This window comes from Fukomys damarensis, unplaced genomic scaffold (genome assembly GCF_012274545.1).
Source record: "Fukomys damarensis isolate Sample0158 unplaced genomic scaffold, DMR_v1.0_HiC HiC_scaffold_31, whole genome shotgun sequence".
Taxonomy (NCBI): Eukaryota; Metazoa; Chordata; class Mammalia; order Rodentia; family Bathyergidae; genus Fukomys; species Fukomys damarensis.
In genome coordinates this window covers 22,901,188-22,964,361 of record NW_022900943.1, presented here as the reverse complement: position 1 = coordinate 22,964,361, position 63,174 = coordinate 22,901,188, and the positions used below count along the sequence as shown (strand labels likewise).

The following is a 63,174-nucleotide window of genomic DNA, read 5'->3' as shown; positions in this document are numbered from 1 at the left end:
GATAGAATTTCAGAACTAGAAGACAATGATACCTTCAAACACCAACTATTCAGACACCATCAAAACAAGAGAACACACACAAAAAAAAAATGGATCCAACAGCTGCTAGATGACACAAAGCATAGTGATCTCAGAATAACTGGAATAAGTGAAAAATTAGAAGACAAACAGAAATGGCATGAAAACCTATTCACAGAAATAATGACAGAGACTTCTCAAATAGAGGGAGAGAAACAGACAGATAAGTGAGGTATATCAAACCCCAAAGAGCCATGACCAAAAGACAATCTCTCTATGCCACATTTTACTTGAAGTACCAGAAGTTCATCACAGGGACAAAATCTTAAAGCTGTTATAGAAAGGCAACAAATCACATATAAAGATAAACCCATTAGAATTACAGCAGACTTCTCAACACAAAACTTAAAGGCCAGGAGGAATTGGTATGAACAACTTCTAATCCCAGCTTATGTGTCCCACAAAACTTTCCTCCAAATTTGACAGAGAAATAAAGTATTTTCATGACAAGGAGCACCCAAGAAATTCATGACAAGCAAACCAGCATTACAAAAAACTTCTCAAGGATATTCAAGAAAGAGACAATGAAGACAACATATCAATGAGTTTAAAAGAATGAAAACACCTGGTGGAATGAGCAGCCAAGCAAAAGGGGAAAAAAATAAGGAAACCAACATTTGGGAAAATTCAGCACCCACTCATGATAAAACCTTGAAGAACATAGGTATAAAGGCCTTTATTTCAATCTGATAAAAGCCATCTGTAACAGAATCAGGAACAAGATTGCTATCACCATTCCTGTTCAATATAATTCTGCAAATAGTAGCCAGAGCTATTAGACAAAAGAAAGAAATAAAAGGTATATGAATAGGAGAGGAAGAAGTTAAATTATCCTTATTTGCAGATGACATGATTCTCTACAAAGAAGACCCCAGAACTCCACAAAAAACTCCTAGAATGACCAAATTCAGTACTATAGCAGGATACAAAGTCAACACTCAAAAATCACTAGCATTACTGTATAACAACAATAAACTCTCTGAGAGAGAAACTAGGGAAACAATGGCATCAAGAAGAATGAAATACTAAGAATTCAACCTAACCAAGGAAGTGAAAGATCTCTACATTGAAAACTGCAGTACTTGGAAAAAGGAGATTAAAGATGACATCAGAAAATGGAAAGATATCACCTGTTCCTGGGTAGGAAAAACAAATAGAGGATGGGTAGGGGAAGGGTAATAAGGGAAAAGAAAAAATGTGAGATAATGAAAAGATGGAAATAAAGTGGTTGTAGATGGGGAGGGGAGGAGGGGGTGAAGGGAGGGCAGGGACAAGGGGAAAAAATGAGAAGCAAGACTTGTCATGTAGAGGTACAAGATCCCAACAATGAATGTAACTGTACTGTATCCCTAAAATGTACCAATAAACTCAATTAAAGCTGGAAAAAAAAAAACAGAGTAAAAATGACCATACTCCTAAAACTTCATTCAGATTCAATGTAATCTGAATCAAAATAACATTAGCATCACTTGCAGAACAAGAGAAAGTAATCTGAAAATTCATACGCAACCAGAAGACCTAAAATAGCAAAAGGAATTCTGGGCAAAGTCAAGCCAGGAAGCATCACAATCCTGGGCTTCAAGTTATACTACAAAGCTATGGCAATAAAAACAGCATATTATTGGGAAAGAAAAAAAAAAGCAGACTTGTGGATCAATGGAACAGAATAGAGGATACAGAAACAACACCAGACACAGTTGGGGCCAAACCATTTCACTACAGAAAGGACAGCCTCTTTTACAAATGGCCCTGGGAAAACTGGCTTTCCACATGTTAAAGATTGGACCTGGACCCATACCTTTCACCACGCACTAAACTAACATTGGACGGATCAATAACAATAAGGCTGGGGAGTAGAAGAATGGTGGCCAAACGATGGAGCAGAGGAGGGTGTGGACCATACAGCTACAGCGAGTTACTTTGGATGCTATGTGTCTTGGTGATGGTGATAATTACACAAACTCAAATATGTATCAAAACAACCTATTTTAGATATAATATAGAAAATACCTTTATACTTGACTAAAGGCAAAGTAATCAGAAAGCAATCTAAATGTACCGTAAAAACTCATGTTTTTATAGGAATACACAAGATCTTTTAGAACAATTTTTAGTATATTGGATTGCATTTTTTCCTCCAAAGCATCAAGATATCACTACAGAAAAATATAAGCTATATTAAAATATTTAAAACAAAATGATAAATTCAAAGAAGTTTATAAGATGTTTTTTCTTTCTAGGAGCCAAGTTCCTATGCCCTATTAATCTCTGAAATTTAACATTAACCAAAACATAAAATTAAGATTTACCTTCCACATAAAAAACCTGTGGTTAAGACCAGTAAATCTATGTAGAATTTAAAAGCTACAGTGTAAGTTCCACAAGAACACTCATCCATCCATTCCATAAATATTTATTGAGAACTATTATGTGCCAAAAAATATCCTAGGAGCTTAGTGAATGTCAGTTAACAGAAGACACAAACATCCCCACCCTGTGGAGCTTATTTGGCAGCAAAGCCAAGAGGTTTGGGAAATCACTGGCATACAAATGGCATTTTAAAGTCATGTGATACAATAAAACTGGTATAAGATAGTGATTGTATATCTGGGGCATCCCACAATTAATAGGTCTGGGAGAAGAGGAGGACCCACAACAGAGAGTGTAATGGCACAATGACTGAGGAACAAGGTGAGTCAGCAGGACAGAAAACGAAGGAGGAAGGAGTTGCCAACTGTGTCAAATGCCGCTGATGGGGCACAGAAGATGAAAACCAGAAATGGATCATCAGTTAGCAAAACAGAGGTTGCTGCAGGGGGTAAAAGCATCATTGGAAAAGCCTTAAGAAAAAATGGGAAGAGAGGAAATGCAGAGTATAGAAACGTTTTTGTTTGTTATTTGATGCAGTATTGGAAAGATTGAACCCAGGGCCTTCACAATGAACTACATCCCCAGGCAATTTTTTTCTTTTTTTTCTTTTTTGAAACAGGCTATCAGTAAGTCTCCGAAGCTGGGCTTGCACGTGTAAGCCTCCTGTTTCCGTCTCTCAGATTGCTGGGATAATAGGTGTGCACCACCATGCCTTGCTGAGTATAGAAACATTTGCAGAGTGGCTGCAAAAGAGAACAGAGGAAATGAGGTCCACACATGGTTATCTTTCAAGATAGGAAGAATAGTATGTCCATAAGCTAACACAGAAATGAGCCAGCAGAGAGAAGACGGATGCAGCAAAGATGCAGAGTAGTGAAGAAATTGATGTCATTGAGTAGATGAGGAAGATGAGAGCTTGGCCTCTGTGGTGAGCATAGGTAAGGTAGAAAATACATTCATGCGCATCCTGCTTGGCAGGAAATGAGGTGCTGGGAAACAGAGATATTCTCCCTTGACTGCTTTAATTCTTCCAGTGAAGGAAAAGCCAGTTTATCAGCCAAGAGGGAGAGTAGCAGAGGGTTATGCTGGGCCTTCTGCCCCATGGAAAAGGGTGTGAATTTCATTGAAACAGGATTATTTTAAGCTCTAGAGTTCAGTTGTACCACAATATGAATAAAGTAAACACTCTGAACTACATTCTTGAAAATGGTTGATATGGAAAATTTTCTATGTGCTTACTTCTGGAATTAAAAAATAAATTCAACTTAAAATTTTTTTAATTAAAAAATAAATGATGTAGTGATTATGGTTACATAACTATGAATATACTAAGACCCACTGAATAACACTAAATAAGTAAACTGTTATATAAATTATACCTTAATAAACCCGCTCAAAAATTTAAAAAAAAGTATTTTAAGCAACAGTATGACAAAATGTATACACAAACCTCAAATCATAACAAAAACTCTTTATTGGTGTAGAAAGGAAGAGAGAATTCCCATGGGTTTTATAAAATAGAGAAGAAGAAAACAATATTAAAGAACTTGCTAAGACATAAGTATTGGCTTTTTTATAATAAAGACATTATAATGGAAGAGAAATGAACATGATTTATATAAAGAATAAAGTTTATTGCTTCTTGGCCTTTTGGCTAAGATCAAGTGTATAAAGAATAGAGTTTACGATAACAGCTTGTAGTAAAAAAGAAAATTAGGTAGTACTGGATGTATATGGTTACCATGCTGGTTGTAAGCCATAATTCTATCCAATGATCAACTGATTTGAAGATAATGAGCTCTTATGTAAACTGGTATGTGAAATCATTATTAACACTGCAATAAAAGAACATAGATGAACCATTAAAATAAGCTAGGCATGGGGCTGGGGATTTGGCTCAGTGGTTCAGCCACCTGCCTTGTAAGCTCAAGGGCCTGAGTTTGATCCCCAGTACCAAAAAATAAAATAAAATAAAATAAGCAAGGCATGTCAGTACAGACTGAGGAAATGGAACTGATTTTGCATTTCATTTTATTTAACTGAAATCATTACAAATTTTGCTGGGTTCTTGGTTCAAAAGAAAACATAGTAGCCATAGTATTTACTGAAACATTTCCTTTATACCATGGTTTCAATCTTATGATTTCTTGTTAGGTCGAAATGACAGTACTATTACACTAGTATTGTGAAGTACAAGCATTCAGTACACCTATTCTTCAACTTGAAAATGTAAAACATAAAAAAGGCACTTGTTGATAGATGAAAAGAGAGAATGTGCAATGAACAGCGACATGGACGTACTGCGTAGAATACAGTGATCTTGTTATTGAAGGAACTAAGACAGCATAAAAATTGGGACCCAAGATATTCAACTCCTGCTGTTAAGGAAGGAATTGGCAAGCGACACACAGAGAGGCAGCAGAATGGAAGTAAAATAAAAAATGTACTCCATCGATGGGGATCAGTGACACCTTGGGCGGTGCCCTGATCAGTTCCCCCTTGGGTTACAACTTCTTTTATAGAGTTTTACAGCCTTGATCTCATTCAGTTGGTTACACTGCATTTTCACAGCTCACATTGCTGATACCCAAAAACAAGGTAGCCAGGCAGTTGAATTTCAACCTGGATGCAGTCAGGGAAGTTACCTTTAAGATTTATTCAGTTACCTATTCTAGCCAGGGAGAAGGGAGCTTGTTTGGTCAACAAAGCTAACAATGGTTCTTTTCACTTACAAAACTTTTGGGGGAGACTAGGTGTCTCCAGTACTGGTTAAGCAGAGTGAGGGGCAAAAATTATCTTATATTGTGACATTTCCTAAGTTTTCCCTATCACTGCTTAACTAGGGGAGATATTAAGGGACAGCCACAAAGCATGGATAATAAACTCATCTCAAATTTCATTTTGGATACCCATTTCAATTTCTTCCCATATTAACCATGTTAGCATTTATGAGGGGGTAAGAATTTTTTTAAATGTTTATTTAATCAGGCCTTCTCATGTTGCTATATGTGACTAAAATGTAGTTGAAGAAAAACAAAAATGGGAGGGACAGAGTGAAATATAAGTACCTGGAAATTTTACTAAAGGAAACAAATGCCTACAGTGGGAAGATGATCTCTTACAAAGCAAAGCGATCTGTAACACCAACAGCAATTATCTTAAATCCCTTACACCAGATTCCTCTTTTAGTGATCAGCTTTCATTAACTTATGGTTTTCTTGGGAGTCTCTTTGGGGCCTCAGGCTCCAGCTATTAAAAAGGGGACAAAGGAAACACATTGCACTGAATAAATAACATCCAAGGACTGTTCAAGGACAAAATTTAGGAATAATTCTCATATAAGCAGGTATAGTTTTCTTGCTGAAATTTCCTAACTGCTAAACAAGTAGATGCAGTACTAATAGCAGTCAATTAATTCATATAGTATTATAGTGTAAAATTATTGCTAATAATGAAAAATGGAGAAATGATAAGCAGTACTTTCTGATCGAGACCATCGCAAATGGCGTCCAAGACATAAGCCACACATGAAAAGCACGTAATTCATAGAAGAATATCACTCCTGCCACTGCCAATTTCCCATGGGTCTACAGTGCAACCAGTTAAACATCTGACTGTTCCAGAACACACTCATGTACTCAGTTGGATTGTTAAGCAGCAGACTTCTCAAAGCCCTTTCATACTAAGACTCCAGTTCCAAGATCAAGCGCAGGGGCTCAGCAAGTGTCTTGCACAGGACACTGGGGGGATATTGTAGCAGACACCTCTGCCCAGTATTAGCAGGATATAAGGGCACAAGCTTTTTGCCCCTCCATGATTTTGCTATATTATATTAGAAGTAGCAGGGCCTTGCTGAGTTCACTTCCAACCAAGGTCAACTTGATTCCAGCTACATTTTTTCCCTCTGAATTACCTGATTGTTTTCTTCAGTAAAGATACGCTAGTGCCTTTTACAGTCCTACCTGTCATACTTGCTATCAGCAGGTGTCAAACTCTACCCTACTTCCCACCTTCCCACACTTGTTATGAATAAGTACTGGATATCCTTGGTGCCTTTTGTTTTTGTTGCCCAGAGAAGCTTAGATCAGCCCCAAGACCCAGCCCTCTCTAGTCCTGTCTCTATCTTCTGATCTTGCAGCTTGCATTGTATTGCCTCATAGGAGACTGAGACCAACTAAAGAAGTCAGTGATAACGTTCCCTATAGGATACCACTTACTGGAGAGTTAGCACAGTAATAATAGTGGGTTACAGTATAATTTAAAGTTCTCAAAAATCAGATCTTTGGTGGATATCCTCTAATATAATTGCAGTCAGCAATACCTTGCATTCACCTGAGGAGCTTTCATCACCAGATTGCACAAAGACACAAGGAGACCAAAGGACCTGGTCAGTGTCACAGGGCTAAAAAATGCCAAGGTTAAGTACAGCAGACCAGTCCTTCCCTGAGCTCTGGACCAGAGACATGTCCTTTCTATTTGAGAACCTTTCAGAGCTATGGATTTCTCTGGAGCTACTTCTAGTTTCTGTCAGTGATGGAATTTTATTCTTCAAGCCAACCTGTTTTCCAAACAGGCCTTACTCCCACATCTTGGACTTACTCCTGGTATCAAAAGATATTTTATTATGGCCTCAGGAGTTTTCCTTCTAGGACGAGGAAATAACCAATGTAATTGCTGTTCTGTAATCTTCTTGTTCAAGATTAGTGATAAAGATTTACTTAATTTCTAAGTGTTTAAAATTGCCTGTCTTAATTCATCAACATTGTAACACTAGATTCTTAGATTTTATGGGGGATATATGAAGCTGTAAACCTTAGCCAACTGAGAAATTCAATTGTTTGTTGAAATGATGTAAAAGCAAGACGGTACTTTTCAAATACCCTTTTGGTTTGAAATCACAGAATACTGGATTCACAGTCTATTAACACTAGGTTCTTAAGATTTTTTTATGGGAGAAATATGAAGCTGTAAACCTTATCCAATTGAGAAATTCAATTGTTTACTGAAATGATGTAAAAGCAAGATGGTACTTATCAAATAGGTACCAAATTTGATTTGAAATTAGCACAGATTCCTGGACCCAGTCTTTGAAGCCCATCAAGCCACTCCAAAATGACAATATAAAGCTGAAACAGCAGGAAAGGCATTCTCCCTATTTCCCCTTTGAATTATCTTGATAACAATAACCAGGCTGTACTAGTTATATAACTCTTCCCTGTAACTCACAGAAAGCCACTGTATATTTCAAAAACTACTAAATAAAACACACCTAGATGATTGGAAGAAAAATTGTTTTCTACTAAGTCTTTCAATGGTGCTTTGGGAAATTCTGCTCTTCCAATAATAATAGTGCCTTTGAAAAACATTAGTTGACATACCCTTTATACACATACGTAAGCACAATTACTTGTTTTTGATAACGCTTTATTTTTAATATTCAGGCTCACATTTATAACATTTATTGATCACTCACTCTTCCAGGCATTATTCAAAGTTATTTACATGTATCATTTTATTTAATCTTCAGAACTCTAGGCAGAGATTCTGCAGCTGCTTTCCCTACTGTCAAATAAGGATCCAAGTATTTCGGTGACCTAAGTTCAACCAGCAGAAACAGCAGAATCAGACTCAAATTCAGTTTGATTCCAATGACTATACTCTTAACCTCTTCTTCAAGTGTTCCGATGATTTCTATCAAAGCTAAGGGTAATTACAAAGACAGCCCTTCCTCATCTGCTGCCCAACCTGCTTCCTATCTCTTCCACTTCCCTCCCTACTTCCTCAGGCTCTAATGCATTCCCCCAGGTTTCTTTCCTAGCTATAGCCAGGAAGGTGGTCTGCATTCCAGCTCCCAGCCAAAAGACAGTTGTTTGGACAAAATACCTGACACCCACAGCTTAAAGGAGAGGTTTACTTTGGCTCATGGTTTCAGAGGTTTTGGTCCATAGTTGCTGGCTCCAAGACAGGAACATCGTAACAGAAGGGCATGGTGGAGGCGAGCAGCTCAATTCACGAGGGCCAAGAAGCAAATTCGAAAGAGCCACAGAGAAAGAGGTCAGGGACCGGATATGGTGCCAGTCACTCCCACAACGACCTACTTTCTCCAACTAGGTCCTACCTCTCTCTTTGTAGCCCATTCAGATATGAATCCATTAATCCAATCACCTCTTAATGAGTCTCAATTCAGTCAAGCTGACAATCAAGATTACCTGTCACATGCAGAGAAGGAGAGTTCAGAAATTTGAAGGTAAAATCTGCTCATTATATCACATTTATGATTGAGAACCAAAAATTTTGCTAAAATTCTTCTGAGGGAAAAAAAAAAAAGATCTTTTGTTCTTAGGGTTGGCTTACATAACCTGATTTATTAGCAAACACTACATTTATTAGATGTCTCCATCTGGGCTTGATTTGGCTAAGGAACTGCTTTTCTGGCAGAGGGTGAATGGAGACCTCTGACAGCTACAGTGGACAGCAGGTATGTGGCTTCAAGGTGTCCAGCAGACCTACACACTCTTTCCAGCAGGGTGACCTTAAGCCAGTGCTTTAACTCCAAGCATCAGTTCTTTGTAAAAACAAGAGACATTGAAATTCATCACCTGAGGTGGCTGTAAAGATCAAATGACATCACGTCTGTGAAACGCTCCTGCATAGGACTTGGCAGAGTAGACATTTAATAAATGGTAGTTTTATTTAATTTTATGTCATTTGAAGGGAGGGGCAGATGTAAAAGCATATTATTAAGAAATAAGGAGACAGAAACCATATATTTATGGTCTGCAATCTTTGCTTGAGGAAACTGTTCACTCGAACTACATTTGCAGTTGAGATAGGGACTGCAGAACCCTCTGTGCTACTTCTCTCAGTAATCAGACACATCCAAGTTTGGCTGTATGTGTGTTCCTTCTCTGTGTATTACTGCTATGTAGATATTTACAGTATAAAAATCTAGAGACAAAAACAAAATCAAAGTAGGAAAATGCAGATGAACATATGTAAAATTTTATGTTCTAGGGGCTCCTAGAAATCATTTACAAAGATAAGAAATGTAACGCTCCCATAAAAAAATGAAATCATAAGTTCTACATAATAAAGAATCTTTATAGAGGCAACTTACATGAACAACTCCCATTTTCCTTTACATAAAATAGCATAAAGTTCCACTGGAAGTATTGTTTCTATCTTTTAAGACTAAAAAAACAAAAGAGGCCACTATTGTTTGCTTAATGTTTCTCTCTGGGTAACGATAACATGACAATATACAGAGAAAAGGAATGAACTCGCTAAAGAAATGCAGAAGCTGACAGCTGCAATAGAGGACAATTCCACGACAGGCCTTCCTGGAGCCCCTGTCAAAGGCTCTTCTCTGCATGAAGTTCCTGAGACTGGCTGGATCAGTATCTCCGTACCTCAGAGGCTTGGGAGGATTTTCTACCTAAAGGATGGGACACCCAGGAAGGAATCCAGCCCACAGTGACACAGACTGCAGTCCACAGCAAATCCCCTAAACCAGCCCCTGAACACTACTAGCAAAGCCCTCCTCTGCACAGCCAGAGCAGGAGCCCGTTCCTGAAACTGACTGTTTCATGCTGAACTCAGCAACAAGTCTCTCAGAAAGCTCAGATCACCTAGGCTGAATAAACAAGCAGCAAGAATAAATTTCCCACGGAGTTTCAACTGTAACTAAATAAGCTGCCTATCCTGTTTCACTAAAAACTCATGCACACCCCTACATGTTCTCCTAACCCCCAAAACCTATAGTTAACAATTTTCAGGAATCCTCATAGGTTTAACAATGTTTAAAGATAATTTCAAGAAGGATTTCATATCTCCCAGGTTATGCCTATAAGTAGCCAAATCAAATAATACATTTGTTCTGAAAATAAAATACTCTTTTATTAGTTTCAGAATTTGTACTCATCTTCTGCAGTCACCACGGTACAGATCTTTTCTACGTATTACATTGGGATATTTGAGAGACTCAAAACAGCTTTTCTGAGTATTCTCTCTTTCTAAAGGCACCCAGAGAAAGAAAAGACCAGTTGCAGACAGAGGAAACTCCTATAAGAGGCAGCTATTCATTTCCTGAATTAATCCACTTCCTTCTTCTTCTTCTTCAGACATTTCCTTTCCTTCACCAGCGTTTTTGATACTAACATTTAATTCCTGCATACACTTCTGGACGTTGGTATACGTGCTGCCAAAGCGAGCACCACTTCTGGACCTTGGGAGGGAATCCAGGCAAACTCCAGTGGCCGCGTCATTGCTGACACCACTGCAGTGACAGGAGATTAGACCCACACGTGAAGTGCCATGCCAGCAGGGCAGAAGGCTCCCTTCGATGTCAAATGATTCAGCAAGAGAAACTGAACCGTTATGATTTAAACCTGTGTCTGAGAAGAACATGTTATCCAAGAGGAGAGGATGCATGCAAAAACATTCATGGCCCCTGATTGTTTTCCACAAGGAAAACTATCACATCTTTTCTAAGGAAATCCATTTGGGTACCCTTTCAAACCTTAAGCAAACTGTAACAGTAATGAGTTACTGAGTTTCTCCACTTTGAGTATAACCTTAAATATAAAACTGGGTATCTTATAATTATTAAAATTATATTTTATTAGACATGCATATTCTCTATTTGGTTTGACTAATCAAAGCAGACAAAAGAAGCTGAACAGAAATCTGGCAATCATAATTCTGTGCTGAGGCCGGGCGTGGTGGCACACGCCTATAATCCCAGCAATCAGGAGGCTGAGGCAGGAGGATTGCTGTGAGTTGAAACCAGCCTGGGCTAAATAGTGAGTTCCAGGTCAGTCTCAACTACATAGTCAGACCCTGTCTCAAAAAAACAAACAAACAAACAACAACAGCAAAAAACATAATTCTGTGCTGATAAATGTAAAAATATAATTTAAAAATAAAATAAAATCAGTTTTTACATGAATATAGTATTTTTAAACCAGCAGTAAGTAACACAACAAAAACAGACAAAAGGAATAAAGTCCCTTAAAATGTTTATTTTTGTCAGAACAGCTGACAGTTTTCTGTTAAGTATTTTGATCTATTATTGTAATAAGCATTTTCCCCTTTGAAAACCCACTCAAAATATCCCAATCCTTGAGGTAAAGAACTTTAAAAAGAAACCACTCTGATATTTTTTAAAGAAAAAAAAAATCTTAAAAATTCCTTTAACTTGATAAATAGAAATAATCTCTTCTTGGTTCTACTCTGGTGAACATAGATGCATTTTATACAGCAAGTATCAGTCACTTATTGGCAAACCAAAGGCGAAAACTAGTCATTTACATGTTCTATTCAAACACAGTGCAACACGGCCACATTCATATATACTTTTTCTTTTTCTTTTTTTTTTTACAGTTACCAATACTCTCTGGCAAAAAAACAAGATTTTGGAATGGCAAAAGCAAAAGAAGTTTTAGGTCTCCAAGCTCCAGAAGGAAATTAATCTGAGTCCTCATCATCAAGATAGTCCTCGGCATTGCTTAATGATCGAACTGCATCTGAAAGGAATGGGAGAAAAGGAAAATAAATTAAGCTCAGAAGCAAAAGACTGAAATGAAAAAAAATGTTCTAAAATAGAGCTGGACTTCATCAAATGCTAAAACAACCCAAGAAAGGGCTTAAGAGGAAGAGAGCTGATCTTTAAGTGTCACCTATTCAAACTTCTAGGAAAATTCTTAAAGCAATTGATTACCCTTAGTGTAATTCTAGGAGTGGGGAGGAAATGGAATTTGAACAAAGATACGTTGCTGGGGCTCCATTAACGTAGGACATGACAGTTGGGTCCTGGTCTCCGAAGACCACAACCCCAGAGCTCCCGGGAGGCATGACTGAGTCCGAGACTGGGACAGAAAACTTAGAGACAGATTCACAACTCCTGTGAATCCCTAAAGCAAGGATCCTCTTAAGGATAAGGTCATGGGAAAAGGGCTACATATCCAAACTAAATTGGAGGGCTCTAGTAGCTGAAGATGGATTATCAATAAAACCACTCATTACAATGGACTAAAAGCACATCAAATAGTTCAAACACACGCAGAAAATAACTCATTTGAGTTCTTTCAGAGAATCGATTCATTATGTTGAAAACTGTTAAAGGGCAAAATCAAGCATTTATTTTTGTTCTTACTACAAGAACTATGTGGCGGAGTAACTAAACAGTTGATGAGGGCACATGTTCTGTGTGGAATGTTCCAGCTAAGAACTGAGAAAAATAACCAAATTAGAACATCTCCATTTTGCAACCATTAATGAAACAACAGACCTAGACACTGATCACAGAAAGAGGGACAACCAGTATTATGTGCTATACAACTCATTCTTTTCTCCACACAGAAGAAAGACAGGTGACAGACGGAGAGAGGACATGGTGCACCATGGGATTACAATCAGCCATGTCCAGACTGGGAAATCAAGTCCGCTGATCCTGTTTCTTTAAGAAATAATTTGCAAGGCTAGAAAGAGGGGAAAGAGAAAGGGAACACTGATTTTAAAAATCAACTGAGAAGCATTTATCAATCACAAACTGACCAGAGGTGAACCCTGATTTCAGCTACTAAAGACAAAATAAACAGAATGTGTGAGAAACACGGCAACTGTAGCACAAGGACAAGACAGTAAGGAATTACTGCCAATTTTAGGTAATGATATTGTTAAAAGCATCTTCATCTTTATATGTTTAGGACAAATGGTTACTGAGAAAAAGGATGGGAGAGGGAAGATCAGCCGAAGGGATGCAGAAACAGAGAGGGACAGAAGGACAAAGGAAGGGGAAGTGGGTGCCAAGCAGGGCACAGGCTGGCTTCGGGGAGCCTTACGCCTCCTAAGCGAATGCTAGAAGCCTCCGAGTTGGCTACAGTCTTCATTCTCCTCGAGGGGTTCTGAGGAGCTGAAAGGAGTGTCTCTTACACATACCCAAGAACTTCAGGACTTCATCTGAATTCATAGAAACACATCTTTTCAAGTTGAAGCCCCAAAGACAAACAGCAAAGCTCTTTCCCCTTCTACTTCACTACTACAAGCCCACATTTTGCCCATTTGAGACACACTTGTGTCCTTCTATTTATGTCAGTTCTTATGCTTTAATCCTGTTTCCCTTTTATTCAATAGAGAAAGATGACTTGTTCTGAGGCAAACCCAGTCTGCAAGGGAATCAAGACACAGACAAGAGTGGGGCAAATAAATCCCTTACCCTTCTTTCCTTTTGTGGACTGCTCCGAGGCAGTCTTCTCTGGACACTTCCCATGTGGCCAAATGCCCAGAGATGAGCTGCACCTCTCCACCTGGTGCCTACCAGCATGCTAATATGCCTGTATCCTCTCCTCCCTCCCTTCAGTCAAGCCCCACCATTTAACAAACAAACATAAACAAACACAATAAACTGTGGAAGGATAAACTCACTCAGGTGGATGACTCACCTACAAATAACAGCCCTAAGTGGAAGAAATGAGGCACAAAAAAGTACCTAATACGGCTCTATTAATATCACGTTCACAAACACACATAACTCATCTATACTGAAAAAAGCAGAAGACTAAGTGAGGCCTCTAGGGTGTGGGAAATGTTCTCTGGCTTCATTTAAGATGTAGTAAATAGGTGTGAATGTGGTAAAAAAACCGTCCACACAGCTAGACAACTGAGATTTATGCATGCGACAGTGTAAATTATACCTAATTTTTTAAAAACTGGAAAAAAAATTTACAGTGCTCAAGTCAAGTATGACCTGGAGCCTTCCTCCATATTCCAAAGTTATGCTCCACATAATTGACATGCAAATTATTTTGTCCCTATAAAAAACAGAAGGTGTGATTTGTTAGTGGATAACCATATCAAAATGGACCACATCTAGCTTAGGGTTCATGCTGGCAGTTAAGTACACTACATGGTCAAATGTTCCAACTCTCATTACAACTACATTCATAATACAAATTAAGACTTTTAAATTTCATGACTGGTGGAATGAAACAAGAAAAAAACAACACAAAAACTGATACATGAAAATCCATGTCTTACCATCACTAGGCCCCCAAGATTACTTCATTAATAAACCCATTAAGTGATCAAATTATGTACAAATTAAGAAAGACAGACTACAAACACTAGTAAAGAATAGAGAAAAGAGCACCAATCTCCCAGACCTATTCTACAAAAACTACAGGAAGTTGAGGGGGAGAAGAATTTTCCACTCCCACCCCACTCCAATTGCTCAGGAAGAGGCTTCTAGGTACAGTTCTGGAGTATGAGGTTTGGTGTTTCCCTTGCCTATCATAATTGCACTCACAGCATGGATGAGACTGAGAGGTTCATAAGAAACCTTACGCCTACTCATCAGCAGGAAGTCAGTGGCGGAGGAAGGAAGTGAGGCTATAGTCCTCCCTGACCCAACCTACACAGCGAGGAGGAGGCTGATTCAAGTGAAAATGGTCTCCCACACAGCTGCAAACGTGGCTTCCCAGTAAAATGCACCTGGGCAGCACCAGCTCAGCTGATAAACATTTCCTCACTCCCCTAACAGACACCATCTCTGCAAATGACTCATTAAAGAAAGACTAGCTCTGCCAGCAAGTATGCCGGGCATAAATAAGAATTCCAAATTGATTCATGTTTCACACTGTCATCTGAAAGAAAGTGAGAAAATAAAACAAAAATCTAGGACAAAGACATAACTGAAGAAAGGACAAAAGGTCCAGCAAATTCATGATTGCATTATGAACCTAGGTGGAATCTGGTAACAGGTATGGAGGGTAATTCTGGGAAGCTCCCTTGTACGCTATGACTGGAGGAGTTCTGCTCATTACTGTTGACTGACGAAGGCAGGAGACCACAGGGCCGTATGGTGCTGCTTCTGCTAAGAATGGAATATGGATGGAATAACATGTGAGACTTTTAATGAGGGATATTCAAGAGAGAAGTCATTTTTTTTGCAGGGCTTGAAAACCAATGCAAATTCTTCTAAATTGTTAAAAACAAAAAATTGTGTTCCACTCCATGTTATTAAGTTAACCTGGAATCAAACATCTTTTGCCTCCATGATGGAAATTTGATTTCTGGAAACTTCTTTTGGTGATTTTCTAACATAAATCAATTAAACTTTAGACTCTAAAGCAGCACTGAAAAGGTTCAGAATGATGATCAGCAATGAAAATGACTTCTAAAACGTCAATCTTAAGGAAAGAAGTGAAAGGAAAAAAATAGGAGATAAGAAATAAATGGAATAGGAAACACATGTGTAAATACCAAATAGTTTCTCTGGTGTGAAAAACTAAAATTGCAAATAGGTTCAAATGGTGCAACTGATAGTGTGAAATAGGAAGAAAATGTGTAAAGGGGAAATGGGAAGAGGAGGGAAAAGGAAATAAGGGAGAAGAAAAATGTGAAAACAGGAAAAAATGGAAACAAATTCTTTGTAAATACGGAAGGATGGAGAGGGTAAAGGGAGGGCAGAGGTATGAAGAAAAAACAAGAACCAAGACACATCATGTAACTACTGTATACCTAAAAAGTACCAATAAACTCAATGAAATTGAAAAAATAAAAGAAAGAAAGAGAGAGAGAGAGAGAGAGAGAGAGAAAGGAAGAAGAAAAGAAAGGAAGGAGGGAGGGAAACAAAAAGCTTTTACAAATAGGGAGGGATTGAAGGGACAGCAGGGTAATGGGGTAAAAAATAAGAACCAAGACACATCATGTAAAGGTACAAGTTTCCAATGATCAATGTAAATGTATACCTAAAATGTACCAATAAAAGAATTTAAGGGAAAAAATAAATAAAAATAAAAAGTCACTCTTCTATTATAGTAATTTCTTTCTAAAAAATGATGAAAAAAAAGTATCATTGTTGGGATATACTTTAAAAGTGCCAAACATAAATAGTAGAATAAGGCTTGAGAAATAAGAAAAAAAGGGACTTAATGTCTCCTTCATCAAACCTTTTCCTACCCTTCTTTGTTTCTCTCTCCTAGGTTGGCAGGGGTCAGGATGCTGCTGCTGATTAGAAAGGAAAGAGAGGTAGATGGGAAGAGTGTAAGACACATCCTCCCAAGATTTGTAAGAATTAACTTAGGGGGGAATCTTCAACAGACTACATACTAAGAAGTCAAAACTCACAAATGATTCAACTGCATTTTAACATCTTTCTTTCAGAACAACTGCACAAACTCCTTTCCTATCTTTTACAAAAAACTTATTCTACAACACTGACAGATATTTTTGTCTTTAAGAATGTGCATGCACCTTGATGCTGGGGATTGAGCTCAGTGGTTCCGCCATCTGCCTCGCAAGCACATGGTCCGAGTTCAATTCCCAGTACAAAAAAAAAAAAAAATTGGAATGTGCACCTCGGGCCAGGGATTTAACTCAGTGGTGTCACACCAGCCTGGCAGACATAAGGTCCTGAGTTCAATCCCCTGTACCATGGGGGAAAACAATAGAAAGAAAGAAAGAGAAAAAAAAAGAATGTGCACCCCAACTGTGTTTCGAAAAACCATCCACAGTACTACAAATACATTCCAAAATGTTTAGCAAAGTCTAGAATAATTTAAATTTTTATTGATACCCTAATTTAAATATAATCTCAGACTACTGGGTGTTAATTTAAATAATAATTAACCATAACCACTCATAAGAATGTATCTGAAATGAAGGAATGAACACCAGGGTTCTCTGAACAGGATAGTCATAAAAAGCAAGATGATCAGAAAATGATTGCAAGGAACAATATAAACACAGAAAACAGGGAAAGATCCATATTCTTCAAGTTTCTGTTTTTGAGAGTTTTCTTCTATTCTGGAGGTTCTAATTTAATGGAATATAATTAAACTGCACAACCATCTGAAGTGTTTATCAAGAAGAAACTTTTCCCCAGTAGTGAGCTGGCACATTTTCATCACGAGGGTTCCAGAAGAGAAAGGATTTAAGACAAATACCTGCTCCCTGCTTCTTTTTCAGGAGCGATGCACAGGCAGCATTAGTGGCCATGTCCAAGGCCAGCTTCTTCTCGTTGTTCCGTAAGTCTGTCCTAGCACCTTCACAGCGTGAGAAAAGGAAGGGAAGCATTTAAGGACTACAGAAGCAGCCAGTCCTCTTTCCACCAAGACTAATCACTTTGAGAACAATTCTGGCTCAAAAGAGTGTGTCTGAGCATCTTTGGTCTGGGAGCTCATTGCTGTCTGTGATAATTACACTCTGCCGAAACACTTTTCTTCCCTCCAGTCCCCACAGGACTGCACATCTGAGCAAGTTGACCATCCCCTTGCTGAGGCCTAAATGAGCACCTAGACCCTCCAGGTTACGGTGCCTTGGCAAGAATTTACGGAGCTCAAATTCAATACTTCCTTTGCCTTTTCTGCTGAAGGGTCTTAAGAAAAAGACTATTTGGACTGAGCTTCAAGGGATTAATATTTTATATCTGTAAGTTTACTTTCATGCAAAGTAGCAGGAACCAAAACACAATAATATCAGAAGAGAAGTCACCGTTCCCCAATTCACTGTTCCCAAACCCTCTTCTACCCACTTTGCCTTTGCACCTAAAATTACACCTGAACTATTAATATATTTGCATTGTTAAATACTGAGAAACACAGAAATATACGCAACAAAAATATAGTTCCCATTTTGTCCTCCATCTTCTCCCCTCTCCAGAGGCAACCATCCATAACAAGTGCACTTGAGTTCGGACCTCCCTCATATGTGTCAGAGCCTTTATCTACACAGATAAACACGTACACAAAATCATGTTAGTGCTACGGTAAAAACACAATCATCTCTTGAGCTCCTCTGGATCAGTATTAACTGAAATACAAGGTAAGCCATATGTGTAATTTTAAAATTTCTAGTTAACACATTTGGAAAAGGTGAAATTAATTTTAATACTTTTATTTAACCTGATATATCGGAAATGCTATTACTTCAATTTGTCATCATATCAAATTATTGGGATATTTTATTTTTTTCACTAAATCTTCAAAATCTGTCATGCATTTTATACTTACGACACATCCTACTCAGTTCAGAGAGGCTCACTGCAAGGGCTCAGCAGCACAAATGGCTAGTAGCTGCCTATTAGAGTACATAGCCTCAGTATAACCTTTAAGGGGTATGATGGCGTTCCTCACAGTGTCTGAACTCTTAGAACAGAGGCTTATGTCACCAACATACTTAAAATTTTAACATGTTCCCTTTCACACATGCTACACCAGTCTCAAGGAACCCTAATGACTCCACCACTCATGACTTGGGGATTCCAATATATTACAGCCTTCTGAGCCAAGATGTGGTGCAGGGTGAAGAGTGTGGTCCTCTGACAGGGTTAACTGACGTTTATGCAACAAATGTGGATGGATGATCAGGCCGTAATTTCCCTTGTTCCCTCTCAATTATACAAAAACAGTAGATCAAGGTGTCTGCTCAACTCAAAGTAAGATGTGGCAGTCATAGCACTTCTTCTGAGCTACCAAGACTTTCCTGAGAACAGGACCTCTGTAATGTTTCCCCAGTAGCTAAGACAAAAATCTACTCCTTATTTGTGTAAGGCCCTGTTTTCCTATAATCCCATGAATATACAGAAGAAGTTCTAAAAGTAATAGGTAACTGTAAAAGGTTCTAATTTATGATAAAAACAGACATAAGCAAACCCTTATAATGTCACCTTACCCTAACAATTCTGTGATACAGACAGAATAGGAGCTTAAAAATCTCAGTTACAGGGCTGAGGATTTAGCTTAGTATCACTGTGCCTGCCTTCTAAGCACAAGGTCCTGAGTTTGACCCTTGATACAGGGAAGGAAAAAAAAATCTGTTTCAAAATAAGGATGCTATTATTCTTCCTATTTCAAATGGTATTATTTTTCAGGATAAACAGAGACCAGACAAATTCAGGACAAAATTTACCTTTTTCCAGAAGCAACTGGACAATGTCTGCGTAACCCTTCCAGGCAGCAGCATGCAAAGCTGTGTCCCCCAATTTGTTCTACAATGACAGGAGGGAAGTGAAATTTTAGAAACAGAGGGTGAGTTGACTGTAGACATTAACTTTAGGGCCAGGAATTTAGCTCAGTGGTACTATGTCTGCCTCACAAGTGCAAGGTCCTGAGTTCAATCCCCGGTACCAAAAAAAAGTACTAAAAACAAACAAACAAAAGCATTAGATAGCATCTATTATTGACTGATAACAGACACTTGCTCTTGTAATATTATGTGGACATTAACTTTAACCTACTGAAATCTAAAATGATAACGAAGTTATAGAGCCATGCAGAATTCCAAAGAGGACAGGAAAGGAGACTCAAGTGAGGAGAAATGAGTCATCTGGGGAGATGGAATGAGGAGCAGAAACTGGCATGGCAGAGCACAGGCTGAAAGGAAACCAGGAGGAGGCAAGTAGGTCTGGTCTGTCTGCACAGAAACCCAGCAGGGATAAGGAATCACAGATTCCTGTAAATGCCAGGACAGGAATGAGGTACGGGTGAAAATGGGAACTGTTAAAAAATGTATTAGGAAATAACTGGAACCCCAGGACGTCCTGCCAAGTGACCCAGTAAATAGCAGGATTACCCTGTTGAGAGAACAGCCAGATAGTTTCCAAGCTATAGACACAGGTGTGAAAAGTACAGCCCCAAAGCAGGGTTGGGTGAAATTAAAATTAGCATGAGGGTGCTGTCCAGCAAAATAGCCAAAACCTCACCACTTCACCCAGTGCAGAAACCCACCAGCCACCAAACCCAGTGCACATAGCTGCCAGTCACACTTAAAAGGAATGGAGGGATCAAGACACTAAGTATTTCAGCGGAGCCTGCAATATATGAGGAAAGACCAAGACAAATAAGATAAATGGCTCCCAGGAAGAAAAGATAGTACAATGAACAACAGACACATTTTTAAAGGCCATAATTAAATTATCAGAGAGGTGTAAGATGATACTGCATCATGAAACAAGAAAAGGATGCTACTTGAAATTAACAGAGTAAAATAAGAGCTTCTGGTCAAAAGAATTCTAAGATAGGCCCCAAGATTGCTGCCCCCGGTACACACCACTGTGTAGTCCTTCTCCTTGAATATGGGTGAGGCCAGTAAATGTAATAGTCTGCCACTCCTATACTGGGTTGCCATCCTACTTGAGGCCTTCATCAGAGTTATGCAAATGCCAGTGCTAAGGTCTCTGAACCAGGAGTGTTTTCCAAATAAACCTGCTTTAAGTATTGCCAAGGCAAAACCTGCCAAATAAAGTAGCCTGCCTTGAGTACTGAATTATAATAACAGAAAACTCTCTGATCCAGGAATCAAAATGGCATCAGACCACTGCAAAACAACCTTGGAAACAAGAACCCCAAGGAGCCATGTTTTCAAAATTCTGAGGGAAATTATGTCCAACTTAGTAATTGTGATCAGCTACACAGTCAACCCAAGTTCCTCCTTCTCAGGAATCTACATGAAGATGTTCTCTGGTATAAAGGAAGACAGAGGATCTAGAAAAGTAAAGACACATGTACCAGACAGAAAGGAGATTACCAGAGGGACAGCAAAGGGTAGCAGACACCAAGTTGCTCAGATTGGAGAATGAGGATGGGAGCTGCAGGAAGTATGAGACCACAGAGAAAAGAAGTCACTAGTTATCTTACACATTTTAGAACAGTACATCAAGAGTATAAAACAGTAGACTTCATAAGATTAACAAAATACCCAAATAAAAGTCAATAATTCAGCAAAGAAACAAAAGTTATTTAAACAGTGATTACTACTTAGTGGTAATAATGTAAACATCTAATGACCAAAGCTATGGTACAATAATTGGAAAAACAGGAGGAAAGGTTGAGTGCTAAAGTGCTAGAAGATGAAAATCAGGAAAAACAAGTTTAAACCTTCATCAACCAAGTGGGAAGCCAAATTACATACGAAGATGATGTATGATAAGACAGTTCCATAAACCTATTACTAACTCAAAGGTAGAGAGAGATACACTCTATGGCTCGTGTTATGTTATGCCTCATGCAGTCAGTCATAGGTGGGCTTTTTTAGAGGTGGCTAGATCTAGAGTGTGTAATGCTGGGATTTATCATGGTGTAATGCAAGGATCGAGGGCACTAGGATTAAGGGTGTGAGTGCCATCTGCCCTAAGTAACCTGGAAAAGACACAAGGGATAGAAAGAGCTATGATCATCTCTTGCTTGCTTTGCTACCTTCTGCCTGCCATGAACTGTTTCTCCTCTGTGATGCCTGTCTGCCATGCCACCTGCCTTGGAGCCAGCCAATTATGGACTGAAATCTATACAAACTAGGACCTAAATAAACCCTCCCCTTTAATTTTTAGTGTTGAGTATTTTGTCTCAGCAATGACAGAAAAGTAACTAAGTACAAGAACTGAATACTGAAAACAAAAAATAGGATTGGGGTAGGTATTTTGTGCTTTGCTCAATTTTAATTTTAAAGGCCAGGCACGGTGGCACACACTTATCATCTCAGCACTGGGGCAGTGGGGGCCTGAGGCAGGGTTGCTGTGAGTTTGAGGCCAGCTTGAGCTACGCAGTGAGTTCAAGGCCAGTGTGAACTACACACATAGTTAGATCCTATCTCAAAAAAACACACACACACACACACACACACACACACACACACAAAACAATAATAATGACAACAATAACAATAATTATAATTATAGTCTTAATAAAATAATTGTTTTAAAGCTATGTGCTTAAGGGCTGGGGGCATGGCTCAATGGCAAAGTGATTGTCTAACATATACAAGATCCTGGCTTCCATCACCAGTACCCCAAAACAAAAAATCTATATGCTGACAGTATTCTGACTGCAATATTCTGCATATGAATAAGCTGCACCAAAGAAACAAGGCAGGTGTGTTCAATAATTTCCTCACACTGAGCAGTCTTACCTGTTGGTTCAGTTCAATATTCGGCTGAGTAAACAGCACTTCCACTACATCTGAAATTTAAATGGGAAAGATATCTTTTAAGAATGAAAAGTAAAAGCTTGATAAAACTAGGCATAATTTTAAAAGAGTATTCTTTAATAGGATCTTCGAGAAAAAAATCTTACAACAAATTTCTCAAAGTGTATCTATAGAAAAACCTAAGAATCTGGAAAGCAGAATTATTTCAGGAGAAAAAATTTTCAAACAGTGGCTTTTGTATTTTCATATGATAATCTATTATAGGAATACTTTTACATTTGCTATAGCACAGAACTTATCATTCACAAAACTAACTTAGGTCTATTGGCTAAAAGAAAATAGGCTTCTTTAAGGAGGGTCACAGATTTTTTTCCCTTGGCTATGCTGTTTAATTTGTTGGCTTCTGGTTTCTTAATTTGGGGCTTATTTTTTACATTGTAGGGGAAGGTAGAAAGTTGTGGATTTTTGACCTGGATGAAATACAGCTAGAAGTTCAATTTGTTATTATTGATTATAACATTAAAAGTATCAACTGAATTACAAACAAGCAGATGCTTTCTCCTGAAACCAGCAGTCTGCATTAAACTTAAAATGCAAATCATAAAAGTGTATCTTGGAAAAAGCTAGGCTACAGAAGCCAAATTTGCCCTTTCCTCTTGTAAGATCAGATAGTGAGTTTGCTTTCCTATGACTATTATTTTCTAGTAACCTGTCTAAGTCTGAGAGAGGAAAAGAAGTTTCTAGTCTTTCAAGTGAGAGGTCCATGCAGAGAGGCTATCCAGACACACTGCACCCATAGTGTTCGGAGCCTCCAGGAACCGTCTTTTGGCTGATGTTCTCACGGATTTGAAAAGAATAGCCACCTTCTGTAAATTTGGTGCCTTAGGTGGAACAATGTATAGTGACAAACAAAGCATCCTACCTTTGTGACCCCCATGACAAGCCCAGTACAAGGCAGTGCTTCCGGCTTTGTCCAGGCCATTGACACCCACTTGGTTGTCCAGGCACTCCCTCAGCCAGCTCAAGTTGCCTGCAAGGGTTTTACATTTATAAAAATGTAAGAAAAAGGCTTTTATTCTCTATTTCACTTTTAAATCAATTTCATCCTTCATAATTTCCATTTCCAAAGAACTAATTTGAAGCAGGAAACAGTGAGGACCCTGGCACAGATAACTCTTTAAACACGAAGATAGGAGCAAAAAGCAGCTTTTAATGATGCTGGCAGTTCAGCCAGTCACTGCTGTCAGTCTCAAGAGCCTTGAATAGAAATTCGCACTTCCTTACCTCTTCTTCCATCTATGAAGCTTAAGTCCACTGAAGCTTCCCTGGGAATATAGCAAGCAGGACTGATGCAAAGAGCAGCGGAGGTGGGGAGAGCAGAGTGCTGGCAGGACTTTCTGAGTCCACTACACTCCTCTGGTGACAGATTACAGAAGTTGTCATGGCTACTCAGTACATCCTACAAAGAGCAGTTAACCCGCCGTTGCCCAATCCACACGGAGGGGTAGTTTCCTCTCTCCTTCCCCTCTTTGAGCTTCTGACTGAACAGCCTCACCTTTTATATCAACTTTTACCATTTACATTGTGTTTAACCTCATCAAGGGTCCTAATTTGTGACTGGTGTGAGACACAGTCAGGATTTCAAACTCCCAAGTGGTTTTTTCCCCTCTGGATTAAAGCAAATGAGTGAATTACCATCCTTAGGCTTCCAGATTTTATAAGCAGTCAAATTATGGATGCAGGTTATGACCTCTCTTTATAAACATATTAAGTATGCAAAAGCAAAACAGTCACAACACAAGTTCCTGACCGAGGGACATGCAGAGACCGGTCACAGTTGTTGACTGCCCTGTGGGAATTATTCCCTCGAGCATCACTCCTGGAGTGGAAGAGATGAGAACTCCTAATGACAGAAAGTAATACCAGTAAAACATCTTACTCACAAAAGGAAGATGAGGGCTAACCTTCCACCCCAGTTCCAGTCAGTTGGGGCAGTTTTAGCAAAGACTACTGCAAAAAGCAGGGAAAGAAATCCTAATACAGTTAAAAGGAAGGGATGACAGCTAATCACAGCTAGAAACGAAGGTATATAGTCCTGTTCTGCCATACATGGAATAGTCAGCCTCAGGAGTGACTAGAGCAGGGCTGATGTCTTCAGCCGACTTTGGCGTTGATCCCCTCCAAGTCAAGATGATTTTGGTGTCATTAGGAGGGACTCTGGAACACCTCTGCTCTGGTGTTGCAGCCTTCTTTACCCAACTATGGTGGATCTTCAAGGGGACTCCTTCCACTTGGAAGGTGGTTAAAATGACTTTTAGTGGACCCTTCTTTTGGGCTGAAAGCTGTCTTGTCACTAGTCTTTTTATCAGAACTGAATCTCTTGGAGAGTAGGGGTGGAGCAGACTCAAAATGTTAACAGGGGCCCTTTCTAAGACCCAAGAAGCTATCTTTTGGGAGACCTTTCCTAACTCAATCAATCATCTTCTACCTTTTTTGACCACTTATTGGAGCGTGTCTTATTAATATACCAGTTTTTAAAAATTTTCTTTCCCAAGAGATCACAGCATTTGACCTTAAATTTGTGGCTTTGGCTTCTTGGTTGGCTCTGTCATCGTCCATCTATTCCTTAGATCCTTTTTGTTTTTTGGTACCAGGTATCAAACTCAGATCCTTGTGCTTACGAGGCAGGTGCCAGAACCACTGAGCTAAATCCCTGGCCCTCCTTAGATCCTTTTTGTTGTCCTCAGTAGTGGACAACTGTGATCTCCTTGGAAGCTCATACAGGTTCTAGGAGCCAAAGTTAAGTTTTGTGGGTACTTAATTGTTTTGCCCCTTGTTGTAATCTTTTTTGTTTTCTTAGACAGCCCAACTGCATAACTGGCCCTCTGTTTCCCAGTCTCATCTATGTGGTTATTCCTACCCATAAAGAGCTCCTATTCAGGCCACTGGAGAAGTTGGTCTTGCAGATCTGGCCAACTGGAGCATGGCCCTTTTACAATCATGTATGGGTCCTTCTAGAGGGGAAGGAGGGGAGCTGGGTTTAGGTTGTTAGAGACTTTCACACTGATTCAAGGGTTTTCACAGAGAAAATGTTGGTACTGGGTCAAACATTACTTGGTGGGCCAGTGGTGGCCTTCAGCATTTGTAAGGGTGACAACAGCATATGGGATTCGAATTCACAGGTCTCAGCCTAGAGTCAATTTTTTAGCATCTTTGGTCAACACAGCTAACTGCAGCTAAAGCGGCTGAAAGGCAAGGAGGCCACCTTTGTGTAACTCCACCTAGATGTTTGGACACATAGGCCATCGGTCTTTCCCAGGAACCAGGGGTTTGGATTAGCACCACTGCTGTGGTCCTTTTCTGTTTGATCACAGAGATTGAAAGGCTTGTAAAGGTCAGAGAGACCTAGTGCTGAAGCCTTCTGAAGCTTTTCTTTGAGAACACTGAAAGTAGTGTTTTTGTTTTTGTTTTTGTTTTTTAGGTTAGGGGCTCTTTTTCTCCTCCCTTTGTGGCTTTATAAAGGGGATGGCTAGGATGGCACAGTTGGGAATCTGTATCTTATAAAAGCCTGGTATTCTAAAGAACTCTCACGACTGTCTTACATCCCAGGCCTTCTGAATTGGCCAGTCATGGAGCCTCAATTATTTTTCCCAGAGGACAGACAGTTGGGGCCAGGATCAACCATGGAAAGTAGCAGTTCAAAGTGCAGTTTTCTACCCATAAAATCAATTTTGGCCCTTAACTTGGCCAACAAATCCCTTCCTAAGCGGGGAACTGGACAGTCAGGAATGTACATGAACTGATGCACCACCTCTTGGCCCCCCTATTTTGCAACTGGCAAAGGATTTTGCTTTAGTTTGTCTGGTGGCCCCCTTGATATCAACTGTCTTACAGCTGAGAGGCCCAGTGGGAAATATCACAGCCAAGTGATGTGTTCCCAGCAATTAGGTCTGGAGAGTCTGTCCAATGAGACTTCATGGAAGAAGCGGGGGACATAGTAGGCATTGGGAATTTGGGGCCAAACCAGAGGTCAGACAACATACACAGTGGAATCAAAATGGAGGGAGGTTGTGAGGCTGTAGCTGGCATGGGGCCTTTCTGAAACTGAAGGGCCTGACTCTGGTGGTGCCAAGGTCCCTGGGGTTTCCTCCTGTAAGATCAGATAGTGAGTTTGCTTTCCTATGACTATTATTTTCTAGTAACCTGTCTAAGCCTGAAAGAGGAAAAGAAGTTTCTAGTAAAGGGGAAGTTGGTCTGGGAGCAGGAGGCTTAAAACATCTAAAGCTGAATTATCTGGATCACCGCCCCCAAAATCGGTGGAGTTTTGGTAGGTCTTCGCTCGTCTGGATGGGCTGTTACAGTGACCAGAACTCAAGAAAGGGGTTCCAATCAGCCAAGAGAGTGGACAAAGAATTAGCTGTAACCCTGAGTCCACATAAGAGAACTGATCTGGGTACCTGGAGCTTTCTAGCACAACCTAAAAACCTGCCACACTTTCTGGACTAAGGTTTTTTTAATAATAAGCCTTATGGGGGCCATCCAACCTGAAAGCATGGCCACTCTATCTCACAAGGGTTTTGGGTTTCCCTGGAGTAAGTTTTTGACCATAATCTTCCAGTAAATCCCTTCTTAAAAGTTTTGTGGGTTTTTTGTTTCGTTTTACTATGGTTCCCACCCACAGTTTTACCTCCCAAAGAAAGGAAAGACAAATGACATCAATCACCTCACCATCAGTCAGTCTCCTCTTGGAGATATTTCAGGCCCCTCTTAGCACTGCAGGCCAGTGACCTGACTATCATCACGCTGCTTCCCTAAGCCGTATGAGGTGGCCCTGGACTTGTGGTTCAGGACTCTACACTCACTTCAGCCCTGTGCACTCCAACCAGAGTCAGGAATGTGACGTTCATCTCACTCACATACAACCAAATAAAAACTCCCACCTGCCAACAGTGGTGACCAAACATGCCTTCTAGCATCCTAAAGTATTCCAGTTTCACTGCAGTTCTGCAGCTACTCGGGGAACCCAGAGGGTGATCAAGCCTCTTTTGGAGACTCCTCCTTGGATCTCCTCCTCAAAGCGGAGCCCCTCGACCTTACTGTGATTCAGAAGTCTGCCAAATGACATTTGGCCCTTGCCATGTGAATCCTCCTCAGGCAGCCAGCTGGGGTGCCTCAGCTGGTCGTACGGGGAGACTCTCACAGGACAGGACATATTCTGTCAGCAAGCACTCAGCAGGAACTTGCCGTCCAGCCAGCTGAGCTCCCCTGCTCTGCCCATAGGGGAGGCAATCTGCCTGCTGCGAGTGACTATGCCAGGACCCAATGCTTCCCAACCAATGCTCCAAAGGAAGCAGGAAAACACTGAGGACCCTGGAACAGACAATTCTCTTAATGTGAAGATAGGAGCAAAAAGTGGCTTTTAATGATGCCAGCAAGTCAGCAAGTGATTGACTCCTGTCAGTCTCAAGAGCCCTGAATAGAAGTTTGCATTTCCTTATATACCTCTTCTTACATAATGAAGTTTAATTCCATTGGAGCTTCCCTGGGAATATAGCAAGCAGATTGATGCAAAGCAGAGCACCTGAGTCTGTTACACTCCTCTGGTGACAGATTACAGAAGTTGTCAGGGCTACTCAGGTACATTCTACAAAGAGCAGTAAATCCACAGTTGCCTAGTAACACGGTTAACCCATAGTTGCCCAATTCCACTGGGAGGGGTGGTCTCTCTCAAATCAGCAGATCTAAAATTAAGACCTACCCACAAATGCATTTATTATGGTACATTTTGACTCCTAGCTCATTAATGGAAGCATTTATATCAATTTTTAATGGCAGGCTGATGGGCAGGGTTGCTAAATGGGCCCATTTCAGGTTTTTATATATATTGATATAGATACATTCCTTTTTTCTTTGTGCAATTCTAGAACTTAGGGAGAAAAACAGTCAAACGTAAGTTTTTAAACAACTCCTATTCATATTTAAAGTGGATTTCCAGTTCTTGTAAGAGAAACACTAATAACCCACTCGAAGCTACCTCTCTAATATGTTATACTATTCATTTTATTTTTTTTTCTCTTATTGAGTTTATTGGTACATTTTAGGTACACAGTACAGTTACATTCATCATTGGGATCTTGTACCTTTACATGACAGGTTTTGGCTCTCATTTTTCCCCTTGTCCCTGCCCTCCCTTCACCCCCTCCTCTCCTCCCCTCCCCATTTACAAATACTTTATTGCCATTTTTTCATTTTCCCATATTTTTTTCATTTTCCCTTATTACCTTTCCCCTACCCTTCCCACTTCCCCTACACCTTTATCCCTTTTCTTCCTATTTCACATTGTCAATTATATACTATTCATTTTAAATCCTGAAGCTAATGCTCCAACTAATTTCTAAAGAATGTTGTGTCAATTTAATAATGCTAAACAAATTAATTTCCTTTTACACATTCACATTTCAAAAAGATCTAAAGCAGAATGAAATGGAGCTCACCGAGGCTTTACAGATATGCCCTGTGATCTCCAGCAGGGTTTCCCAAAAGCAGTATGACTAGCCTTTGCGGCTGGAGGTGCTATCGCGGGCCTGGTCTTACATGCAACGGAGGAGGTTTTTCCAACATCTCTGGCCCATACTCAAAAGATGGGAGCCAGACACATTCACAAAGTCTCCAGAGACTACCAAATGTGCCTAGGACTGATGGGGAGCGATCACTGCTGGTTGCAAACTACTGATCTACTGAAGAAATCTTGGACAAGGTCCAAGCCTGATCCATCTTTGTCACTCCCTCTCCCTCCAAAACCTCCCCACACCAATACTCTTCTAAATTCCATGATACCTCCACCTTCTTGCCCCCCAGTTACTCACTCTGGCCACTATGGCTGTTTAAACACTTCATTTGCTCTACTTTTTTTTTTTTCAGTACTGGAGAATGAACCCAGAGTCTTCACACTGAGATGTGTCCCCAGCCCTTTTGAAATGTTTTATGTTGAGACAGGGTCTCACTTAGTCACTCAACTGCCCAGGCTCCCAGAGTGCTGGGATTATAGGATGCACCATCCTATACCTATTTTAATGACCTGTTACACATATCTCGGCCCTGTCTGACTCCGAGCCTTTATTGTTATAGACCACTTTTCTCCATTTGCCTATTCCCACCATTGAGCACAGGGCAGGTAAAATATTCCAAAGTGTTGACTGCATTTTAAAATTAAAATCACACCCTTCTAAGGCGACAAAAATCAGCAAAAAGATTGCCTCTGGAGATTAAGTGGAAAGGTAATAGGAGGGTATCTTCTGGGATGACAACAGTGTTCTGGATCTTAATCTGGATGTTAGTTCTATGGGTGTATGTATTTGTCAAAACTCACCAACCTGTATCAAGTCTATGCATTTTACTGTATTACATCCCTCAAGGAAAATGAATCACATGCTCTTTCGTCTCAGTGGCACAAGCACGATGATGAAGGGAACATCATTGTCTGGAAAGCGTAATAAGGCACGTGTTGTGCCACCGTTGTGGCTCTAAGGCCTACCACCTTCAGAAGCCAACCTGTGGCAAATGTAACTAACTGCCCTACCAAGAGCAAGAGAAAGTATAACTGGAGTACAAGGGCTACAATGTGCATGAGACACCTAAAGATTGTGTATCAGATTCAGGCACGGATTCCATGAAGAAACAACACCTAACCCTAATAGAGCAGCTGCTGCAACGTCTAGTTCACCTTGAGTATTTCAGTGATTACTAAAATAAATGCATTGGTTTTAAAAGATTAAAAAATAAAATCACACGTACCTCTTTTGGCAGCTTCATGCAATGGATTGTCAATAGATTCTGCCTGCTCAGCCACTAGATTGAAAATAAAAAGTACAAGGCCAATGTTGAGAACGCTCAAGGGATTTGCTGAAGCCACTCATGCTGCATGGGTCCCCCAGATTCATGAGTGCCAGAACCTTGGACAAGACAGCTTCCTGCACTTAGCATGGATTAAAAATAACATAAAATAAAACCGATAGTGCCTACTTTAAGAGGAGCTCAAGTATGTGTTAAATGAAACCAAGTCAAACAATAACACAGTAACACATAATTAACTAGAAGTATAAACAAAAGAAAACAGCAATTAACTAGAAATATAAACAATACCAAGTAGATTCATGACCCGTATTTCATGAACAAACCCACTCACAAAAATACAAAAGAAAGTAGCCTGTGTCCAAATCCCTATTCCCTTGTGTATGTGCAAGTGGGGGTGGGGGGAAAGTTTTGCTTCCTGTATTCCTGTCTTTAAAGGTCTGTTCACTGTGGTCTTAGAATGAGTAGGAATGACCAAAGAAAGCCTGTGGTTCAAGGACTGCGGGACCATCCACTCCCACCACCAAAGGGCTGTAACAGGACACAGATCCAAAGCATCAGAAGTACATTTTCCACCCATAATGTTTATGATCAACACAGGAAAATGAGTGCACCCACTGTAAGGGTATGTTTGACACTTCAAAGGCTTACAGGAGTGTAGAAATGTCTAAAGTGTTTAGTTTAGTTTTGTTAAAGAACAGTACCACCCTAGACCAGAGTGAGTAGGACTCCTGTGCAGGGCCTGGGCTGTAGTCCTCACCTCTACATTCTCCCTTGACATTTTCTAAGTCCTTTTCCAGTGCTTGAAATTGGAGCCTGATGCGAACTCTATCAATCCAATGGTGCAAGTGATGTTAAACTCTAAAGGGATCCTAGATTGACCAGATGAATTTAACCCTGTCACTAAGCAGATAAGGACAGCGAACCCCAGAGGTAGCACTTAGATGTCTTAACTAAAATACCCTGCTTGAAAGAATCCCAGAACTGTGCTTAACAGTCCTATGCTCTTTGGATGTTGCTGATTTATATATACATATTTTTACAGGTTGTTTTTCCCCTTTCTAGCTAGAAGCAGCTTCATGGCAGTAGCTACATGTCAGTGCTCAAGCACCCCAAACTGCTGTGACAAGCATTTCATGAACTTCCCTGCCTCAACATGAATTATGAGGGTAGGATTTCCTCATTCCAAATGAAAAAGCTAGTCTCAGAAAAAATCTGTAAGATTTAGGTTAACAGCATTAAAGAAAAAGTATTAAGAGCCGAATAGACTAAGACCATAAGCATTTCACTGAAAACCTTGGGTTTTTTCAGCATGCTACAATGCATTCTCTTAAGCCAAGGAGTTGGGCTCAAATACATCTGACGTCCATAGCCATTTTATTAACAGGAGGCTCATGGAGTAGAAGACGTTCCAGAATGGCAAAGACTCCATTGATTCCACAGCTCCAGCAGCAAGCAGAAAAGCCTCAAGAACAAGATGACTGGAAAGGAACAAACGCAATGTAGCTAAAGAAAGCCACTCCAGCGGCACTTACCATAGTTACTTGGAATTAGTCCCGTCTTGCCTTTCGCAGTTCCTTTCCACCAATTGCTATCACTCTGGTAAAAGAAGATTTGAATTAAGTAGTGCCAAATCCAGTCTGCATTCAACCGCTTCCAAAACCATCTGGCTCAAAGGGTGTACCTAGTCTACAAATGCCTATCAGCCTTGCCCACATCTGTCTATCAAGTCCCTCACGCCCTGGCTCAAGACCTCTACTTCCCTTATCATTAAATCACAGGTATCCAGCACCCAGCTGTAACAGATCAAGTCCACTTCATCACACAGCCCAGAGATACTATGAAAAAAAAAGGAAATGTTACGCTAGTTTCTTATCAAGAGTTCAATTTCTTTTATGTTGAGGTATTTATGTTTTGAGAGGTTTTCTTTCTTTTTTTTTTGGTACTGGGGATTGAACTTGGGACCTTCCCCGTGTGAGGCAAGGCAGCAAAACCACTGAGCTAAATCCCCGGCCCAGAGGGGTTTTCTAAAGATCTCTTTATTTGTAAAGATCACCTTTATTTTCCCTTAACTTGCCATGGGCAAATTGTATCATAGAAAAATTACACAAAACCTTTACAAAAGTAGAATGAACAATAGAATAAACTACTTCCTAACTAAATGGATCATTTACTCCCACTCAACAGTGTTTCACATATAACCTCCAACCAAAACTCCCCTCACTCTGAGGTTATTTTGAAATAATTCTAGATATTTCATCTGTAAATATGGCAGTATGTAGCAATGAAAGGATTTTTTCCAAAGACAACTGTAACACATTATCACAGCTGACAATTTTCTTAAAAATAATTCCCTAATATCATCAAATGTGTAGGTCAACAATCAAATTTCCCAGGTGCCCCATAACTTAAGATCCTAAATATGACCGATATGCCTCTTATGTTTCTTATAGGTTTCCCTTCTATTCTTTTTTAACCTCTCGCAATATGTTTGTTGAAGAAACCCATTTGTCCTGTAGAGTTCTAGTAGTCTGGACTTTGCCTGCTGCATATCTGTGCTATCATTAAATACCGTCCCCTGTTCCCTGTAACGCCCATGAATTGGGTGGAAGTTCTAGAGGCTTGATTAGATTTTAGCTTCACATTTCTTGGCAAGGGTATTTCACAGGCAGCATTGATTTCTTCCACCAGGAAACAGGTCATGTGTGATGGCCTCTGCTTTTGTAATGTTAATTACCACTGATGATCACTGTCTCCATCCGTTATCTCTTAGAGGGTGCAAAGTGGGGACAGCTTATCACTCCTTCCTCATTTAAATAACTAGCACATCTCTTTAAAGAGAAACTTTCCCTCATCAACTCTGAGGTTAGTCACACATAAACTGCAAAGAGAAAAGACAGAAAGATGCGATTCTTTCCCTACTGGTTGTCAGAATAAAAAGCTGGTTCCCTAGCACTCTCTCATGCTGACCAATGGCATCAGTTTTGAGGTAACATCAGGACCTCAATGTACTGCGATCCTTGGAAGCTGTTGCCCTAACTGATGCTCAGACTGTCCTGTAAAGGTCACTGGACGGTCCTGTTAGCTCCTGAGTCCTTCTAGCATGTCCCTTAGACCTCAGGAGCTTCCTCCTTCCTAGTAATGAAGTGTTCTGGGTTTATTCTGTACCTTTGCTGCTCCAGACCTAGTATTAGACATTTCTCAAAGGACCTTTATTTCTTTTAACGTGAATTAATATAATTGGGTTGGTCATTTTTTTAGAGTCTGAATAATAGAGTAAGGAAGATTTTTTCTTGTTTTAAGGTAAAGTACAACATGTACTCAAATCAAACGCAGGACTCTCAGTTTCTCCCCAACCTCACTATGTTACATCTGCATCTCCTGCCTCCCCTGCTGAACACCCTGTTGGTCAACACCACTGATCTAATGACTCATTTGTTCTCAACCACAATATCCACACAACAGTCTCAGAAATAGCAACAACACTTCCCCAACTAGATCATGATTTAAAAGTTTTGCTTTTTTTTCCCCCCTGGCAGTTCTTTTTGTCCTCTATAGATCTTGAACTAGGAATTAGTCAAACTGCTGAGATTTAAAGTCACTTGGACCACCTCCTCTCTGTGTCTTGCCAATTACTAGGATATTATTAAGGGCATTTGATTTGTTCTGCTTTTAATTTTTTATGAATTTTCTACTATATAATTTTATAACTATGTAAAAGTTTATATGATTCCAAAGTCAAATCTTCAAAACAAAGTATGTTTGTTCTGCCCCACTTCCTTTCTTCCACGTAGAACTATTTTTAAAAATTTGTATTCATGTCCTCATTTTTTATTTTGTCATGAAGAGCAGAGTTATACATATTCCCTTTCCCCTTCTTAGGTAAGTAAAGGCATATCATATGCATCTTTCACCTTGCTGATTTTCACTTTACACACTCCACAGTAGAACAGAAATATTTAGCACTCCATATAACTGAATAATATTCTATATTTGGCTACACCAAAGGCCAGTCAACTATTTTCCTAGTGATGAACAAAAGGGCTACTTTCAAACTTGTGCTACTAAAAACTGTGCTAAAATCAATGGACTTCTGCATACATATTCCTGTGTACGTACACGTTTAAATCACTTACAGTGCCCTAAGTATTTAAAATAGTGTTACAATGGGGAAAAAACAAGAACCAAAACCTATCATGTAAAGGTACAAGATCCCAATGATAAATATAACTGTACTGTTTGCTTTAAATGTACCAATAAACTCAATGGGGAAAAAATAAATTAAATAAAATAGTGTTTCATTATATGTCTCTGGTACACAAGTAATATTACAAAGTGTTAGTTAGACTTACCATGTCGGTAATGTAGATAATATCGCCTTCCTCGAAGTACAATTCATCTGGCTTAAAAAAAAAAAAAAAAAAAAAAAGTTTGACTCCATGTGATTTTTAGTGAATTCAAATATAATGATTTCTTTGATGATGTAATTATGAATTCTAAAGTACCCTTATATACATGTGGAATTTTTTTAACTAGGGATGGAACCCAGTGCTTTCATACTGAGATACATCCCCACCTTTTTTTTTTTTCTATTTTTTTATTTTGAGACAGGGTCTGGCCAAGTCCCTAATCCTGCCTCAGTCTCCCAGAGGGCTGGGAATAGAAGATTATATCACCATATCCAACTAAATTACTATTTAAATCACAAAACAAAACATTATCGACAAATTAATTTATGAATAGAAAGTTAAATTGTTCCCATGATGATCTTCAAATTACATATGTAACAAAGAAGTATTCCTCACACAAATGTATTTTATATTCTTATATAAAGCAAGGAATTTTATATCAAAATAGAATTCTAATAAAGAACATTTTTCTTTTTTTTTTTTTTTTTTTTTTTTTTTTTTTTTACTACGTAGTTGAGACTGACCTGGACCTCACTATGTAGCCGAGGATGGTCTCAAACTCACAGTGATCCTCCTGCCTCAGCCTCCCAAGTGCTGGGATTACAGGCATGTGCCACCACGCCCAGCCAAGAACTTTTTTCTTATAGAAATTGCAAAAGATAACATATATTTATTTTTTAAAAGGTAAGTGTCTAGACTATCATGAAAAATGCCAACATCTGCTATTTGCTTATTTTGAGAAACCATTACCCTCCCTGACATGAAGCAGTTCCTCAGATTTTTCAGAGACTGTAAGCAGCTCTCCTGGGTTGGCCAGCTATATAGTCCATACATGCTCTGGCCCGTATCAGCCAACAATCCTCGGAACCCTCTAAACAAAGCTACCCTTTAACTCGACATCTCCTCCCCACCTGTAGACGCCTACCACTGTTTTCTGAGTAAATAGGACAATGCCCAGTGAGAGTGAATTGCAGATCATCAGGCTGAGTGGAAAATGTAGGGCACAAAATTTCACATAGGATAAGAGAACAATCTGCATAAAATATGCATAGGAAGTTTTTATCATGAGCAAGTATTACTTTGATAATATCAGTGGGGAAAATACTTTTTAAAATGAATTTGAACTTCAGATCAGTTACTGTTCCATATAAATAAAAATTACACTAGTGAAGCAAATCATTTCATCCGTTCATTTTCCTTTTGCTTGCCTCCTCTCGGTAGCAGATTAGGCCAAGTACATCTCACTTTGTACCAGTAATTCATTTCCTTTCAGGGCTAATCAATATCATGATTACAATTATTTCTCCCTGAATATAAATGAACGCTATATCAACTATATGCTTTAAGCAACCAGAATACATGATACATTTAATCATAAAGGTTAGTAAATGATGATTAGTAATACTGCCCAAAATGGTTGAATTTTTTAAAAGGTAACTTCCTAAAGTTTTTGTTCTATTTACATTTTGATTTAGGGAGCAGACTTATACATAGCACAAGGTACACATAAATAATGATTTGAGTTTTAATTTTATTTGAAATATTTAGGAGAAAAGATTTTCAAAGATTTTCTCTAATCTGTCTTTACACTGTTTTGATGATCAATGACCGTGACAACACTGGAGGGATTCAGAAAGTGATTAGGGAGACAAACTATTTCCTTTAGTATTTGCTGAAAACTCAATCACTCTCAGCAAAGCTAGAAACACAGCTCTCAGCACCAGAGTGTCTGGCGGGACCCAAGGTCACCCTGTAACAGGAAGGACGGGCTTTCTGGCAATTTTAACACAATCTGACTCTCCAAGCCTTAAGACAAGGGGAAAGAAGGTGAAAGGAGAATGGTGCAAAAAAGAAATTAGGGTACACGTGAACGGCAGCTTTTTTTCTGTAAGGGCTCTGTTTTGTAAGGGTGAACTCTTGAAGAGCTCTTCACATCTTAGAGCTCTCTTCCAGACCACTGACTTTGTACATGCCCCTTTATGTCTTATAATGCAGTGTCCCCAAGCCCCAGTCTGCAGCCTATTAAAAAGGTGACCACACAGCAGGAGGTGGGTGTCCAGGGAGGGAAGCTCTGCCTGTGTTTACAGCAGCTGCTCCCTTAAGGTTCTCACAGGAGCGCGAACCCTAATATGAACTGCACACTCAAGAGATCTAGGTTGTGTGTTCTTCTGCATTGCCCCAAAGGCCCGCCCCGGTCAATGGAAAAAACTGTATTCCAGAAACAGATGCAGGTGCCAAAAGGTTAGAAAGCACTGTTAAATGGATGTTCCTCAATCAGTACTTTCATAAGTTAAGGAGTTATCATCCTCTATAGTTTTAGTCTCCTCCTAAAATTGAAATATCAACTCTGCTTAAATTTCCACTTTAAATAAGATTACTCACCCTTGAAACAAGAAGATATTATGAAAAAATACTGAACACAAAAAGTGCATACAGGTACACATGCACAAATATAAAATCCCAGTGATGAGCCTTTCTTGTGAAATGGTAAGTAATAAGGTAGTTGTTTTATAACACCATGACTATACTAAACATCACTGAAAGAGTCGCTTGAAAAATGACTGATTTTATGTTATGTGAATTTTACCTAATTTAAAAAAGTAAAACCAAATCCAGTTAAAAGTCACAGTATATTTTCAGCTATGCTTGTCCTTTGTGGTTTGGTAAAGTGCATCATTTGGAAAATGCCACTAAGTCCAGTCATTTCAATACTTCTCCGTGCTGATTTGGTTCTTAAATTAATGACTTCTGTGCAATAGTGGTATGTGCCACAAGCCACCATTAGGTCAGGCTTGCTTTTCAGCTGAGGCAACAACAGGCAGTCGATTGCAGTAGAAAAAAGGCTTCTCTCTTTTTAATACTAAGAAACAAGAGTGAACGGTTTATTGTCTTTTAATCAATAGTTCCCAGAAGCACAATCCCACTATCTGTAAAATAACTTCTTCCAAAGAAACTAGGGGTTTTTTTCTAACATGTCTAAAGAAGTAGTCCATCAAATTCTTCAGCCTGCTGGAGGCAATATAAGATAATTTCACGATTATAAAATCACATTTTTTGCCTACAGTAGTCATGCTCTCCATTAAGAAATCACCAGCAGGACACTTGTCACAAAGCGTCCAGTGAGGACCCACTTTTGAAATCTTGGCATCATATTCATGGAATATGGGAAAATAGTGAGTCAGTGAAGGAAGCATGCCTCTATTTCTAGCCCGTTCTTGGTTTTAACCGCATTCGTCTTTCCTCTCTCCTTGAAGAACCACAAGGTATGAGGACAAGTAAGCAGAGGCATCACAAAGCTGAATACAGGCTGGTGACCTATTCCTACTCCTACTCAGTATATCCTCCGTAACATGATTCCCAGGAAATTAATTCGGTTGGCTCATGCAAAGATATATTTTATGCCAAATTTAGAAACACTGTGATATCCGTTTGAAATTTCAGATTTAACCACCTTAGGTTCCAGAAACTAATGAAATAAATAAATGAATAGTTTAAAGTACTTATCATGTGTCAGGTACTTGTCTGGGCATTTACAGATATTCATTTAATCCTCACCAATTAACACTACGATGTGGTGCTATTCTTTTTCTTTCTTTTTTTTTGGTACCGGGGAGCAAACCCAGGACCTTGCCTTTGCAAGGTCTTATCTTATTGCCATGTGATAGATGAGAAGCTGGCCCAAGGCCCCAAGGCAGGTACTTGACAGAACATGGTCTTAACCTGCGACAGTCAGACTATGGAGCACCCAATTCTAAACCCCACTAATGCTTTCTCTACACAAAAGCATCAGGCATAGTCATTATTGATCACCATGTGTCATGACCAGGTTATAAGCTGGTGCCCTTGGAAATTATGTCATTCCTCACCCTGTCCCTACCCCAATAAAGCGGTACAACAAAGCCAGCAGCAACACCTTTAACTTGCATGGTGCACTTGACCTCATTTGGTCTTTGCAACAACCCAACAGGCAAGGCTGGGCCACGAGGATAATCTCTATTTTACAATTAGACCCAGCAAAGTTAAAAGAATTCGTACAGGTTGCAGTGGGGAGCAGGGCTAGGCTCTGACCTCAGCCTGTGGATTTCTGTTCTTGAGCTCTTTCTTCCACTCATGATGCTATAAAACCTAGCAGAGCCCAGCAAACCTTACATGCAGGGCAGGGCAGAGCAGGCAGGGCAGAGCAGGCAGGGCAGGGCAGGGCAGGACAGGGTCCTGCCTGTTTCTCTTTGGAAATCAGTACTCTCCCAGCCTGGGAAGATGGTGCTCTCTGATGTGTCATCACACTGGTCTTTCCAGTCCAATTCCTCCGCATGATTCTTTATTGGATTTTGGTTTGGGAGAGAAATAAGAACCAAACAGGGCTGGGTGATAGCTGGACTTTGCTCTACACAAGTCAGGAGAGAAATGGGCTGGCAGGAAGAGCCAGGAGCCACATGTTGCCTCATATTCTACCTCTTCCATGGATCACCTAGACAGGTTCGGCGTGGCTACTGCTATCTCCTGGGGCTGGAACCAAAGCTAAAAACAGGATCTAGGATTCTGCAGGCACTGCCCCATTGACAAGGTCACTTAGCACACTGCTCAGTCCTTAGATGTGGCCTGTTTCACATGACTTTGAGGGGGCCGAGTCCATCCATAGAAGACGGCTGCTGGTCACTGACGAGAAAGCAAGGGGTGCTCCAGTACTGTCCTACAGAAACTCTCACTCAGAAGCCAATGCAAACAAACCTGGCTCTGGTACAGTACTAAGACTTTAACCACCAGTAAAACATGGGCATGTCACAGGCAAAGAAGGCCTGGGGGAGCTGGGGGCTGCCTGTTCCACCAGCATCTGGACTGACAAAGGGGGAAAGGGGGAGTGTGGGCTGGTGTTCAGGAGATAGGCGGTCAGGATGCACAAACACCAGAGGACAGACCTACCTCATGCTACCTCATAATGACCCCAGGGAGGAGACCACTGTCCGCAAACCAAGGAGAGGCCACAGGAATCCAACAGTGCTACCACTCTGGACTTGTACTTTCAGAATTCTGGGGGGTTCTCTGGTGTGAAACTGAAAGTGTAAATAAGGTTCAAACGGTGTAACTGATAATGTGAAATAGGAAGAAAAGGTCTAAAGGACCACTGTCTGGGATCCATGGGACTAGAACCATTAAAAAATTCTGTCACGCTTTAAATGTATAATCTTTAAAAAATAAAATCCTAATGTATTATATGTGTATTTCCTCCTCCACAATCAATAATATCTAATTTTTTTAAGCACTGGAAAATCTCCACCTCAGAAAAATATAAATAAATTAATCAATATATCAATCTATCAAAAATGTTTGTGAAATATCTATTAATACAGAAGCTCCTAAGCTGCACCTGGTGGTGCCTATAATCCCAGCACTCAGGAAGTCTAGGCAGGAGGATCACTCTGAGTTTGAGGCCAGCCTAAGCTATGCTAAGACCATAATGCGCACCCACACACACACTAAGTAGAAAGAAACCTCTTCCAACAGGAACAATTATTCCTCGATAATAATAGTTTAGATATCACCTCAATTTATTCTCGCATAATTCCTAAGAATTTATTATTGTTACTCCCACTCTATAAATGAGAACACTGAAACAGAGAGGTAAGAGACTTTCCTTCAGGTCACAGAGCTGCTAAGGAGGGCGAACAGGTCCTAAAGCCTTACAATAGGCTCTGTGCTTCTGCGTTCGCTGCTTCCCTAGACTGCATGCCCGGAGCAGGACTGCAATACCAAATGCTAAAGTTCAGAGTGGTCAGAGAGGCGTTTTTGGAGGAGGAAGTAGCTCATTTGGGCTTAAAAGGCCGTTTTTGGAGGAGGAAGTAGCTCATTTGGGCTTAAAAGGCGCAACACCATGGTCCAGAAATGGTTCAGAGATAGGTGCTACTGTGGGTCAGACTTCGCCTGAGAGTGCAAGAAGAGGAAGGAGAGCCACACAGTGTGGCTGGAAAGGGGAGGCTGGACCACAGAGGACCACATCTGAAGTTAAAGAAGGATCTGACTCAGGCGATGGGACCAAAGCCACAATGAGGAACTTCAAAGGAGCAGAAAACGCAGATGCAGTGGAGAAGCTGGTGCTGGAAGTGAATGAAGCACAGGGGCAGAAGGCACCAGAGGAGGAAGAGGTGGTCAGTGAGAAAGGACAAAGGTGATGCCAGCTAAGGACACTGAGTGGAACGCGGAGAGAGTCAGCAGTCACCCCAAGTCTCAGGACTCAGTAAATGCAGGACCCATTCTGGAGTCAGCAGAAAATGGTCCACTCAATGAGCAACCCAGGAGGGCAGCTGATCATGACCACGCCCTCCCCAACTCCTATCTTCCTCATGGGAGAAGCAACCCGTGAAACAGCGGTAAGGACAAGAGGCATGAGATGATGACCCTTCCTGTGAGCAGGGGTTAAAAACAACTTCTGGGCCGGGTGTGGTGGGGCACGCATGTAATCCCAGCACTCGGGAGGCTGAGGCAGGAGGATCGCTGTGAGTTTGAGACCAGCCTGGGCTACACAGTGAGTTCCAGGTCAGTCTGAACTACATAGTGAGACCCTGTCTCAAAAAAACCAAAAAAACCTTCTGGGCCTCACGCTTCCCTACCACCTGGCACTTAGCAGGGGGTGGCTTTGAACCCTTATGCTGAAATATTAACCCCAATACCTCTGAGAATGTGACTGTGTTCCAAGTGAGGATCTTATAAGAAGCAATTAAGATGAAATGAGGCCTTTATGGCAGCCACAAGCCAGTGTGAATGGTGTCCTTAGAAGAGGCCATCAGGATGCACAAACACCAGAGGACAGACCTACCTCATAATGACCCCAGGGAGGAGACAGCTGTCCACAAACCAAGGAGAGGCCACAGGAATTCAACACTGCTACCACTCTGGACGTGTACTTTCAGAATTCTGGGGGGTTTCTGGTGTGAAAAACTGAAAGTGGCTGGGTGTGGTGGCGCACACCTGTAATCCCAGCACTCAGGAGGCTGAGGCAGGAGGATCACTGTGAGTTCGAGACCAGCCTGGGCTACAGAGTGAATTCCAGGTCAGTCTCAACTACATAGTGAGACCCTGTCTCAAAAAAAAGCTGAAAGTGTAAATAAGGTTCAAATGGTGTAACTGTAACTGATAATGTGAAATAGGAAGAAAAGGTCTAAAGGAGAAGGGGAAGTGACAAGGGTAGGGGAAAGGAAAAAATGAAATCAAAGTCTTTGTAAATAGGGAAGGCTGAAGAGGTGAAGGGAGGCAGGGGAATGGGGAAAATGTAAGAACTGAGATACGTCATGTAAAAATACGAGATCCCAATGATGAATGCAACTGCACTGTTTACCTTAAATGCACCAATAAACTTAATGGAAAAAAAAGAATTTGGGGGACTACCCTGTTGCTAAGGCCATGCAGCCTGTGGTACTCTTGTTACAGCAATCCTCACAAACTAACACGCTACACGTTCCCCACCCCTGTCAACCATCGCTGGAGAGAGAGTAAAATGCCACCAACCCTAGCTTTATCCAGAAATATTTTGTCTCCAAAGCCTTGGGAGGCCTCACCTGCGTGCACACCCCACGTTAGCTTAAGTACTCGCCACCATTTACGGGTGCGAATCATGGGGTAGCTTTGAATCTTTCCCTCACGCCATGGTAGCAGACCACAGGAGGGTTCTACTGTGAAGTGGTCAGTAGTGCTCCATTTTAAAACGAAGAACTGATGGGCTGGAGATTAAGTAACTCACACAGCAAGTAAATGACAAGTGTGGGATTCCCAGGCAGGCCCCGACCTGGGAGTGGTGAACTGGTGCTCAGAAGCCACCTCTAAAGCTAGGAACAGCAGGGCCCAGGGCAAACTCAGATGAAGCTGACAGCAAGCTGTCTTCCCAGGGAAGGGAGGCCCTGGTCTCTAGCTTATAAGGGAGGAGAATCAACCACAGTCCCTTCTTGGTGTCTTCGTTCTTTGCCTCCTATCTGAACTCCTGCTTCATTCTTAATTACTGCTTCATCAAAACCCTCCAACCCCAGGTGGCTTTCCACGCCTTAGTTAGAGGAATTCTTCTAAAACATCACTATCTAGTAAACCCCATACTCAGAACCTTCCAACCGCTTCCCATCTTCCCCAAAGGAGACCCACAAGGCCTGGCATGATCTGCCCTGGCTCCCCACTTGGCCTCCCTGCACTCATCTCCTGCCAGCTGCTCTCTGTCACATGTTTTCCAGGCTGCACTTTCTCCCCTGCTCTGCTCTCTGCTTTCCCACTTCCAAAGTCACCTTTACAGAAAGTCCATCCCTGGAAACCTACTGAAAATAGCACTCTCCTGCACTAGCCTCTTCACCCCCTACCCTCCTTACTGTTCTCCACAGCACTTGACCCCGACAATCACATCGTTTGTGCGCCCAGTCTGTCTCTCCCCACTGTGACACCAGCTCTGTGAGCCTTTTCTATTGGCGCGGCACTAACTCTGAAGTCTGGACCAGTGTCTGACACGTAACGAGCTCAAGGAAGCAGGGATGGACGGCTGGGTTTATGTGTGGATACTAGAAACTACAACCACCGAAAAATCCACACAGCAGAGACAGGAGATCAGCAGAAGGCGTCATTATGAGCGGCGTGAGACAGGTCACGAGAAGAGGAGGGGAAGGTAAGTGTACGATCTACAGGAAGGAAGGCTAAGATAGGGTCACTGTGCTTACAGAAAGAGCACCTGGGGATCCAAAGGCAGGCTGTGATGCCACTCAGGGAATAGCTACGCAAGATGGATCATGTGACCTTCAGACCTGGGAGCCAAGGATTTAGTTCAACGGCACCACCCCTGACCTGACTCAAAAGCACCAAGGTCCTGAATTTGATTCTTGGCACCAAAAAAAAAAAAAAAAAAATCAACTTGGGGGCTTAGCCTGCACACCTCAAAACAGCAGTAAATTTCCTATGTCTATACAAGAAAGAGCAAGCCAGGAAGGTCAAGAAAATGTCTAAATAAAATCACCTTAGGTTGCAATGTCAACTTTAAAGTTAAAAGCTGCATACTTACAGTTCTGGGTTCAAAGGTATACAGAGCTCTGTAGACTTTAACTTGCCCTAAAAGAGAAGGAAAAGCAACAAGTGATGAGTTTTATTACTTCTAAATTTGTTATATACAATAGCATCCTTTATATCCTTCAGGAGACCCTAATTAAAAGCCCATTAAGTACCTTTCCCACATAGGACATATTTTTAAAAAACATTTTTTAAATGAATGCAAGAATAAACGCACTTCTCTGAGGGATAACTTTGTTTCCTCCTAACAACAGGAGCTACATGATTATTTGTTTTGCCTTATGTAGAATCAGTCCTAACCCTAAGATTTAAAGTTAAAAAATAAAGGAGCTGGGTATGATGGCACATGTCTATAATTCCAGCAACTGCGAGGCTGAGGCAGGAGGGTCACCACAAGTTTGGGGCCAGCTTGGGATACACAGTGAGACCCTGTCTCAGAGGTGGGGGGAGGAAGAGAGAGAGATGGAAGGGGAGAGACAGAGGGAGAGAGATGGGAGGGAGGGAGGTAAAGGAGGAGGAACAAAGGAAGGAAGGAAGGCAGGCAGGAAGGCAAATCCACATGTTACACATCTACAATCCAGCACTAGAGAGGCGAGGGAAAAGGATCGCACATTTGAGGCCAGCCTGGGCTAACCAGCGAGTTCAAGGCTGACCTGAACTACATAGCAAGATCTTGTCTCAAAAAATAAATATATAAACAAACAAATAAATACACATGCACAGACACACAGCTATATAAAGAGGTTAGCAGGGCTGGGATTTAGCTCAGTGATGCTGCCAAGGCACAGTACCACGGAGTAAATAAAACAACTTGCGGAAATCTGTGATCCCATTAAGGGCCCAAGGAGAAGATGTGCACTAACGAAGCAAAGATGACCACATGAGTGTCCTCCTCACACTGCCGAACAACGCCTCCCTTCATCCACCCATCTTCAGCATTTCCATAACACTGCCTCAAATCCCTGAAACTGCGGGCCAGCATCCTCTGAGGGCAAGACCCCACCTGTTCAACTTCCTAGCCCTACAGGGTACAGCATAGACTTAAGTTTCTTAAATGAACGTTAAGTATAAACTCAAACAGTGTGAGATCTACAGAGACCTAAAAGGAAAAAGGATGGGTCGTTCACAAAATAAAAAGATTTAGAAAGCATATTAAAATAGGACTATCTATTCCCTTGAGTTGTTTTTCTGAGGTATTTGGTGATAGTGAAAAAAAGCTGACTTGCTCAGAAAGGCAGGTTAAAACACTGATATGCCACGTACATCCTGTCTACAGTAACCACACTCTCTCTCTCTCTTGAATGTCAGCACCACTTATGGGAGCCCGTCACATTCTACTTTACATAATTGTTTGAGTTCTTTGCATTGAGCACGTAGGGCTTTCATAATCCATGAAAATAGTAGCAACCATTTCCTGTGGGCCAGAGAGGAGGAATCTTTCCCTTTCCTCTGCCACCTTAATACGAAAGCAGCTCACATCCTCTGTGACTTACTGTGTCCACCAGACAACTCCTTCTGCAGTCTGGATTCTCATCTCGCACCTCTCCTATTGGATTAAGGGAAGGTTCACAGGAAGAAGCAAAAGTGAAAACATTTTTTTTCTTTGTCTGCATTACTTTTGTTTTACCCCTATCCACACACCATCTGGAGAAAGGAAACACCAAATGGAAGGAAGAGCTGCCAGGAGAAATATTTTCTGCTGACCTCATTGTCCAAGAGGGGAGATTAGTTATCTCGATTACTTCCAACTTTCCACAGGGAAGTCACACAAGGTAACGACAGACTCTTGTTCCCTGGAGTGAGTGGGAATATGGTGGGATATGGGATATGCGGCTGATTTTGGAACCAAGACCTAATGTCAACTTAATAGGCTGCAGTAAAATTCAGTAAAAATTAAAGCAACTGAAAATAAGTATGTGGTATATGACTAAACAGTCTTACTTAAAGTGTTCATAACTGAAAGGAAGTGGACGGCTTATTTGCATTTTGATTTATACTAACACTGAGTAGCAGGCAACTCCTCTGGAGATTATACAGAGGAACCTCGTAGAAAACTCACATACACAGTCCTATTTGTTGCCTAATATTGAGATATTAACTTCACAGATCTCTTTAAATATATATATATTATAAAAGTTCCGAGCTTTAATTTATTCTATGCTCTGAGTTGGCTAGAAGTGAAAAAAATAGAACCAGTCAGAAATAGGAAATGCATAGAAAAACATGACTTTCATGATTACAGTTTAACAATCCCATACATTTTCTCTCAAAAGGACAATTAGGCTACTAACTCTCAAATAATTCTTGTATCATACTTAATTAACTCTGAGCAACTTTCCATAGGTATAGAAGTTTACAGAAAGTACCAAGGAGAAGTTAGGGTACTCTCTGATTCTATATTGTTATCCTTGCAGACATCTAAAAACCACAATACATTCACCAGAAACGAACAGTAAACCAGGCGTCGTGGCCCATGCCAGCAATCCCAGCACTTGCAAAACTTAGACAAGAAGATTGTTACAAGTTCAAGGCCAGCCTGGGATACATAGTGAGTTCAATGACAGCCTGAGCTATGCAGGGAGACCCTGTCTCAAAAACAACAAAACAAACAAAAAGAAACAAGTAGTAGATGTTTCAATTTTCTTTTGTTGTTTTGTTTCATCACTTTGGTTTTGTTTTTTGAAACTGGGTCTCCTTGTGTGGTTCAGGTTGGCCTTGCACTCACTATGTAACTCAGGCTAGACTCAAACTTGCAGAGATCCTCTTGTCCCACCCTCCTAGGTCCTGGGATTACAGGCATGTGCTGCCATGGCCAGCCTCAAATTTATTTACAGAAGGTAAGTTCACAGACAAGAAATGAGTTGTGCTGTTGTACATGGAAGGAAAGAGGTTGAGTTAGATGTCTTTCAGGCTCTCTCTGCTTGACCAAGTCTGGTTACATATAACAAAGACAGAAAGAAAGGGGCTGTGTGCAAACCTTGGGAATGATCTGAAATCACCATTCACGGGAATAAAGACTGGAAGGAGGAAAGACTGGAAGGAGGTCCAACCCTCTGTCTGACACTTTAGGCAAATGCTGCAAGAACCAGCATCATGTTCATAGTGCAGCTAGAAAAGGACTTCAGCCAACAAAGCAAGACAAGCAGAGGCCCACGACAGTAGGAGCACCAGCAGGTACCCAATACTGCACATTCTGCCCTTTCCTTTTCTTGTCAAGTCCACCCGGCCCCCTCCACAGAAAGGGGGCAAGTCCACCAGTCACCAGCTGGACACTGTATTTTCCTCCCCGACTTCCATATGTGAAACCTCATCCATGGCAGGAGAAGCAGGGCAAAATGAAGGAAGGAGTCCAGGATAGGGTCTTCTACAAGCAAAGAACAAAGAAATTTCTTCCACTGGGTACATGTCAGTGCAGCTCCAAAGCCCTGAAACAGTACTTAGCTTACAAACTCAACACGGAATTTCTAATCTGTTTTATTCTGGGTTGGTAAAGGAGTGGAGGAAAAGTTTCTAAAGAGAACCACCAAGGCAGTACAAAGGGGATTGCTCACTATAAGGGAGAAAGCTACAAGGAAAAAGACCAAAGCATTGTGGGTTCAAGTCCAGCAGGACAAACTACTGCCTTAGCAAGACCCTGTCTTAAAAATAAAAATGAGCTCAGCGCAAAGGTCCTGGTTTCAATCTCCAGCACCAAAAACAAAAACAGCCAGGTATTTAACTCAGTGGCACTGTGCCTTATCTGGCAAGTGCAAGGTCCTCAGTTCAATCCCTGGTACCAAAAAATAAAAACAATAACAAAGCTAAGAAGAAGAATGACCACAGGGCTAGGATTTAGCTCAGTGGTTCTGCCACCTGCCTTGCAAGCACAAGGACCCAAGTTCAATCCCTGGTACCAAAAAATAAAAACAATAACAAAGCTAAGAAGAAGAATGACCACAGGGCTAGGATTTAGCTCAGTGGTTCTGCCACCTGCCTTGCAAGCACAAGGACCCAAGTTCAATCCCTGGTGCAAAAAAAAAAAAAGAGGAATGACCATCCAAAATATCAGATTGCAGTTATGTGTATTAGATTGACTATTTCACTGAACTTGAGAATGTCAGGAGACATAAGACATTTGAGAGAGGTTTTATTGAAATGGGCTATGAGGATTACTTACTATACATTAGTATATGCTAACATAAGGGCTAAAATTAAAACTATCAACAATGGAAAAAATATTAACAATGGGATAAATTACATTACATCCAGATAAGGGAATATTATTAGCATTAAAAAGAAATAGATTAAAAAGCCATTAAAAGATGGGGACTTCAATGCATACTACTAATCTGAAAGATTACATACTATATGATTCCAGCCATATGACATTCTAAAAAGGCAAAACTATGGAAACAGTAAGCAACATCAGTGGTTGCCAGGGGCTGGTGGGGAGAAAAGGGTAGATAAGTAAGTGAATGCAGGGACTTTCTGGGCAGTGAAACCACTCTACATGATCCTGTAATGGTGGACAGTGTTTGTCAAACCCATAGGATGCACGAGAGTGGACACTAATGTACACTATGGACTTCAGGCGATAACTGTACATCCAGTTTACTGACTGTAACAAATGTATTATTCTGACAGGAGAAATTCATAAAAGGGGAGCTGGCTGTCATATGTAGGGGACAGAATATACGGGAAATCTTTGGACCAATCTCTGAGCTCAATTTTACTGTTAACTTAAAATTGCTCTTTTAAAAAAAGTCTGAACTTAGCATGTTTTACATTTTGAACAGGTATGGCGGGCATATCTGTAATCCCAGCACTCTGGGAAGCTGAGGCAAGGGGTCCACAAATTCTAGCCTCGCCTGGCAACTGCGGAAGACTCTGTCTTCAAATAAAAAGTAAATAAAGACTGGAGATGTGGATCAGTGCAAAGACCCTGGCTTCAATCCTCAATTTCCCCCAAAAAAGGTACATATGGCGCATTTATGATCTGGGATTTCCAGATTAGGGGTATTCAACCAGTAAAGTGTATGCAAATATTCAAAAAAATCTAAAAAACTCTGAAAGCGAAAACATGTCCAGTACCAGGCACTTCAGACAAGAGATATTCAAATAGTTATTAAAAAAATACAAATAATGCTAAATGTTGATAAAGATACAGAAGTACTCGAATTCTTAGACTGCTAGTAGGAATGTGAAGGAGCAGATCAGCCACTATAAAAACTGTTGAGCAGTATCATTAATTGCTTTGTCACAAGCCTAAACATATCTTTGAGATCTTAAATTGTCTTTTGTGGAAAAGAACATAACGAGAAGACTCTTGCCAGCACCGTTTGCAGGACTAAAATACTGCATACAAAACTATGTCCTTATTCCAGGAGTACACTGTCTCCACATTTTAAAAATGCAGGTCACAGGCAGGCAAGGCACACACCTGTAATCCCAGCTACATGGGTGGCTAAGGCAGGAGGATCCCAAGTTTAAAGCCAACTTAACAAGACTGTCTCAAAAATGTTTTTAAAACGTCTGAAAATGTAGCTCAGTGGTAGAGCACTTGCCCAGTATGCAAGCCCCTGAGTTCAATCCCCTTGAATGCAAAAAAATTTAAAAAGTAGGTCATGACCTACTTGTGAAACTAATTTAGTGGCTGTAAAAATAAATAAATAATTGGACAGAAAATATCAGAGTGCACTATATTTAGAATTATGGTTCTATGCAATATTTATTGCACTGGAAATGGAAAATAGATATTGATTTAGAAACTTATCAAATATACATTTTAGCATACTATGTGTGGATAACTATTAAAACTTAGTATGTGGCAAAGCTAAACATCATTTTCACAGAATGAATTACTGGGAAACGAGTAAGTCTGAAACTATTAAAAATTGAATACAAATACGATCTTTTTAAAAATGCAAGCATACTCATTTTTAAAACTTAATATGAAAGGGTAAGGGCAATAATGCCTTGGTGCTATCACGGTGTGTGTGCCTGATGTGACTCTTGCGAAACTAAACATCTCTCTCGAAAGTGAGTCTTTTCTGCATGAGCTCTGCCTGCATAGTTACTGACTATGGCATGTGGCACGCAGCCAGCATGTTAGTAAACTTTCCTTCCTGTGTCACAGAAACTGACCGAGGTCAAAATGTACCTCTTCTTCATGTCCTGGGCCTAAGATGTGCTGAATAGTGACAATACAACTTCAGACAGCAATACCTCACAGATGCAATGGTCTCCCCAAAATTATTCACAACTATGCTACCTCAACATTAATTCTCAATTTATAATTTTTGCTCATTTATATGATTTTTGAACTTAAAATTCATAGCTTCACAATCAATTATTACAATTGCTTACTCTCCTAATATTAAATATACATTTATGCTTTCAAGTGACTAAAAGAATTTCAAGAAATGAAGCACAAAATATAAGTCACAGCATATAAAAAGCATCTTTGGAAGAAGTTATCTTTAGAGTACTTACTTTAAGAGCACTTTTTCAAAACGGGATGAATGGTGTGCTTTGTTTGTATTACTGTTCCCAGTGCTAAGATTAGACATGTGGGTCACCTATGCTATCTATAATCCCTGCTCAAGCACAAGGCCTGATGTGTCAAATGTGACACTGAGATGGGTAATTCCTTCATCTGTCCAGTCAGCCAAAGCTGAATGGCAGATTCTGAAAGACATATAAAAGGCCACGGTAAACTTTCACGTGCCCCTATGAGCACGCACGCTTGTGTGTGTGCGTGCGTGCACGTGTGTGTGCATGTGTGTTTATCTACTAGGTCATTAAGTAAAATGTGTATGTCATTGGTGGTCAAGGTCATAAAAAGTTGGAAAGCTACTCCAGACATCCGACCAAATTAGGGATTTGCTATAATACTCTAAAAAATAGGCAATATTTCCTCTATTTTATGAATATCAAAATTTAGCCAGTATATAACAAATAGTAGTCTTTGGTCTTCTCCAAAAGCCAATCTTAAGAGCTCTCAAAAATAGAAGAGAATTACTTGATCAACAGAAAATATCAATATACTATATAATTTTTCTCATATTTGTCCAAGAGAATGAAGGAAGTATTAATCTTAATTTATACCCTATGGTACGAAAAAGAAAGTGTCACCACCTTAGAATATGCTCAAGGTCAATGAAATACTAATGTGATTTTTCTACTAGGCATATTTAACCTATTACACACGCATGAGGAAACAGGATGTTTTCTGTTCAGAACCGAATCAGAGGGCACCTATGGGATGGTACAGAGAGTCAAGGTCATCCTCTGACTCCTAGGGAGAAAGCAAACAGCTGTGCTCCTCAGGGCCTCTGGCCGGCCTCCCAGGGGGCCTTCTGGATTCCAGTGCCACAAGCAAGGTGATTAGTTCACAACAGGCTCCTTGGCTCAAATTTCCCTGTGCTATTCCACAAAAGCCCACTGCTCTTTAATAAAGAGAGGAGAGGCTATAATCCTTGGGAAGAAAAAAAATCACAGTGTGATTTGGAACACAGCAATGCCCAAAACTCCTGGATGTAATGAATAAGTTCCTGTCCACATATTTATATTCTTCAATTAATTAAAGCAAATTCAGTCAATTCTATTTGTGTATCTAATAGAAAAGACTACGAACATGAAATTCTTCTAGCTCCTATTTCAATACCATCTCTTCCCTACCTCTTCCCCTAGCCAATCTAAAAAAACGGAAAAAAAAGAAATCCCTAAAGAATTTCAAACGTGTTGGTTTCAGCTGCAGGAATGGCAGACTCCTTAAAGACAGTGGCCAGTGTGTTTTCTGACAAGAGGGTTCTGTTTATTAACAGTGTGCCTTTCTAATCCATTTTTTATTTTGCTCATACTTTGCAGTGCCTTTCAGCAAACTTAGCTACTTTTTCATCTTGAGGGACCATATCTTCTGGTTATTTATTTATTTATTTTTTTTTTTACTTTTGCTCCACTGTATAACAGAAAAGCCCCAAAGAGCAGGGCTAAAAATGTCAATGACAAGCTCTTTTTCAACTAAAACTTAGAAAAACAGAGCAATAACTTCTACGGACTCTTCACCCTTAGAAGAACTGCTTCCACGTCAGTTTGAGAAGACCTTGGGGAAGAAGAGTAGAAAACTATTCCAGTCTTTGGAATTAAGAAAATACTACACTGATCATGCCATCTGCTACTAAGGGAAGACAGAGCTGACCCACAGCTGTGATATTTGCTTTGCTATGATCCACAAGCTAGGAAAGGCCTTACAGAGTCAGTTGTGGGGAAAACAAAAAGGACAAACTATTTCAGGATGCATGAAAATGAGTTGAAATTCCAGCTGCAGTACTGCTGAATAAAGTTCTATGTGAACAGAGCTGTTCGTACGCATACTGTGTGGCTGCTTTCACATTATGATACACAACAGCAGAGTCGAGTAGGCACAGAAGAGACTGCATGTTCACAATGCATAAAATATTTACAAAAAGTCTGCCAGCCTCATCTGATGCCCCCTCCCCTTTCCTGTACATAACAAGTCAGACAGGAGCAGACAGGAGGAGCTGAGCTGCAGCTCCAAATGTGGCTGGGGCTGGGCCTCTTCCCATTAGAAATGACTGACTGAGCAAACGACTGTATACCAAGATCAGAAACAGGAAATTCCCTAACATTAATGTCTTTCATAGAAAGCTAAATCACCCATCTTGGCTCACATCTATGACACTTACACCAAAGGCCAGACAATACGCCAAGCATTAACTTGCAGTAGTTTATTTAATTCCTCAAAGCAACCCTGTGACGTAAATACTTTACTAACCCTATTTTACAACCAAGGAAACTGAGGTTAGTGAGGTGTCACTAGTCCAGGTCACAGGGCTAGGGGGAGCAATGAAGAGACCTCGCCTGTGGCTTTGGGTTGACCAGGCTTAGAGTGGACCTGCTCACTTAGGCCTCAGGTCTGTGTCTCCAGAACCTGCAGAACCCATGCTCTGTACACCCTACCCCTGGTAGAGATCTGAGCTTCTAATGCTGGCACTCAGACTAAACATGTTAACATATGTAAAATATCAGGCACTTCCGAATATGCTGCAGCACGTGCCCATAAATATTAGCTATTATTAATTACCATGCATCACTCCTCGGCCTTCTGGCTAAAAGCAAGTGTAGTATTAATTACTGTGCATCGTTAAAGTATTTGGGCTTATTTCTTGTGGTTTTGTCCCCAGCAGAACAGTATTATCAAGATCATAGTCCTATATATTTGGAAATTTATCATTTATAATATCCCACCAGAGACATCTTAATGTATTTTTTAAGCAAATAATACAGTATATAGCACTGTCCCTTAATGACTTGACTCTTCAAGAACTAAGTGTGTTTAAATTTGTCATTTTTTAAACCAATGATCATGAATTCAGGGGAAAAAAAACCAGAAATGCATGAACATGTAAATTTACACATACGCTGAAATAAAGGTTACATAATAATACTTTTTTACATTTTTATCATGTTCTTTAAAAATTCACTTTAGGGGGCGTGGATTTAGCTCAGTGGTTCCGCCACCTGCCTCACAAGCACAAGAACCCGAGTTCAATCCGTGGTACCAAAAAAAAAAAAAAATTCACTTTAGGGAAATATGTTTTGCTATATTATATCAAAAGGCTGGTGATAGGGTACATAAAATCAGGTATATAAAACAAAAGAGAAACTGCAAAAAAATCAACATGAAAACTTATCTCTAGATGGTAGAACTATGAGTCATATTTATCATCTTCCTTCTCTAAATTGTCTATAATTCACAGGAATTCCACACACAAACAAGAAAGTGGTTTTAATGCCCTACTCTTTTAATCGCTACTGAAGAACTTAAAATTTTCCCATTTTACTCATCAGCAGTACATTTAATGTAAGTCTTCCCCAGTTCTCCTTTTCTCCTTGACATCACCATGAAAAACATTGGTGAGATCAGCAATGGCAGTGCCAAAAACACTCCTAAAACTGAGAATCCAGGCTATACACAAGCGAACACAGGGAGGCGGCTCTCGGGGCAAGTGCAGGCTGTGACATCTGGAGAAGAAACAGCAGGCCCCTGTGCAAAGGGGACAGGAGAGGTCGGCCCAGTCAGGAAATACAGGGTACACTGGGAACCCAGGAATGCTCTTGGTGCTGTGCGCCTCCAGACTGGAGCAAGAAGCAAGTCACCCCCCACACACACTACCCTAGGTTTCCCAAACTTTTTTTAAAACTTTTTTCTATTTGCTCTTTTGATATTATTTCCAGGGGCTGAGCATAATACATAAATTCCATATAATTAGAGAAAATGAGCATAATCCCTTTTTTCTCTCCTGAAAGAACAGTAACTAAAAAGTATGCCTGTCTAAATTTTACATAGTACTTTCTCAAACTCAGCTGAGACCCACAAGAAAAAATACAATTCACATCAGGACCCAGAAAGACCCCACCACCCACGAGAGAGAGAGAGAGAGAGAGAGAGAGAGAGAGAGAGAGGTGTAAAACTAAAGAAGGGATCTTTTTCTTCCTCTTCTCTTTTCTCCTCCACACCTCCCTTATTCTCTTTACCCCCACACACTTTCTGAATATGACTTATGACTAATTACACTGACTTCATATCCTACTCTGGGTTACCATTCACCATCTGAAAAAAACACCAGAGCAGAGCATTTGATATAGGGATGTGCATCACCAGTGCTCATAAAATAAATGAAAAAATTCAGATTTCGATATTTGATATTATTAGCAATAATGAAATGCTCTTGGAATATATAAGCCACTGAATCACTCAGCTACGTCACCAGACTCTTTTTTAAAATTTCTTATTTTAAGCCGGGCATGGGGCAGCACATCCCTATAATCCCAGTACTTGGGAGGCTGAGGCAGGAGGATTGCTGTGAGTTCAAAACCAGCCTGGGGGCTCCATAGTGAGTTCCAGGTCAGTCTCAACTACATAGTGAGACCCTGCCTCAAAAAACCAAAAAAAAAAAAAAATTTCTTATTTTGATACAGGCTCTCACTAAGTCACTAAATTGCTGAGGCTGGGATGGAACCTGAGATCCTCCTGCCTCAGCCTTCCACAGTGCCGGGACTACAGGCAGGTATGCAACACCCATGCCCAGATAGTGTTCAAGTTTTCTTATGCAACACAGGCAAGAGACTCAACCAAAGTCCATATTTTAAATGACAACAAAACCAAAAAGAGGAACATGGATTCGGAGGATGTCACATTAAGACACAGCCTTTAAAGTGGACATTGTTTCACTGTTGTATTTTTTCTCAAGTCGTAACAGCACTACTTCCAAGGTTTACACCGTGTTCCTAAGAACCATGTTCCTACTGTAAGTGTGGAGGACATGGCTGCCAGGAGGCCTCGGAATGTCACACACGATATCTCCCTGCTATTCCATTACAGGGCCAGACCTGGCATCCACCTCTGCTCAGCCCAGCAGCGGATGCCCAAATGGTCACTTTCTGTCCTATGCTGACCAGGTCCTGGAAGTTCAGACAATTTCAGCAAGGAGGGGCTCGGCAGGCTTCAGGAGGGCCAGGAAAGACCCAAAGAGCCCAAGTGATTCCCACAAAGGCCAAAGAGACTTCTGACAAAGCATCAAGTTAGTTCCCAGACCAGCTCAGACAGGAAGAAAGAAGAGGTGCCCGTGAGAAGAGAGTGTTCAGGGTGTCTCCAGAGAATAGGGCCAGATAGGTGAAAATCTGCAGTTTTCTGAGGTGGTAACTAAAACAGGTACATCACCACTCTCTGGAATTCACCAGCTGCAGTCTACCATCAGGGTAGAAGTCCACCCTTTTCTCAAGGCCTGGGGGTGGGGAAGGGCTGGCAACACTCTTGAGGGTCATAAAACCCCCTTCCTCTAGACTTTGCGCCTAGGCTGCTTTTTAGCAATTCCTGTTCCCTGGAGGATCTCAGAAGACCACTCCGTATTTACGAAGTGGGAGCCCAGGTGGGAGGGGAGGGGATGGAGAAGGTGGAATCCGCCCTTAAACCTCAGGAATGGCCGGCTTCCTACCCACACCCAACAGAGCCACTGTGACGGGACAGTAACCTCTGTGCTCACAAGGACAAAGGACAGTCAGCACGCCCTGGGGCACGGCTTGCCCACCAGAGTGCGGTGGTTATCTGAACTGCAGGCCTCCAGGATCATGGCAGGAATTCCCTTCCTCCTCTGCTCACTGTCCACACGTGGTAGTAACCCGCCATCTCCTGACATCTGTCCTACAAACTGCACTTCTTTACCTTTGGTTTTAAAGATATTATTGGAAAATTAACATTCAAGGGCACTATAGAAGTTTTAAATTATGAACAGAATTATTCTCGAATTCTAAAGCCTTAGCAATGAAACTTATCCTTTCCAGTATAACTCTATCCTTAAAACTGCCACTATAAACCAGACATGGCAGCACATGCTTATAACCCCAGCACTCAGAAGGATGAGTCAGGAGGATCACCACGAATTCGAGGCCAGCCTGGGCTATATAGTGAGTTCAAGCCCAGTTTGACCTATACAGCAAGACCCTGTCTCAAAAATAAAAAGCCAAAACAAAACAAAAAAAAAGAACCGCTGTAGCACTTTTGTAATCAAAGTGCATTCAAAGTGAAACAAGAGAATCTCAAATTCAAACCCAGCCTACACAATTTAGGGACTCAGTGAGACCCAGTATGGGGATGAAGATAGCTCAGTTCGATGGTCTGGTTTAATCCCAAGTACTGAGGGTGGGGAAAGAAGCCATCATTCAGAATCCCTAGAAATACTGAAATGTTGTTTTCTTGAGTGGGGGAGTTTTCTTGAGTGGGGGAGCTTTTGGCTTCTTATGTGGAAACAACACCATCAGCAGGGCAATAGGTGGACAGAAAATCATTCCTGTAAGGGAGAATTTTTCTTGTTTTCAGAGAAGCACTGAAAACACACTTCTTTGGAGTCAAATGTGAAAATCTGACAAAGCAAGATCTGAATTTGAATTCATAGCTTAGATCTCTCCCCTCCAAAAGAGAAAACAAATGGGAGTTCACAGGAAAAGAGAATTCCGAATGATATTCTGCAGGGTTCCCTTCTTAAAAACCCTCTGCAGATGTATTCCTAGACTAGGGCCTACAGAGCCGCTGTTAACTGAATGAACGATCCACTTGACATGTTCTGAACACGCTCCCCTCACGGTCTGAGTGGCCACGCATGAATCACAGCACTCTGCCGCGGTCTCACAGGACCCTGTGCGTGGGCGCCAGACATATTCCCTCTCTCCAGTCAGCTGTGAAAACACTGCTCGGTGAAATCAGATGGGGCCTAATTATTAACAGATTGTGCCCTCCTCTCTGTCTGTCATGGAAACCCGGACTTCCATCAAACCTGTCAAGGAAGTCTCTGCAGTGTTTTACTCCTCCATACGCTTGTGTGTGCAGGGCACTAAACACTGGGAGTAGCTGGGAGATGGGTATGGAATAAGCAAAAATTTCCCTGGCATCTATGAGAAGCAGCAAGATGAAATTATTTAGAAATGTGAGGAATAATGTGAAGGCCAGTCTAAGACAATGAAGTAGATTTAAAAGGAGATGTGTAATAAAATGAAGAAACGGAGGCCCACAATGGCCTGGTGACTTAGCGAGTTAATTTAAAAATCAGGGTCAGGGGGCCTAGGATTTACCTCAGTGCCACCATGCCTGTCTGGTAAGCACAAGGTCCTGAGTTTGATTCTCAGTACAAAAAAAAAAAAAAAAATGGGATCAGAACCGATCCCAAGGCTCATGCTTATTTTCCATTACTATAATCACCTCCTCCTCCAGTGCACAGCTCAGGCCTATGGTTAGCAAGTCCATTCATTTAAACAGGAAATTCCCTGAATAAATAATAAATAAATAAAATAAATAGGGAATTCCCTCTCTGAGTCTGGCTTTTCACTTATATTTTAATATAAGTGGCAATTACTGCACAATCTATCGATCACTCATTTAACACTGATGGTGAATTTGTTCATCAGATGACAAACAGTAAATCTGTTCTCAGGGCCCTATAGAACTGAGAGGAAAGGAAACCAAGTTCCAATTAATGTGCATGAGGAAAACAGATCATCCTGAGCAAAGTAACATTGTAACACTCTGTGGGCTGTGGCCCTAACATCTGGAGGTGACATCACCAAACAGTAACTGGCCATGCCCTCATACCTGCAGTGGGAGAGGAGTGCCTACAGAGAACTACCAGAACAGAAAGTGACGCAGACCAACTGGACGCCAGCAAACCAGAAAGGCACGGGTGCTGCTGGCCAAAGGTCCCACCCTTCTGGCCATGTTTCTAAGAAGTGAGACAGAGGCAAGTGACAAGGGTCAAGGAGAGATGGAACATGGCTGGGGATTTAGCTCAGTGGTTCCACCACCTGCCTTGCAAACACAAGGTCCTGAGTTCGATGAGAGAGAGACAGAGAACAATGGGTATCCAGGTACCAGCAACCAGGAAGTGCCAGCTTAGGTGTCAAGACATCAGTGACCGGTCACAAGCCAAAATCAGGAAACGGGAAGGAGCTGGTTGTAGAGAACAGAGTTCCTAACAAGCCGGTATCAAGGCCTAGGAACTCAAGGTCCACAAAGAGACCAGCTGAGCCTCAATATTTCAGCACAGGGCTGGTCCTCCAGAGTGAGAAAGGTTAGGCAAGAACCAGAAGCCCTATCAGATGGAAGGGCCTCCCTGGAAGCAGAAGTGAGCAGTTACCACAGGCAGCAACTCCCACTTCATGTTTCAGCTTAACGGAAGTCCAGGTTCTAATGGGCAACTACTCGGGGATATCTGTTAGAACCTAAATGCAGAGGAATAGGAGAGGATTTATGATTTCTGTTGTAATGCTTCAAAGCCAGGATCCCTGCCGGGGAATATCTTCAGTGTCAGTGTTCCCAGGGCTACAGTCAGACAAAGCTGTATGGACTCATCAAAACAACAGGCCCCGTCTCTAAAAACAGTTAAACCTTATATCTAGCCAGAAAATCCTGCACACTCAGTAGATAATCACCAGAGATGGTCAGAAGAACCTAGTTTTCAAGCAAAACAAGACGAGACCCTGAGATATTCCAAATTTCTTGTAGTCAGAGGTACCTGCCAACTGCACTGGAAGACGAGCGGGGCTGTTCCAAGCTGGCCGCTCTGACCCACACTCAAGAGACCTGGGGCTTGGCAGCATCTTCCCTTTCACTACCCTACAGGTCTGGTCTGAAGCTTCCTACAAGACACACGGCCATCCCAGCATAACCGGACCCTTCTTCCCATCCTTATTTACACAAGCTTTGTTTCCATATTCTCCCTCCCTCCCGTCCCCTCCCCCACTTCTCTCTCTTTCTTGTACCTTCTTGTCTTACAGGAGTCACTTGGTTTAAGTCCTTGACAGGAACAGGGAAATTTGAAATGAAAACCATGAATTCTCAGAATCAGGCACAATCCCTAGTATAGAGGGATAACAAAAAACAAACAAACAAACAAACAAACAAAAAGACCTCTCTAGGGTTCTTTGGGATGCTGTAAGATGCCTGACTTGGTCTCTCCAGCATGAAGATGGAGTTATTACAAGGAGTTACTGTAAGGTCTTCTTTAATTTGAATTCAATGTGCCCGTAAGCTCCCTAGAAAACAGAAGTTTTAGCAGAAAAGATCTATAATTAAGTGCACTCTTGGCTCAAAAATATAAAACCAAAGTAGCTTCTTAAATTCTAAGAGATGCTAGCTTTACAATTCCATGAAAATCAAAATACAAAAAATTTGAAAACTCTGCCCCATGAGTTAAAGAATTTGCTTTGTAACTTTTTAAAAAGTCTACAGATGTTAAAACATAAAACAGGACAGGACTGGTGAGAATACAACAGTGGTGGCCACAGTAGTCACAGTAGTAATGTAACTAACTTAAAGCTGCTAAGCCTCATACAGAGGTGTCCGCAGAGAGGACTGACATGTGTGCACCTGCACCTGAATTCTTGATTTTAACTGAGCATGAAGGTGCTCGCCTGCAATCTCAGCCCTCTGGGAGACTGAGGCAGGAGGATAGCAAAGTGGAGCCCAGACTGGGCAAGTTAGACTTAGCAAGGCCTATCTAAAAAATTCTTGCTTTCTGTGTGAGCATATGTACCATATTCCACAGTTACAACATTAGGTAAAGGGTTTTCTCTTTATTTCAAGAGGAAAAACACCTCTATTTTGCAGTTCCCTGTGTTCCAAGTTTCCCAGCTTTTCAGAAAGAACCTGAGAACCGTCACAGTCAGTCAGACATGGACAGGAGGATGCGTTGTTTTGCTTCTGCTTGATTTTGCTACACAGCAAACTCTTCCTCAGAGCTGAAGACCCTGCTTCAATCACCTCTTCTCTGTCACCCTCTCAGCTTCCCAAAGCTCTCCGCTCTATGCTTCTGGTCCTCTGATCACACTTGAATAATAACTCATCAAAAGTGTAATGATTTTTGTCTTACGGCACCCTGTGTACACACATTTCTGGTAGGAATGTAAATTAACATGACCAATTTGTAAATGTCTATGAAAGTGACCTTGCACACACTTCTGACACCACAAATCCCTCTGCCAGGACTTTATTCTGTAGATTTGCATGTGTAAACAAAACAAAGCTGTTACAATACCATTGCAACAGAAGACTGGAAACAATGGAAGCATACATTAACAGTGGTCTGGTTAGAGCCCTCTTGGTATCCACCCTAGAATCCCAGCACTCCGAGAGGCTGAGGCAGAAATATAAATTCGTGCCCAGCCTGGGCAATTTAGTGAGACACCGTCTCAAAAATTAAAAAGAGCTGGAGATATAGCTCAGTGCAAACACCTTAGGTGTAATCCACAGTACCGCCTAAAAAAATAAAATAAAAGTTGTCTGGTTAAATAAATACAATGGAATACCAGGCAGATAAAAGAACCAGGAAGTTCTCTTGGTGCCACTATTGGTAATTTTCCCAAACTAATTTCTCCCACGATCTTAACAGGTCAGTCACATTAGCCCACTAAAAGCTGTCTTATCTTATTTTAAATGTGCTTTGTCTTCCCTTTAAATAAGCCAAATAAGGACAACTGTGCTGATGGTCTCATTGAGCATGAGGCATAACAGGTACCTCAGAAAATCTCAGAGCACTAGTCACATGGAAGTCAAGAGGTACAGATGTTGGACACATGATTTCAAGGTAGAAGAACACCCACTTGAAGAACACAGCTCCCAGCTTTGGCTATTTTGTGGTAAAACTATAAGGAATGGTCAAACATATCCTCTCACCACTTTTTCCCAAACAGGCTTCATTATGTACCAAAACATTTTATGAATCCGCCGTTCACAAACAGTTTAGTGTGGCTATGCAGTTACAAAGGAATATAACACTGATCTGTTCTTTAAAACTATACAATCTAATGTAGTACTGACCCAATAAAAGAGAAATTATGCAAAGCAAATCCCAATAATACAATAGAATATGTTAATAAAGTTGGCTGCCTCACAGTAGTGGGTTGATCCCACAGGTTTCTCTGCTCAAAATACAGACTCAAATTAAAGCCTGTGTTCTACTCTCCATCACACCAATCACAACTAGCACTGCTGCAGTCTATTTAACCTTACTAAGTATTAATTCATTCCTAACATAGGGAAATTAGGACTCACCTCACAGCAAAGTCAGAAGGAGACAGAGCATGTACTATGCTTAGTTTGGTGCCTGACACACAGGCCAAATAAATATTAACTATTAACATCATCATTACAGTCATCATCATCCTGGAAGTTTCAAGAGGCTTTTCTCAAACTTTATGTTGCTGTTGGGTATAAAAGGAGCATCACATTTATGAAACAAAACTACTCATCCTGAATATTTCAAAAACAACTTATTCTCTGACCTTTGCTTAATGCATTTATTAGGGGGGTTATAGAAAAATTGAGATCATTTTAGATAAAGATCTTTTTTATCTTACGTGTTAAGCAGTGCGCGTGTGATGTCTCTAAAGTTTTATGTATTTAGTATGAACCAAAGAACTAAGAATACTGATGACTTCTAAACTGTGCATTTATTTTCATAAGACATATGAAATATTTGTGTTGTTTCACTTTTACTACCAAAATCAATAAGCCACTTGAAAGAAATAGTCAACATCACATACTTACTTCTGACACAATGGGCTGTTATCAAACCTGCCTAGCATGACATGATTCTAAGTCCCAATCTCATTTGGTATCTTTTACCCATCCTTCAACCAAGTCTCAGAATAAAGGCTCTAAAACAGTCTTTGTAAAAAATATGAATTACCAAAAGCAAACCAAGAAGACTTAAAAATCCTAAATAATCCAACAACAGGCAATGAAATTAAAGCATTAATTAAAAACCTACCAACCAAAAAAAAAAGCCCAGGACTGGATAGATTCACTGCCAAATTTTATAAGAACTTTGGTGAAGATCTAATGCCAATATTTCTCAAACTTTAATGACATTAAAAGGGAAAGAGCACTTCCAAAGTCATTCCTGGAAGCTAGCCATTACCCTGATTCCAAAATCAGACAAGGATCCAAACAAATCCAGGCCAATCTCTCTAATGAACACAGATGCAAAATTGCTCAATAAGATACAAACAGAATGCAACAGATCATCAAAAAGATTATACACCAGTGTGAATAATCTTCAATAATACATAAGATCCTAATAAGATTACTGACATTTAGAAATGGGAAGAAAGGAGCTAAAGGTGTCGGGAAGGTGGGATGGGTAGGGGAAGGGTAATAAGGGAAAAGAAAAAAATGTGAGATAATGAAAAGATGAAAATAAAGTGTTTGTAGATGGGGAGGGGAGGAGGGGGTGAAGGGAGGGCAGGGGTAAGGGGAAAAAATGAGAATCAAGACTTGTCATGTAGAGGTACAAGATCCCAATAATGAATGTAACTGTACTGTATCCCTAAAATGTACCAATAAACTCAATTAAAGCTGCAAAAAAAAAGATTACACACCATAACCAAGTAGGCCTCATCCCAGAGATGCAAGGATAGTTCAGCAAAAATTCAAAGAAAAAAATGGAAGTAGAGCTCTTTCAAATGAGGAGGGGAACAACAGTTGGAAAGAGTGGGGAGGGTCAGGAGGGTAGGGAACAAAGAAGAATGGAAATGTGTTATGGGCTTTGATACATTTACTGATAAATTTACTCATTAGGTACTGCAGATGTGCACTAATAAAAAAATTATAAATAAATTTTAAAGAACAGTCTTTGCAAGAACAAAATACCATCTTCTACATTTTGACAAGCTAGGTAGGTTCATCCTAATTGATGTATATGGCTCCTAAGGGTGGCTGAAAACAACATAAAAGCTCTACACGTACAACGAAGCAGCTGCACTGGTTCAGAAGACAAGGATCCAATTAAGAAAAAGCTGAGAGGGCCAGGGATTTAGATCAGTGGTTCCACTGCCTGCCTTGTAAGCGCAAGGTCCTGACTTTGATCCCTGGCACAAAAAAAAAAAAAGAACCTCCAAGCAAGCAAACGAAAAGTAGTATGTTTGCTACTAGCAGAAAATTTGGCAAATATATATATATATATATATA

General features: G+C 40.7%; 1 protein-coding gene across 1 annotated transcript; it reads right to left on the bottom strand.

The window, feature by feature from the left end:
* Nucleotides 1–11,441: 11,441 nt before the first annotated feature.
* On the bottom strand, nucleotides 11,442–43,702 carry Ostf1 (osteoclast stimulating factor 1). The gene is made up of 9 exons (XM_033757710.1): nucleotides 43,651–43,702; nucleotides 34,572–34,622; nucleotides 31,755–31,818; nucleotides 30,163–30,216; nucleotides 23,291–23,398; nucleotides 22,351–22,400; nucleotides 19,357–19,435; nucleotides 17,394–17,492; nucleotides 11,442–11,972 (listed from the first exon to the last, which is right to left on the bottom strand). Exons 2-9 carry the CDS (start codon nucleotides 34,572–34,574, stop codon nucleotides 11,914–11,916), a joined length of 516 nt encoding a protein of 171 aa, XP_033613601.1. The 5' UTR covers nucleotides 34,575–34,622; nucleotides 43,651–43,702; the 3' UTR covers nucleotides 11,442–11,913.
* Nucleotides 43,703–63,174: the final 19,472 nt, after the last annotated feature.

Coding starts and splice junctions, on each gene's coding strand:
- Ostf1 (XM_033757710.1), bottom strand. Junction 22,401..23,290: donor TTGTCATGGGGGTCACAAAG/GTAGGATGCTTT, acceptor TTTAAATTTCAG/ATGTAGTGGAAGTGCTGTTT. Junction 19,436..22,350: donor ATATTGAACTGAACCAACAG/GTAAGACTGCTC, acceptor CTGTCATTGTAG/AACAAATTGGGGGACACAGC.